Genomic DNA, 72089 nt, shown 5'->3' with positions numbered 1-72089 from the left:
ATTAGTGATTGATGGAGGAAGGGCCAACCCCTTATGGGGAAGGCCACCCCTGAGCTTATGGTCCTGGGTTCTACAAGAAAGCAGGCTGAGGTAGCCATAAAGAGCAACCCAGTAAGCACCACTCCTCCATGGCCTCTGCATCAGCTCCTGCCTCCATGCTCCGGCCCTGCCTGAGTTCCTGCCTGGATTTCCTTTGATGATGAACAGTGATATGGAAGTATAAATCTAACAAATACTTTTCTCTTAAACTTCCTTTTGGTCATAGTACTTCATCATAGAAATAGTAACTCTAACTTGGACAATCACCATCTACTATAAAGGAAGCATGTCTGATGAGGATTGAGATGTACAAATCCCAGCCCTAAACAGGACAGCTATGTCAAACCCCTTCCCTCAAGGTTCAGGAATCATTACAGAAGAAGGAAGAGAAATATTTTAAAATCTAAGAGTAGTGAGTGACTACAAGTATGGAGTGTGTTTTCAGACACAGCATAGCAGTGTAGAGAGCATGCACAAGACCTGTGTAAGCTCAAGCCAGACAAACATGTCCGCATATAGAGAAATAGGTATAAGGCATCACCCCTCGCTAAAGAGCTATTGGCAACTGAGAGCTGCTGGGACAGAGCGTGGCTCTGGCAGGTTGATAATGATTTAATGGAAGGCCACACATCCAAGCTTATATAACCAGCACCAACTGCATTTGACCATTTTAAATAAAGAGAAAAGGGTGCAAAGTTGAGCAGAGAGGGAAAGGAGGCTGGATCTGGGAGGAGTTGGGGGAGGAGCGTATGTGATCAGAATACATTGGACACAGTTCTCAACCTGATAGCAGATGGAGGTGGGCTTGGGAGAGGGGCCAAACCACAGATGGAGCTGCTATTCTAAAACAACTCCTCTGAAATACGGACCATGAGTAGACTCTAATTGCATTTGTTAGCTTCTGGTTGGGAGATTTGTGTGTCCTATCTGACACTCCCCAAATATATTTCCTATTTCTCCGTCCTGCGATACGCCTTAGAGTAACAAAATCCATTTCTAAAATAGGGGCAGGAGTCCAAATCATGCATTAAATTAGAGAACTGCCGGAGCCTGGACCTCTGGCATCCCACAGCTACACATGACATAGACAACGACTTCCATATGTATCTCCTCAACACAACCAGCCCGTAGAAGTAAAATACACAGCCCAGAAGAGTTGTGGGTAGCAGATGCCTTGATGTGTACTTTGGTGTTCAAGATGTTACGATCCTGGGGTGTCTTGATCACTGAACATCTCCTATGCTCTCCATCTTGGATCTACCATGGAAATGATGACAAATTCTTCTCTCATTTCCTCTTAGTTCTTTGAAAATACTGACTCATCTTCCTCTCTGAGTGCAAAGATGTATTTAAGCCAATACCTCTGTCTACATTGGTAGAGACAAAGGACATATGACAAGATGGGTAAGAGATGACATTATGCACTAGAAAGGGGGAGGGGTGCAGAATCTAGAACAAGAACAGAAAGTCCTGAGGTATTTCTGTCAAGTGTGTGGGCTGGGGAAAGAGCTCCCAAGATGGGACCCAGCAATTATTTGGCTACAGGGGTGAAGCACCCACATCAACCACTCCCTTGATCATGACATTTATTTTGTCTGCCATGAATTGCTGCAGGTCCACAAGTTAGAGAACTATCAGTCTGTCATGTGAACATGGGCTCTGAGGTATTATTTTATCCTTTAATAACTATTAATACCCTTCCTAATAAAAAATAAGCTCTCATTAACATTAAACAAATGTTAATAGGTTCTTTTGATGAGAAAATCATTTCTAAAATATTGAGCTAAAGAGTCTAATGAACTGTGGGTATTCTTGTCATATATAAAGTATACTCTATACTAACTATATACTGTAAAGTAGCTTTTCAGACAATATGAAGATCATTAAATAACTCAACAGTTCAACAGGTCAATTATTCTGCTGAAGATTCTTGGATCTGTTTTATGTCCCAAAATAGACCTGGAAACTTGGTGATGCTACTATATCAAGACTACGATAATGAAAAAGAAAGGATGGCTAACATCTCATGCTGAAGTGACTAAGCCAATGGCTTACCACAAAGAATTTTTATATTACCAGAGCTGGCAATGCATGGAAACAATTAGTAGGAATATTTTCAGCCACTCGGCCTCTTGGTACAGAACCAGGGCATTCTAGCTCTTCCCCACTGCCTTTTCCTTTTATCCCATCTCTGTTCCTTTGACACTTCCTGACCCACAAAACCCCTCTCTGCCAGAGATTCCCAGTGGCCACAGAGGGTAAGGCTAGGTAAGTGACCCTTGTTGTCCTTCCTTTTCTCCATCTGGGGTCTGTCCAAATTTACTGTTAGTCCTGCTCACAGAAGCCACTCTTCCAAGCTCATCTAAATCTGCTCAGAACTCTGCCTGCTGGGGCAGACCCAGGGTCCCCCTACTCCTTCCCCACTGACCCTTTCTTTCATTCCTTTTTGATGCCCACTGAACAGAAAACACTGACTACCATGGACCCCACAACCACCACACTTGGCTAGAACCCAGAGTAGGCAACAGAAACCAAGAGATCTGAGCACCCATGGAATGAAAACATGACCAAGTACCTACAGCAAGAAATAAATCAAATGTCATAACTCCAGATACCTAGATTCCAGAACAAAGCACCAATATAAAAACACCAATATAAACAGCAAAGACAGTGAGCCTCTTCAGAAGCCAGCAACCCTATGGCAACAACTGAAGCAGAAGACAAGAACTTCAATGAGCATGTTCAAGAACCTTAAAGAATATATGAATAATGTGTCAATGAAGACCATGAAAACACAAATGGATAAATAAATTCAAGATATGAGAGCAGAATTTAACAAGGAAACAAAATCACAAAAGAAAACCTAAACTGAAATAAAACTGAGAATGAACGCCTTAAGAGATCAAACAGAACCTCTGACATCAGCTTCACCAACAAACAGACTGAGATGTGGAAGAGAAAATTTCAGATCCAGAACACAAAGAAAATGCTCATTCAAAGAAAATGTTAAATCACACACACACACACACACACACACACACACACACAAAATCCCAGGTACAAAACATCAAGAAAATCTAGGATACTATGGAAAGATTAAACTTACGAATAATAGTTATAGGGAAAGGAAAAGAAACCTAGGTCTAAGTCACAGAAAATATTTTTAGCAAAATAATAGAAGAAAATTTCCCCAGTCTAGAGAAAGAAATGTCCATCAAGGTGCAAGAAACAAACAGAACACTAAATAGGCAGGACCAGAAAAGAAACATACTACAACATATACTAAAACAAATGAACAGAACCAAGAAAGGATATAAAAGCTGCAAGGGAAAGGGAGTAAGTCATATAGAGAGAGGCAGGACCAGCAGACTGAGACCTGACTTTTCTGTGGAGACAGTGAAAACCAGCAGGGTCTGTACAAATGTTCTACAAGTTCTGAAAGATCACAGATGCCATCCAGACTATTATAGTGAGAAAAATTATCAACCACGGTTGACAGAAAGAAGCATATTTAATGATAAAACCAATTTTAAATAAAGTTTTCTTTTATGCGATATATTTTGATCATGCTTTCTCCTCCTGTAACTCCTTCCAGATTCTCGATTTACCTCCCAATCCATTCGACTTTATCCCCCAACTCAGAAAACAAAAACAAAACAAAAACCAAGAAACAAAAGTGAAAATCAAAACAAATGGGCAAAAATGCCTAAACAAAGCAAAACAAGGCATCTATTAAAATATTATGGATTTATCTTGTATTGGCTAACTACTTGTGGGCACAGGGCCTGCCCCTGAGGGTGGTTGATATACCCAGTGACATTCCATTATACCAAACTAATTTCCCTTTGCCAGTGACTATCAAGTGCAGATGGCTTCTGGTTATGGTGAGAATGCATGTCCACTTCCTCCATCAGTGCTCGACTTTGTCTGGCTTGAACCCAGTGCATGCTGCCACTCACTCTGTGAGATTTCCAGCATTAGCTTTTGTGCCTGGAAGACAGTTTCCCTGGAGCCATCCATGACCTCTTGCTCTTACAATCTTTCTGCCTCCATTTCACATAGAACCCAGACCCTGAGGATTGGGAGTAATGAAGAAATTCCATTTAGAACTGAGCACCTAGGGATAATTTGAACTAAAAAGTCAGTACCTAAATGCCCACCATTTCTGGTTATACTGAAAGGAAGCAGGGGGAAAAGGGTAATGGCTCATACTTGTGTAGACAGCACTGAACCTGAAAGAACTGGACAATGAGAGCATGTTTGGTCCGATAAAACAGTGCTGAGCATTCCGGGAGATCCTTAGTATCTACAAAAGTGACAGGGGAGGGAGAGCAAGGGATTGCAAACAGGAAACCAGTGGTTGAGAGTGCACACAGTGAGACTAAGACAGTCTGACAGGTTACTGCATAGACTGGCCTTAGAAGCACAGGGCCTGGGGCTATGGGGAATGAGAAAGATAAGACAGTTGGTCATCTGGACAAAATTACACCATCCAGGAGCAATAGCTGAGCTCTGGCCCCAGAGGAATATCTGCTCGGATTCTACTTTGTCTGCAGAAACATCTGGAATCCAAGATCATCACTTGGTTATGAACACTTGGGAGGTAAAGGCAACAATCTTTTGTTTTAACTACATGCACGCACGAGAAAGGAACTATTCTGAACACTTAGAAAACACTTAGAAAGTGAGCTGCCAAAGTTCATTTTTGAACATCATGCCATGTTGAACATCAAAGTTGAATCGCAACTTGTCTTACTGTCAGAGGACACCCTAAGCCCAAGAAACTTCCCAAGTTGAGGTTGGCAGCATCCACGGGAGTTCCTTTCCCTTGACCTAGTATTTGCTTCTACAGTGATAATAAATATTGTTTTCCCTAATATGTTTAGTATCCCAGAAGGGCCAATGTGCTTGCTTTGCTTGATGGAGTCTGTATAGGAAGAGTATACGCACACCTCCCTTCTTACCCTGACCTCACTATGGCTCTACATCATGCAAGTGGCCAACGACCTCAATGGCTCTACTGATGCTCATACAAATACAAAGGTCATTTTTCCTTACATCTAAATGTGCTATTTCACACGTGAAACTAGATTTTGTTTAAAACCTTCAGGATTGTCTTCTTCCTCCTTGGCCTTCTGCTAGTGGATTTGCACAGGGAAACATCAGGAGCTTAGCCACTAACTCTGCTGCCTGCCTTAGGACCCTTTCCTCCTACTGGGCTGCCTTGTCCAGCCTTAATAGGACAGGAGAAGCCTAGTCTCATTGCAACTTCATATAATCATGGCTGGTTGATGTCCTTGTGGGGAGGCCAACATTTTCTGAAGAGAAACAGTTTCAGACAAGTGGATTGAGGCAGTGGGGAGGGATTTGGGGACTGGGTGGAGAAGAAGGAGGGGAAACTGTGTGTGTGTGTGTGTGTGTGTGTGTGTGTGTGTGTGTATAAGGAGTTTGGAAAACAGTAAATGCAACAAAAGAGAATGTTTTGTCAATTCAAATAGAAAGGAAAGTAGCCACCAAATGGTTGTTCCAGCCCCGGACTTATTTTTTCTAGTCGGATTTTACAAATGGAAGTTTGCTACACACCTTCACAACTTAGAGGATAGCACTCAGGCTCCATTGTCCATGGGGCGCACACCCAATGCCCACAATTTAAAGACCACCAAGAGAATTCTGTTACTTCTGTCGCAGGAATTACAGTCAGTGGAGAAGAGACACTTTAGAAGAGCCGGGTAACTGTTCCTGGGCCGGAGGTTTGGATGTGAATAACTTGGAACAAATCCACAGGCCGCTTAGGACATTTTCTCCAGTTCTGGCTTCAACACTCCCATTTGACTAGAATTATGAGCTAAATTTCAGTTTCAGGAAAAGCATCATAATACAAAGATTAGTGTGGGTGCTGGGGCAAGGATCAGGGTAAATTAACAGACCAAGCTCCAACCGCAGCACAAAAATCCACCCTCGTCTGTGTTTCTACTCCTCAGCTTCAGATACCCTGGTCCAAACAATTAATTGGAAAATTCCAGTGGTAAACTGTCAGTTGCAAATGGTCTTCTGCATGCCATGAAGAAATCTTGCTCCATCCCACTGTCTGCCTGAGGCGTGATTTGCACCCTTTCCCAGCAATTCAGTATCTTCACCATTTGCTCTACGGCCACCAGGCGTCTCATTGGAAGGTCGGCTCCCAGGCTATGCTGGTGTTTGAGGCCAAGGAACTTTTATTTTCCTTACCAATGTCTTAGAGCACAAGAACCATGATGACAGCAATTAGCATGTGGGAAAGACAATTTGCAAGGTGCTTTCCAGGGTGAAAAAGGGTGAAAAGCTATCATGGTGCATATGGAAAGGCAGAGTATACTTGAAAGTTGCTATGTCTGTGGCAAATCCCCACTGGGGGATTTGAAAAACATCCCCATAGATAAGAAGGTGCTGTTAATGCTACAGGTGAGCACTTTATTCCCCCTTTGAGATTTGAGTGGACCACTCTCTTTTAACATAGCATTTTATTAATTCTTTGAGAACTGCATACATGTATGCAAGATAGATTGACCATATTCATATCCCTACTCTTCCTCCTAACTCCTCCCAGATTCATCTTCACCTCCCTACCTCCTTCCCACTCTCCACCCCTTCTTTTTTAACATCCAACAAAATCCTATCTGTGCTACCTACATACTCCCAGGTGTGGGGCCATCCATGGGAGTATGGTTTACATATCAGAGACCACACCCTCCTCAGAAAACTTACTCTCCCCTACCGGAAGACATCAACTGTCTACAGCTACTCATCTAGGAATGGGGCTCATGTGGCCTTATCCCCACCTCATGTTGGAATCTTTACCGGCTTGTTCTTGTTGGGACCTTGTGCATGCATTGACATTTGCTTCATGTTCATACATGCAGTGGCCCTGTCAAATCCATACTGTTTCACCAAGACCCTCCCCAACCCCTGGCTCTCACAACCTCTCTATCCACTCTTCTGAGATCATCCCTGAGCTTTGCAGGGATGGAGTGGCTCTGCCACTCTTACCATTGCTGCTTAGCTGGTTATCCATGGGACTGTTCTAGTGTCTGTCTCTCTGTCTCTATCTCTGTGTATCTCTGTCTCTCTGTGTGCGCCCACACACAGATGCATGCGTATTGCTGGAGATTGAACCCGCAGCATGTTTCATGTCAGGCCCATGCTCTGCCGCTGCCCTGAGCCCTCTGCCCCCATGTCAGTTGTGACCCTGGTAACCATGTGACTCTCATGTTCGTTTCCAGCAAACTCTCTAGCCTCTCCACAGGTTTACTCTTTCCTTGGCGAAGATGTCAGTGATCATATGATAGAAATGCCCATCGAAGAAATGTAGATGATGCTAGCCTGGGAGGTGGGGATATTTTGCATATGTCAAAACTAATAATCAACAGTGATGTCCTTTAATCTGTTAGTATTCAAGCCATCATCTCTAGATCATGAACACAGTCATCAGCCAAGAACTTGTTAGAAATGCAAATTATAACGGAAATGCTATCTCTCTAGGTTTGCTAAGCCAGAAATTTAAGAGTAGGGTGAGACAGGACTAAGAAATCTGTATTTTAATAAATTACCCAAGCAATTTTGACACTCAGTCAAATTACACACTTAGAGCTAAACAGTTACAAACTCTAAAGAAAGAAATAGACAACCAACCGTAAGATGTATTTAGAAGCCCGCCAGACTGTAGAAAGGGCTCTCTGTGAAGTATTACAGTAGATATAGCAAAACTGCAAGGCAAAGAAACAGTATTAAAAGATATCCCAGGAAATGCTAACTGGGCTACAAAGACAAACACATCAGAGGATCAACCCTAAAAGGCAGGAGTCCTGAAAAGAAATAACTGCTCATCAAGATTGATGTAGCCCACAAAGCTATCGTTTAGAATGGATGGAGAAACAGAAAGGCATTTCTGGATAAGCATACGTTACAGGAGTCTTTTACCACCAAGCCAGTTACCAGCACAACTGTACACAAAGGAACACAACATGCCCAGGAGGAAGTGTATTTTCCTAGTTTACTTTCAGCTTTGCTCCACCTAGGTATCAGAAGCCCGGTAAAGTAGTCGCACGTGCAAGCTTGGCACTCGTGATGTTGAGACAGGAGAATTATTTGAGTTGGAGCTAAGTTGGGCTATCATATGAGTTCTCAGCCAGCCTGGGCTAAGAATAAGAGCATATCTCAAAAACAAAACAACAAACAAACAAACAAAAAATCAAAAAGACAGGAAAGAAAAACCCACCTCATTTACAAATGTTGCGATTCTTTAACTTTGGAAAGTACAATGACCTCTCCTCTCCTCTCTCTCTCTCTCTCTCTCTCTCTCTCTCTCTCTCTCTCTCTCTCTCTCTCTCTCTGTGTGTGTGTGTGTGTTCGTGCGCGCGTATGCATGCACATGCTCACATGTACAAACTTGTATGCACACTGTAATAAATCCAGTCACTATTCCATTGGAAATAATACTTAAACCTAAAATCTAGCCCTAGCATGTATTCATTCAGTAATTCCTTTCTAAAAGGAAAATCAGAAACAATGAAATACAGGCATAGAGGACCAACAGCAGTGCTACACATACCGTAAATACCAGAGTCTCCAGTTCAATAGCTTGCTAACTTCTACGGTGATCTGTATTCTTGATGAGAGGAAGAGCACATTATTGCGAAGGGAGGAAGGACGGAAGAGAAGGAGCACGTCTTTGATATCTTCCTTCTCTTTCCACATGTGATGGGGATGCTCAGACCTGATCACAGTTCCTGCCCGGCTTTGTTTATTCCACCAGCTCCTCCCTGAGTCCCTCCATGTACGGCTGCCAAACTATGCTTCTTCCTGCAATCCACAAGGCCACTCCGTGCTCATCTCCCTGCCAAGAATGGGATGAAATGCGTACTCTCATTTTTTTCTCATAGAAATAGAAACTGGCACAGTTCGGTATAGCAATTTACAAATAGAATAGGCTTAGGTACAGTCACACAGTTTGGACTGGGTTGTCGGTCTAGTAACTCTTCCTGTGAAGGAAACCATGTGCGAATTTGAGAATCATTCTCATGGTGGTGTTGTATATTAGAGGAGGGAAATGTGGAACAACCTAGGGCTTCATATTTAACTTAAAACAAGGCGGGTAAATGTAATCGACCTTATAAACCATTCTTGCAAAGAATATGTAAAGATATGCAAAAGTGTACCACACTATCCATGCTGAATATTGACAGCAGATACAAGCCTTACTTACATCCCAAGTCATTTAATTATAAAGGGAACTATTTGTCAGGCACAGAATAACTAGAAGCTAGCCAAGTTCCCTTAAGCTGTTCTGTTAGGGAGTAGAAGGATTAGAACACTGCCCTCTGTATCGGCCTGTATTTCACTTCTGCCGGTCCTTCCAGATGCACACCCTCCTCATCTGTCTTGGCTTCTGCGACCCACACCTCCAGTAAGATGTCCCCTTATTGTCCCTTTGAAACACCGAGCTTTCTCTACCTCCACACCTTTGCGTATACTGGCCTTCCAAACTTGTCTAAGAACAAGCTTTTCGCTAGCTCTATATAGGCTTTCCTGGATTGTGGAACGTCCTCTTCCCTGAACCGCTGTGGAGCCCCCTCGAGTGGCATCCTATACCATTTATCAAAGACAGGAGTTCCCTCCCGAGGAGTCTTGTGCTATTGTATCCATTTCACTGGAGAGCGGCACAGTGAGAATCAAAGCGATTAGGTAGCTTGTACAAGAGCAAGCTTTCATTACTCTTTAATGATTTCGTGTTTTGACACGCTTTGTCTCTCTACTAAAATTGTAGCCACGTGGCTTTTTTCAGGGATCTTATTTTACTCGCTAGGACTTCACTTGAGTGGTATCCAAGAATTAATTTTTGTCGTAATTAAATTTCCTAAATAACTGTTTCGATTTCCAGGCTATGTTTTAGGTTAATGACTTTTTACCATTTTGGCAATTCCTGAGGTCTTGTCACACTGTGAGCCTAACTAACTATCTCCTCAATATGTGTAATCAATATAAAATCAATTATGGTACTAGGCTGTAACCTTGTGATGTTGTCACAAAATAGTGGCGCGAAGAGAAACTTGACTTCCCACTAAATGCAAGGTGCAGAACCCTAGTATGTGTTACACAAACGTCACTCTAACCGCTTCCTCTCCCCTCCTTAGCAATGAACAGAGAAGCTCGTTTTAACAAGTGCAGCACTGTGGCTATGCATTTCCAGCTGCATCTGTCTGCAGATAAAATGAGCTCAGTGCTGAGAGCACAACCGGACTGAAATTATAATGAACGAGGGTAATTGAAAGAACGGAGAAGAGAACAAGAATTGTCTTATTTCAAGGACTCTCAAATAGGACCCATGCTGAAATCCTCGATTAAATTCTAATTAGAAAATAGATGGTTGAATGGTAGATAGATAGAGATAGATAGATAGATAGATAGATAGATAGATAGATAGATAGATAGATAGATAGATAGACAGACAGACAGACAGACAGGATTAGATGATAGACAGATGATATATATATACATATATATGGATATATGTATGACACATATATAGTAGATGGATATATATATATATATAGTAGATAGATGTGGTAGCTAGTCGGAGACAAATTGGATGATAGATCACAGATCAATAGATATTTACATGACAGATAGTTACATGATAAATTTGATGATAGATGATCACTAGACAGAGAAATCGATGCTAAATCAATAGAAAAGTATATTCCCTCAGACACTTAGGTACCCTGTGGTTATTGATATTAGAGTATATCCAAATGCTTTTGTTATAAAATGAGAATCACGGAGTTATCCTTAAAGCCTTATGGTGGAAATGCAAGAAACTCTCTGAGATACTTGGCTCTGTGGTCAGGAACACTCCGCTTCTTCTGGGGTATTTTACTGAATGCTCTGATTTCTTTGGGTGAAAAGAAATCCAAGAATCTAACTTAATTGTTTTTTGTTTTGTTTTGTTGGGGTTTTTTTGTTGTTGTTTTTTGTTTTGTTTTGTTTGGTTTGGTTTTTTTTAGCAACCATTGTAGGTGATTTGAGGGTCTTCCCCAATAATATAATTAATGTTTATGGGAGCGGCTCTCTGGTTTCCTGACTGTACTGACTGGCCCCTTTGCTTCATAGCAGGAGAACGCACCGGTGCTCTGTGGATAAGTGAATTTGGTATTGACTGCATCTTTCTCTTGTTCAGGATGGTCCCTAGATGGTAAGAGAGAACAAAGGAATCCTCTGACCTCACGGTGTCGCTATCCTAACAGGAGACAAGATTCAGCGAACAAGGAGCTAAGGGAGGCCCCTCGTGCCCGCCTGAGGACCCGGGTTCCATCCCTAAACACTGCAGAAAGTAAAACTTAAAATAAGTAAAGCCAAGAATGACATGTATGTGTGGAAACCAAGAGGCGAGGGAGACAGAGTGACCAAGAAGATTGTTATTGAAGTAAAATATAGTAGGCCAGAAAGGCCTCTGTAATAGACGATAGCTAAGCACAGACCTGAGGCCAAGCAAATCTACACAACCGTGCGTCACAAACGGCAAAGTTCATTTCCTGGTGAGGCGAGGCAGGCAGAGGTCAGATGGGAGTTGGGAACTGCTAAGGGGTTTTGCACACTGAAGTTCCTCCGGGATCTGACAATTGTTCTCAAAAGGGTCTCCTGGCTGTTGTGGGAGAATAGACTGCAGAGAAAGGCTACGGGTGTCCTCCAGGTTAGAGCTCGCTGCGGCTTGCATCAGTTGTTTGGGGGCAAAGGTTCACAGACTTGTTGGGATTTTTTTTTCCGCTCTCATATAAATCAGATTATAATAATTGTATCTCAGCCTTCCGTAGACGCTGCGTCCCATTGTCTTCCAGCTTTCATGTTTCAAAGGGAAAGCGCAAGGCCACTCTTTATGGGACTTGTTCTTCTGTTTGGAAACTCGAAGGACTTCCCTGCTTACCCTTAACTGAGGGCAGGATTAAGTCAGGTCAGAGAGGGCGACAGATAAGTTATCAAATCTAGGTCAGAAAAACACAAAATCGGGAAAAAGAAAGCAATTGCAAGCCTAGGGTCTGAGCGCACAGTCCAAAATGGATGAAGGGCAGGAAGTCGAACTTTCAAAGAACGTTCCTGGGGCTGCTTTACCTGGCTGCAGAGTAACGGCTGCACACAACTGTAGAGCCGCTGACTGCTCTCCCTGGCCTGCTCAACTCAAAACACTTGCCCCAGACCCCGCCTCCAGACTACCCTAAGGAAGAGCATCTGCCACTGCCACGCTCCTCTGACCAAAATTAAAAAAAAAAAAGTGTTATACTTGGTGCTATCTTCATGGACCTCCCCCATGTTGACAACATTTTAAATTCTGTATATATACTTTCATCTCTATTCATAAGCATCTGTTCTACATACTTAGTCCTTAGATAGATCTAAGTATCTATTCACATATATCTGTGGCCCTGAAGGAACTTGGATATATTTATTCAAATGTATAAGTAGAAATTCTGCTTTATTTAGATGCGTTTCTTGATTTTTTAAATTTCGTATTTGGCTAAAAGCTGAGTTCATTTGTATCTATAAAAAGTTGGTCTCATTTGGGACGTAGGCAGAGAGGAGCTTGAAGAAAGCATTTATTCCTTATACAGTTGCGTGCGTGCGGTGGGAAGAGGGGAGCCGGAAAGCCTGGCCTGGCTGAACACAGACTACGTAGCCCAAATAAAGGAAGTGGCACGCCCACCGCGGAGAGTGACCTAGAGGGCCGACTTGGGAGAGACACAAGACAAGACCAGGGGGCTGGGGATGTAGCTCACTTGACAGAATGCTTGCCGGCATGCGAAAGGCTCAGGAATCAATCCACAATGCCACAATAGCATCTGTCTGTAATCCCAGGACCCTGTAGGTGGATCCAGGAGGATCAGGAACTCAAGATCATTCTCAGCAGGTTCAAGACCAGCCTTGGCTATAGAAGACACGGCCTTGAGAAAAGATCGCTGTAGGGACAGATCACTGCCAGGACGGCAGAAAAGCCACATTATTTATCCTGTTTTCCCTGCTTTGTCTCCTTAGCTCCTAGGACTCATCTTCCTTTCCAGTCTGGTTGCTCACACACAGCCAGTTTTCTCTTTGTCCATTCCATGAACATCTTAACCCAAATGTCTGTGTCTTCAGAGAGATACTCCAGGGCATGCAGTGTACATAACCTATAAGCGGATGCATATGAACTGTGGCCAAAGCGAGGTGATCAAGCCACACTAGGAAGAATGTGAGGACCCAGAGAATTGGGCGAGCCACTCGGGCAGTGGATGGAACACAGAGATGAGCAAAATCCGGAGAGCCGCTTGGAGGTCAGGTGGGGAATGGAGACCAAACTGCTTCCCAAATCAAACGGAAAACAGGAGGCAGTCAAAAGACCTGCAGGGCAGGGTGAAGAAGTAGAAAGAGAGTTGGGACCTCTGAAGTGGTTATCTAAGAGATTTTCCTAAATAGGAGGCAAGCGGAGTGGAGGATTGGGTGGAGTAATGACCTTCATGTCCTCAGAGTATGCCTGATGAGGGGGCTGCACAGGAAAATCTCAAAGAGCATCCCATGTTTGACTTCAAAATGACCTTCCACAGCGGCTGCATTTGTTGTTGAAAATGCAAGTGCAGTAAAACATTCCTCATGGGAACGTTCTAATGCTGAAAGGGTACTCAGGGGACACCGTCTGGTGTGGTATTGTCACCTTGTGTGAAACTCCCTCCTCCTCACTTCATTCTTCATGAGGTTGGACTTGGGATAAAAGAGCAGAATGGGTCAGAAGGTCCTGTTCCAAGTAATTAGAGAGTTTTTCTTTCATCTAACTGTGCCTTGTTAAAGTATATCAGTGTCAGCCAGGTTAATTGGAGTTTTAATACATAATTGATGTTAATTTATGGTCCTTTTTGTTCCAGTATGCTCCTGCAGACCTTAAAGTCAGGATACAGTTTTCTTGCTATTAATTATATACAGAAAGCCAATATCCCCTTTGAGAAGGCACCCATGTCTTCTGTAGCTTATTTGAGATCCAGCATGTCAACCAGGGGCCACTGTCACTGTGAGAGCCTTCCCTAGACTGCACATTGCCTCACAACGGGCTCAAGCTTCAGACCCAAGCATACACTATATTAAAATGTTTAACACAGGAAGTTAAAATGTTGAAATGAATCGTATTCCTATGGATTCACTGTGTTCCACAGTATCTGTCACTACATGGAGGTCAGTTTACCATCATAGAGCCAAAGGAATTTCTAAAACATAGAGGCGATAAAGCTTCAAGAGCTGGGGCAGCTGTGGAAACAGGGACCCAAGGGAGACTTTAACGGTTGGGTTTCCCTGTAGATTTCTATTGCACATCTAACTTCTTTTTACTGTTTTGGAAACAGAGAGCAAAAAATGGTGTGTGCTGAGCCCAGTTAAGTATTTTCCCCCATTGTTGAACTGTTGCTTAACTGAGTGCCAAGGAACAAGCCCATGAGAGCTTCCGAAAGCTCACGATCTATTGTCCACAGTGACTGAACCAACTTACAGTGGGAAGTGATCAAAGACCTAACTCCAGAAGTGGAAACTCGCCTGATGGATAGCCGCTGAGATGGGCTGGTGGTTCAGAGACTCACATCACCAACTTCACCGAAGGACTTTTGTTTTGAAGGAGTGGATGATCAATGACTTTGTACAAGTCTGATACTAACTTCCACTAATAAGTTACCATCCTGCTCAACTTCACCACAATGTGATCAGCATGGCATCATGTGCTAAACAGTAGGCTTGTCTCGATGGAATGGGACACAATTTAATGTGTCAAGTTTCTTTTGAACTTTTCTTGGGATCCGATATCAGCCAAAAGGAGGTCATTTTAATTATCAAATGATTAATTAATTAGATAGTGAACTGTCAGAGGTGGATGGCTGAGTTCACAACAATGTTGCTGGGCACACCCATGCTTCCACACAGGGGAAACCATGACTTTCAAACGCCTCTGGTAGATGAAAAGAAATGAAAGTGTAAGGACCAGAATCATCCTTTATTCCTTTAACATCCACAGACACATGCTGTGTTCACAACCAGGTGTAGGAAACATCTCAGCCATGGAGACTCTTTCCTGCCCTCAAAGGATTAATACTTGCGTGGAAAAGATAAAGCCTTCCTAGAAACAATCTGAATATTTAGCAAATATATTTTCAAGCTAACAAATAAAAATCAATGTGAAAGCAATAAATTAGATAAATAAAATAAAAATAATAAATAAATAATAATAATAAATTAAAAATATGAACTGTCTCTAGTACTTTCCTAGTATTTACTAGTATTTGCCACATTCTAGGTTCAAAGGTGATCCAGGACAGAACACATTTTCTTTTTAGAAATGTATTGAAATCCAGTAGCAAAAATCAAAGTGAGTTGAAAGCCAAACTGTTAGAATCCTACGTGAAACCTTCATAAGCCATTGTGTGTACGTATCTAAGTGTGCATATGTATGTGTGTGTATGTGTACGTATTTGCGTATGTGTGTTTGTTTGTATATGTGCATATGCATATGTATGCATGTGTGTATATGTGTATGCATGTATATATGTATGTGTATGTATGTATGTGTATATATTTGTGTATGTGTATGTTTGTATATGTGCATATACATATGTATGTGTATGCGTATGCATGTATATATGCAATGTGTGCATTGTGCATGTGTGTGAAAATATGTATGCATGTATACATGCATTGTGTATGTATGTACACATGTTTGTATACATGTGTATGCGTGTGTGCACATGTGTGTGGATGCCATGTGTGTGGATGCCAGGCGTCATCCTTGAGTGTCATTTCTCAGGAACACCATCCACCTTATTTTGAGAGACTAGGTGCTCTCTTTGGCCTGAAACTTGCTATAAACCAGGCTGGGTAGTCAGTGAAACCATAGCTGCCTGTCTCCATCTTCCCATGCTTTGTTACAAACGCACACCACCAACTGGCTTCTTCTCTGTGGGTTCAGGGATGCTAACTCGGGCCCTTATGCCTGCACCACAGGCACATTCCTGAGTCACCTCGCGGCCTGTAAGTCAGAGTTTCAAAGGGAATGCTTGCTTTGTATTTGTCTACTAGAGGCCGAAGTGCAGAACAGCGTACTACTCCATTTACATCGAAGAACTGGAACCTTCTAACCCCAACATCAGAAACCGCTGCCATCATAAGGTCCTCTCTACATATTTAGACGAGGCCTTGGAAATCAATAGCCATTAGCGTGGTACGCAGAATCATCGCCAAACACATTTACTTCTCTGCTTGCACGAGAGTCTGTTCGCGGCATTATAAAGCAAAGCAAGAATGTAGCTGGTGTTCAGCAATCCGAGATTAAACTTCCGCAATGAATGAGACAGTTTTCCCTTGATTTCCCCTTTGCTGACATTTGTAATTAGCCTCATCCACCTTTCTGGGCTTCTGTCTCTTCTACTGCAAAATGAGAGTATACTTCACACACAGATTGGCAACATCTCAACATCATTTGTGCTGTTTATCAACCATAGCACTCTAATTCAAAGGTTGCCAGAAACTTGTAGTGGATTTTCAGATAAGAAAAGTGCTATAGTGCACTTTAATTGTTCAGCAAAATGTAAAAGTTCAGGCTCCGTTTCATTGTGAGTGGAGCTGTTAAAATGCACTCCCTCCGCCTTTAGCATGCTTTTCAAGACAGAATTGATCTTGATCCTTCCATCGTCCTTACCCCCACTGCAGATCCACCCGCAACTTCTGCATGGCTGTGTGCAAAGCACACCTGGAGTCTATATGTTCTCTATGTGTAGCCACCGCTCCCTGTCGTGAGCCTCAGCAGCTCCCCTCAGCTTCCATAAAGATCTCTGCCCCATACAGCCACCTACTGTGTGTTCATGTACCACTACAACCACCTACTATGTGCCCATTTACCCATTCTTTTCTTCTTCCTATGATGCTGGATGACAGTGTTGGGTTCTAGATCCCATTCCTTTTGTCTACTGGAACACTCCAGGAATGCATCCTTAGCATCTCCCGTTTCCTTCTCTTTTGACTCTTCCTATCCACAAACAGCTCACCACGCTGGACAAGGACAATTCTCCCTGAATCTCGCCCATGCCTGCTGTGTAACAGTTTCCTCAGAAATTGAAATATTCCATCCTACATGGAAGCTCCTTAAACAGGAAGGTAAATAACTCAAAATAGCTCCAGGAAATTCCTGAAATTGAACAGATTCACTAGACCTCACCCTCCCAGAGTAAACAAGCTAAGCTGAACTGCAAAAGTATCTCTCAGACAGTAAAGCTACAAAATGACTCCGTGACCAGACCAGCTGCCTGGAAGCATCAGAAACCAGCCAAGCTTCACGGAAGTAGTTTCCCTTGGAAAGCATACTCTCAAATCCTTTGAACTGCCTGCTGGCTGTGCAATATGCTCCCTGTTCCCAGCTTCTGTGAGCTGTTACCCATGCTGGGGTAAGCCTTAGTGATGCAGCTATCTCTGAGTCATTTATGCTCCAGTGAGTGACCACACCCATATCATACACCCATATCCCTATAAGTAACCTAAATGAAACTCGTGGTTCACAAAGTTGGAGTTTGATAGTGACATATCTTGGCTTGTTGTAGGCTTGCTAGCTGGTGTGTGTGTGTGTGTGTGTGTGTGTGTGTGTGTGTGTGTGTGTGTGTGTGAATGATCTCCAGGCTGAACTTCAGATTCATGTGTGTAAAACTCTAAACAGCTCCACATATGTATCTGAAGCATCTTGGGTAGCATGCCCACCATGAGCACTCAGTCTTCCTGTGAACCTGTTCTCATGCAATATCATGCTATATACACCTCATCTGTGTGCATAGGAAAACCATCCTTCCAAACTATTCAGATCAGGACCTTGATTCCTCTTATAAAGAAATCCAGACTTTCCCTGGATTAGCCTTGGAATCATTTTCTATCCACTGTACTGTAAAACACTGTTCTAAATTACCATTCCCCATCTTCTAAATTAGAACATACACAAAAAGAATGTTGTTTCAGGGCAACAACAGGCCATACATACCAGTGAAGTCCTCCCCCACAGTAAGCTGGAAAACTCACAGATGATCACAAACACCTCCCTCAAATATCCCTGGAGTTAAGGTAGACAGGTTGGCGGGCTGAGGAACTGCAGCTTGTAGACAGACTCCACAGAAGTGAGTGATTCAGTGTGCCAACTGGAGACTGTTTATTTCCTGCATTCCTGTCTCAGATATAACCAGATAGAAACTCAAAGAAACAAGGATAATCAGTCAGAGGTCGGGGGTTAACCATTTCTAGTGAAGAGGGGAAACTCACAAGATGAAGTGACTTGTGGGCCTCCAGAATTTCAATCACTGTATCAATAGGCAACAATGTATTGGCAAGCAACAATGGGGAGTTTCAAAAATACTCAGTGTAGCAAACGCGGGTTGAGAAAGCGTCTTCATTAAGCAGCTCCCTATGCCGGGAGCTGAAATCACCACCAGATTTTGAGTCAGAAGGATGGTGTTTGGAGCAGTGCTTCAAAAAGCTGACTGGATTTAAATGAGACCTTGCTGGGTGTGGTGGGCACAACCATAATCCCAGCACTGGAGGACCGTGAGTTTGAAGCTAGCCGGGGATACACAGAGAGACCACCTCACCAGGGGGAAGAGAGGATGAAGGACAGAAGTGTATTCCTGAAGCAAAGATCATCTGAGAAGCCGCCTTCAAGCCAAAAACAGAAGCCACAAAAGAAACCACACACCTCGACCTCGGATTTCCAGCCCCGAAAACTGTGAAAGGCAATCTCTGCTAGCCAGTGTCTAGGATTTTGCCATGACAACTCTGGGAATCTAGCCCAGTGGCCATTCTCAGGAGGTGGTAGGAAATTTTTGATTTGCAGTGATGTGAGCTAGGATCTTCTGACCCTTCAGTGGTGTGAAAGTACACCCATGTAATCATCCTGTTTTCCATGCTCAGTTCAGCATTCCACAAGTCACAAAGGACGCTAGCTCCTCATTCCCCCCGGGCTCTGTATGCAGTGTTTCCGACCTGCAGCCAGTGCAGGCTTAGCTCACACCGTGCAGTGCAACCATACTCCATCCACAATATTTCCCATTTATATTTGATTCCCACTGGAAGTCAAGGTGACATCCGAAATCGCACCCTATTTCCATATCAGGGCCCCCAACACTGTCATTTCCATCAGACCAGGATGGACACCGAAGTGTGATGTTCTCGTGGGGATGGAGTAGGCTTTAGAAGTAAAGATCCTTCCTCTCCTCACGTTGAAGTTGTTAGGACCTGGGTAAAAGATTAAGGCCTACTGCCCCACAGGTGGCCCATACATATACAGCCATCCAATTAGACAAGATGGATGAAGCAAAGAAGTGCAGGCCGACAAGAGCTGGATGTAGATCGCTCCTGAGAGACACAGCCAGAATACAGCAAACACAGAGGCGAATGCCAGCAGCAAACCACTGAACTGAGAATGGGACCCCCGTTGAAGGAATCAGAGAAAGAACTGGAAGAGCTTGAAGGAGCTCGAGACCCCTTATGAACAACAATGCCAAGCAACCAGAGCTTCCAGGGACTAAGCCACTACCTAAAGACTATACATGGACTGACTCTGGACTCTGACCTCATAGGTAGCAATGAATATTCTAGTAAGATCACCAGTGGAAGGGGAAGCCCTTGGTCCTGCTAAGACTGAACCCCCAGTGAACGTGATTGTTGGGGGGAGGGCGGCAATGGGGGGAGGATGGGGAGGGGAACACCCATAAGGTAGGGGAGGGGGAGGGATTAGGGGGATGTTTGCCCGGAAACCAGGAAAGGAATAACACTCGAAATGTAAATAAGAAATACTCAAGTTAATAAAAAAAAAAAAAAAAAAAAAAAATTAAGGCCTAGATGGAATAACAAGGCCTAGGTAAGTTACCCCGCTAGCCTGTCGTTATAAGGAAACTTTCTCCTTTGTTTCTGCTGTTACTAGGAAACTTTCTAATGCCAAGATTGATTACATTATTATGTTCTGTGCCCTTGGAAACCAGTCACTACAGAAGTCAGTAGAACTACTTTCTCTAGTTACCCACAATAAGCTTAGACCTGAACCAACCACCCAGCAGCACTTCCTGTACCTGTAGATAAGCTCTTATGGTATTTGCCTTTGTAAACTGCCCCGAGATGGACCCCAACATAAGAGACACCTGTACCAATATAAGAAACTATTTGTAGTAAGACTTCCATTTTGAGTGGTGCTTTAGTAAAGTTTTAGTTCCCAAGACCTCCCTGGGAGCTGACATCCTACTTGGCAGAAAGAGACGTGTACGTGAGCAACTGACATCCCGGTTGGCAAGTTAAAACGTGAATGGTAACAAGTCCCATCCTGGTAGGCAAGTTAGGACATGAATAGTAATTACACAAGGCACGTCCTCTGCTACAGTTGAATACCCCAACCAATGGGAGCAGGATAAGTGTACAACAAAGACATGTTCCTAAGGAAAATTCCCCTATCCCTAAATCCTGATTGGTGGAATAACTTAGCACAGATGTTTCTGAATTAGGGGCTTAAAAACCCTTTAGGATCTTAACTCAGAGTCATGATTTAGTTCCTAAGTCTGGACCACAGCCCTGGTTGACCAGTCGTGGGGAACTGTCTGTGTCTGACTGAGATCGGTGTTCACGTGGTTTGTGTGGTAAATCCTGGACCCCAATAGAATTGTAACAAGGTAAAGATTCAGTATCTCTGGAGAGATAAGGGACAGAGGGTGTCTTCACGTGACAACTCAGAACCAGAACTTATCAGAGTGAGCTGCTTTTCCATCCCATGTCCCCCAAAAGAAACCCTGGTAGTAGGAGAAGCAGACTGTAATTTTTAACTCATACACAGTACTGGTTCTAATTAATTAGTGTGGTAAAGTTTATCATAAAAATACAGTCTTAATCATATATTTGTATTTTGGAGAGGAGAAGGTTTGCCACATGTACCCAACAGGTTAAATACTTACATAAAACAAGTTACAAACCCCTAAGAGACCACTGTCACAACAACCCTGAACAGACGACATGAAGAGGCAAGTCACAAAACAGAAACCCGAAATGCCTTTCTGTCACCTTTGTTGAATTAATTTAATCACTATTTCATGGGCTCCTGGCGAGTGCTCAGAGGCCTGCTCCATGAGACAGCATCAAACTGTCGAGTCCGAGCTACAGAGACATCAAGATTTACATGGCGGAAGAGACACCTCAGGCACAGGCAGGCCGCTGCCCACACAAGCAAGTCCATATGCCATTACTATGGAAACCAGACGACACACTCCTGTTCAGTTGGCAACATGTTAAATAAATTGAGGCAGACCCTGAAATTTTTTTATAAAAATGTTTAATGTCATTAGAAAATTCTCACAGCAAAGTGTGGCTGGAGAAAGTCCAATGCAAACGCAGCGGGCAGCGATACTGTGACACAGTTGTGTGGGTGGGCATGACTTCTACACTTTCCAGAGTAAAAGCAGAAGTCTAGCAGCTTAACTGCCAAATAACCTGCTTAAATATGCACCTTTTTTAAAGAGCAGCTTACTTATGTATATGAATGCTCTACCCCCGCATCCCAGAAGAGGGCGTCAGAACTCATCATAGCCAGTTGTGAGCCACCATGTGGCTGCTGAGAGTTGAACTCAGGACATGTGGAAGAGCAGTGGGTGCTCTTAACACGGGACCATCTCTCCAGCCCAATACGCACCTTTCTTTTGTTTTTGTTTTTTTTTTTTAAGTTGTAAATCACCTGTTTTTACTTATTTATTAAATTATTTTGTTTTATTTACATTCCAAAAGTTGCCCCACTTCCCTGTCGTCCCCACTCCCCGAGTTCTTAACCCCATCCCACCCCCACTTGTGAGAAGGTGACGCCCTACCCACCCACCCTGCTTCACCTGCACTGGCAACCTCTTCCCTGGGGCATCAAATTTCCAGAAGACTAAGTGTGTCCCCAGCCCACACCCCTCCCCTGCTGAGGCCATACAAGACAGCCCTCTGCTACACATGTGCCTGAGTCCACAAACGAGCCCATGTTTGTTCCTTGGCTTTGATTTTTTGAGACAGGGACTCACTATTTGCTCCAGTTGTCCTGAACTCAGTATGCAGACAAGACTGCAAGGCTGCCTCTATCTCAGAAATGGGTAAAGGTGTGGAACACCATACCCTGCTTAAATATGCTCTCTCTCTCTCTCTCTCTCTCTCTCTCTCTCTCTCTCTCTCTCTCTCTCTCTCTTTCTCTCTCTCTCTTCCTCTGTGTGTGTGTGTGTGTCTTTCTCTCCCCCTCTCTCTCTTGCGCTCTCTCTCTCTCTCATTGACAAAATGATATGATATTCTACATTAGTGAAATTGTACAGATAAGCCTTTTTGACCCAGAATGGCCATTCATGCCTGTGATCTCAACAGCAGAGAGCCTGAGACTGATGGACTACAGTTGAGGCCAGCCTGGACGGTTAGCCCTTCCCTTGTGGGAGCACTCAACTCTGTGGTCTCTTCGCCTCTGCTAAGTTCTGCCCTCTGCTGCACCCTCTCTGCTCTCCAGTCTCTTGGCCAAGTCGTGCATTTGGGTCTTCCAAGACCATCTTCCCTAACTAGAGATCGAGATTAAAGACCACTGACATATTTGAACCCATCACACCTAACACAGACTCCCAGCTTACCCCAGCCTCTGCCTTGGGTCATGCGAACTGTGAATGTGCTGTGAGATTTCCATCCTAACCATGGATGACTATACTGAAACCTATACCCACCTATACATCTGTTTTCGCTAGATGTAATTTGAATTCTATACTACCCACTCAGGTGAGGACATGAGATTTTGAGGTGGGCCGACTGTAATCTTCTGATAAAGCATATTTTAACTTTAAATGAAAATTATTGTCTCCAAAACTAATCTGTCTTTTGTGTAAAGGAGACACGGACATTGTAGGTGAAACTTGTTTTCAAATGCGACACGTTTTTATTACATTTGAAAACGTGCAGTAATTTAGAAGAGGCTGCTAGCATCGTAGGCACTGATACTAAAATGGTTTTGCCTGGTTCACACAGTGCCCTGCTAATGTGCTTTTAATTGCTCTTCAAAATCCCTGCTAGGAATGGAGAAGCATAGCTCTCCCTGAGTAGGCAGTCGCTGAAGCAGCAACGTGGGTTTTTCGGTGATGAGCTTGGAGCGCCTCCCTGTGGAAGGATTGGAGTACTGCAGTCCCATACTGCCTTGGTTGGGCTGGTTTTAGGAACCTTCTGGCTCCTTTGCCAACCTTATAGTCAGTTACCTGTTACACTTCCTTTTCGCCGGTGCGTTTATTTTCCTTTACGTCCAAGAAATTTTAAGTATTTGTTGAAAACAACAAATTATACATTTTGCAATCCTGTCCTCCCCAAAACTTCCCAGGCGGTGCTAAAATCCGGTGTTTTTCAGCAGACTGCATTGGTGTACACCTTTAATCCCAGTACTTCACTCAGAAGGCAGAGGCAGGAGGATCCCTGCCAGTTCAAGGCCAGCCTGGTCTACATAGCAAGGTCCAAGACAGTCAGACTTACAGAGATCCTGTCTCAAAAACAACAAAGAGTCATTTTTTTTTCTTGCAAAAACCCGAGTTGGTTTCTACTGTGACAATTGGGGGCACAGTATAAAAAGGAGTGGGGAGCACCATAGCCGTTGCCTTCTGGGATACCTTCCAACAGCTGGCAGGTACTGTGGCCATGGATACTGAGACTGACCTTTGGCTCTGAAGAAACGAGAGGTACAGTACAGGAACTGAAAAGCATAGGGGTGAAAAGAGAGAGGCCACAGTGACTGAGAACACTGGCTGTGTTCTGTTTCAAGCACCGAAGTCCAGTGGATCACGGCCTCCCTAACTCTGCAAACACCACACACCACACCACACCACACCACACACACACACATACACACACACACACTGTTTATATTAAAATAAAGAAGAAAGTGAAGTGCAGAGGTAAAATGATTACTGTCCCTCTGGAGATGAATCTATATTATTGATCTGTTAGGATTCGTTTTCTCTGAAGTTAATTTGTTCCAGTTGCGATGGCTAATCTTGGGCGTCAATTAGACACACCTTGTGTGTGGGAGGGTGGGGGATTTCTCAGGTACAGAATTGTAACTGAGATGAGCGTGTGGGCCTGACTGTAGGGAATTGTCTTGATTGCTGATTAACATAGGCGGACCAAGTCCATGGTGAGTGATGTCATCCCTAAGCAGGTGGCCCTGAGCTGTATACAAAAAGTAGCTAAATGTAACTCTTAGAGCAAGCCCAAAAGGCAACTTTGTTTCTTGTCTTGGTTCCTGTTTCAAGCTACTGTCTTGAGTTCCTGCCTTGACTTGCCTCCATATTGGACTATAAATGTAAAGGCCTTTCTCCTCAGGTTGTCTTCAGTCACAGTGTTTATCACACTAATAGAATAGCACTCTTCATTTTAATCACAAAATATGGACTGGCTTGGATAACTCAAGGGGGACTACTTGCCTCCCATACAAGAAGACCTGGGTTTGGTTCCCCAGCACCACATAAACTAGACGTGGTGGTGCACACTTACAATCCTATCATTGAAAGGGTAGAGGTAGGAAAATAATGCAGGCCTTCTGTAGGAGGAATGGCAGGTCGCACTGCTGGCACTCCTCACTGACAAAGCAGTATTCACATCCACATAAATGTCAGGGGCTATACAGCCATAAAGGCAACTTCTTCATGAGGACCAAATAGAAGACTGCCTGAGTGCCTAAAGGTTGGTGATTCAGACAATGACAACCAATTGGGAACTGCCACTTGGAAAAGACACTTGTTTGAGACCAATGGGATGAGGGAGGAAGGTCTAAAGGATGCTCCCCGAGACTTAATAAACGAGCTTAGTGGAATTCTCATGAGCTTGCAGGAGCTCACCTGCTCCTGGAGTCTGAGCTGTTGATTCTGCATAAAGCAGCAGTGTTCAAGGTCATCCTCAGCTTCATAGTGAACTTGGTCAAAGATGACCTGTCTCAACAAAACAAAAGTCAAAAGAGATTCACAGTAGCTAAAAGCTTTCCCTATGTGATTAGTGCTGTTACCAAGTCTTGTTTAGGGAACGCTAGTCCAGTCCCTCTTACACCTGTGTTCACTGTTCTGATTCGATCCACTTGCTTTCACTGGTGTTCTTAGATGATGCAACTCTCCACAGAAGCCCGTAAAAGATCAGCTGAAGCTGCCCTGAAGAAGTAGGGACAGTCCTAAAGTTCACCATGGGGGTCAATGTGCCACCCCAGCATTTGATGATCCACACAGCCCCCTGCTGTGGCTCTCAGAAACGGTGTGTGTTGCCTCGGGTCATTCGATCTTGTACATTTGACACCCAGACTCTGCAGTCTTTAGTCTAACTCTTGGGGGATCCAGGCATCTCCCTGAGCCATTGCCTACTAGCAGACCCTCAGAAATGAGAACAGAGCTGGCATTGGGTACCCCAGAGATCTTGAACGGGTGTGCTCCAACCTCGCGTGGCCAACATGTGCCTGGAGAAGTGAACATCAGATAAATTGTGTTAACCTAGAGACGATGTTGTCTAAGCCATGGAACCATGCAGTGGATCTCCTAAACATTAAACCCCATTTCACATGTAAATAATGCCTCCATTTGTAAATCTAGACTTACGACTCTTGAAACAGAAAAAAAAATGTTACCTAGAACTTTGCATTATACTCCAACAGGAGATTTTATCATTAGAATATTTTTAACCATGAGTGACTGAACCCAGATCTGCCTTAGAGACGGTAATACAGAGACTAATAGCTGAGAACTATTGGTTGATCTAAAGGCAGCACCAACTGTCACCTTCTTCATGGCTTTCTGCTTATCTTCCTAGGGTTTCGTTTCATCTTCAAAGGTGGATTCGTGGAGGCACCGTTGGATAAGTCTGCAGGAGGCCAGTCAATATTATCTAAGAAGAAATCACGTGTGAAAACTGCGCATTTGACCTTTTTTTTCTTCTAAAATTAAAACAGTCTACAGAGTAAATAGTGTTTAAGAAGCAAAACTTTGTTTGAACCTGTTAAGGTCCGGGGGGAAGATTCCTTTCTGCTGTGGTACAGAGAGGTGTCTGACTTGTCGTTCAAGGGAGCTGTGGAGAAACACACATTCCCAGCCACATAGCTCAGTGACACTAAACTCAGTGTCAGAAACTTGTCTGGCATGTGGCCTTCCTTGTTTGTTGATGGCATCCCAGGGAAGTGAATGAGACCCAGAGAATGGAAGGGATTTAAAAGACACCTCAACTGTGAATGGCATCAAGGCTCTGTAGCCCCATTTATTTATTTGTCATGGAAAACCAGCCACAGATCAACGTCTCGACAGAATTTCCCTACTCCAGACTAGCCACATCCCAGGGGCAGCTTCAGAGAGCAAGTTCGCAGAGCCCTGGTACCCTCAGCGTCCAATCAGCTCAGCCTGGTCCCTTGGGAATTGAGCGACTCCGATGGCAAAAGACACTGCGTATTTCAGAAAATATCACTGGCCTTTCACACTCAGGACTTTGGGAAGATCGTTGTTTAGAATGAGACTGTGGTTTCTGGGTTCATCCTGCTCCATATTGCACGACTGTTTTCACTTAGGGTACAGTACCCTCGAATCTCTCCCACAACTTTGCATACTGAAAGCAAGTTGGAGGTGCTGCTCCAGTCACAGAAACAACCTTCTTATACTCGAGGTATCTGAGGGCATCGGGGAACATTTTCTTAAAGACCGTCAATATCATTAGTGTCGAGTTACTAATTTTATGCTTTTTTTTCCTGAAAACTGTAAAGAGATGGGATTCGCTGGTTTTCACCCAGCAGTGTTCTCGCTCCTGTATTTGTTTTGCAAGGAACTTCAAGTCCTTTCTGCGTGTAATCTTCAATCTGCCAAACTGTATGCGTGACTTGTGTTGGTGTTGAGAGGTAATTGCTCATTTGAACGTTCTGAATCTAGCCGTCGACGGTAAACTTGCAATCCCCACGAGAGATACCGAAACAGAGAGACCGTGAACTGACTCTGAGCAGTGCCATTGCCTGATCGGTGCAAATAAAACCCCACCAGTTCTTCTAAAGAACTGTGTGTAAACACTTGAAACCTTGTTAAAGAAAGGATTTAAAAGTCTCTCAGACCGGTCTGCTGTTGCTAGACAGTTGGGAAAACTCTTCTGGAAGTTGTACACCACCATCACCACACACTCCTGTCACACTCACATGCACAAGCTCACACATGCACACACACACAAGCATGCAGATCCCAATTGCATTTCTGAATCTGTAAGGAGAGGAAGTGCCTCATCATAATTCCTCCAAAAATAAATTGTAAACATGTGAGGCAGTTGGGAAGCTAGCAGAGCAGCTTCTGTTCATGCACAGTTATCTGCTGGGCTCGTCTCAGGCTGGAAGCAAGCATAGTAGTTGGAGGAATACCCCCTGCCCGGGCCCCCAAAGGGTGCGGAAGCTCCTCGGGGCACTGGTTCCCTGTCATTAGCAGAATGTCTTAGAGAAGGCACCTCCAGTGCTCTCCCACAAGATTCCTATGGATCAAACAGGCCTGGTGAGCAGAGCTCAGTCCCTAGACCCTGTGTAAAAAGCCAGATGCAGTGGGAGGATGCATGTGCAGGCCCAGTGCTCCCATGGCAATGTGAGTTCACCAGGATTCTGCAGGTCATCCTACCTTAACAAAGTGAAAAGAAAGAACTGGTCCCGAGAGGTTTCTACTCATCTCTACACATGCATTACAGCATGTACATGCATAAACACACACACACACACACACACACACACACACACACTAATAATGTATCTTTTATTCGCCTGAGGTAATTGTAGTCTCCAGTGCATCCATTGGCTAACCTAGACCTGGTCCTGGAAGCTTCTAGCCTCCGTACAATCTAAACTGGTCCTAGAATGTTTTCAGCCTGTGAGACTTGCTACAGAATAAGCTCAACTCTTCCCAATTCTATCTGAACTCTGGTTGGCTGGCTCAACTCAGCTTTTCCAGCTCACACTCCTGTCCAAGCTGACTGATTCAATCTGGTTTCTCTCTTGGCCTCTGACTTGTTCTGCTTGTTCTCAAACTAACTCTGACAATCTGTTCTGATCTGGTTCCTTCTCATTCTCTGACTCATTTTATACTCTCCTGTGTCTACCTTGTTTTCTCTCTATAACCTGTCTCTATACAATTGTCCCAGTAAAACTGTCTCCTTCATTTTTTTTTCTCTGTGCTACTCTTACTTGAGTAGTTTTCCTTTCCTCTTGTCTCCTGAGTATTGATCATATCCTATTCTGTCAAATCTTTCTCTGACTCATCACTTTTTCCGCCACTCAATTAGACATCACTTTCAAAACATGGATATTTCCTTCTACAAACTAACTTTACCTTCATTGTTTGGGATTTAAGGTGTGTACTAAGGGTCTGTCTGCATTCCAGCCAGAAGGATTAAAGGCGTGTGCTAAGGCTGAGTCACACCACAACTAGAAACCAGGTTCGTCTTTTTTTTTTTTTTCAGTAAACAACACAATCTTGGGTTCACCGTGTGATCAAATATCCTGCAACAAACTAAAAATCCAAAACCAGCTAATGTGTATGGAAAGAAGTCACTACAGTGACAAGTTAATGCTAACTGTGAAAGACCTAAACCACAGAAAATTATATTTTTGATTTTAGATACAGAAAACATAATAATGTCCATAAAAGGTTTAAATAATTAAAGATGTATATTTCTGAATTGGAAACATTTTGAAGGAATTAAAAATTACTGTTAAGGGACCTGGAGAGATGGCTCCATAGAGAAGCCATTTGCTGCACTTGCAGAGGACCTGAGTTCCATTTCCACTACACATTCCTGGCTCATAACAGCCTGTAACTCCAATTCCAAGATATCTAACACCCTCTTTTAGTATCCACAGATACCCTTTTACACATGGCATATGATAACTCAGACACACATACACATAAATAAAAATAATTGTTAAGAGACTCAAAAATATCCCTCAGATTTGAATAATAAAAGCAAAAATAACTTTGTAAATATAAAATACAACTATTGAAAAGAAAGAAAGTGGCATAGATTGGAAGTTAAATATGGACAAAGAGAGAATTAATGAACCAGAAGATGTAGCAAAAAATATTGAGGATCCAGAAAAAAAGATCAATATTATAAGAGAGATATTGAAAGATATAGAAGACAGAAAAAAAACTGTTACTATATCCTCACTCACTGTCTTAGGGAAGAGACTAGAGAAAATGGAGAAGCTGTAGTATTTGAGAGGAAAATGAGAAAGAATTTTCTAGAATTGATGAAATGCTTGAATTCACAAGAAAGAAATTGGTATATAAGAATTGAGCCAAATAAAAAGAAATTTACAAAGATACAGAAAACAAGGTTGGCATTAACCTGAAAGGAAAGGGATGCCAACCAGAGTCTCCACGGGTGAGGCAGAACGCAGAAGAGGAGCAAGTCCTTCAGGATGTGAAAAGTAACTGTGTATTCAGCACACCGTCTTTCCTAGATCGCAGAACCTATGGGGTTCATCAGCTGAACAACACCCCAGTTTGCTACGGACACCTCTTCACCACAGGAACTTCTAAAAGAGGAACTTCCACAAGGAAGGAATTTGTCTATCGCCAAAACAAAGTCTGTAAGGTGATTAATTTCGTAAATATGTGGATATGTCTAAAATGCCATAATATGTATTGAATACAAGGGGGGAGGACCAGGGAGAAGAAAAGGAAAAATAAAAATCAAATGGATAAGGGGGAGGGGGAAATCCAAATTTCAGCTTTTACAAAATAAAGCACTGAGGTAAAAGCCAAGCCTCAAATAGCCCCTGAGTGAAAGTCAACAGCTGGCCCGGAAGTGCTCTAAATCTTTCTCTTGGGGAATAGTCTTTAGCATACTTACTTACTTTAAACTTAAGTTGAATATGTACAATGAAGTATCAGTATTAACTCCTGAAACACATGGGAAACATACTAACCAATTTCCTGAACTAGTTTCTAAAAGGCAAGAAGAAAGAAAACTTCACATTGAGAGGGTTCAAGACCTGATAAATTAAAAATATATATATAATAAATACAAATGAATAAAATATCACTTTTACAAATCATGTTTTTAGTAGTTTCATTAGTAGCATTTACAATGTAAAAGACTGATAAATAAAAAGATAAAAAGAATCACTAAATAATAACAGAGATAACTACATTAATATTAAAGAAAACATAATGTAAGCCTATGGCCGTAACTGGGAATAAAGGTGGACATTATATAATGGTGAAAGTCTTCGATTTGTTATCTGACTATAATTTTAAACCCCATTCACATAATAAAATTGTCCTAAAATAGTGTGGTATTTTAGCATGCCTCAATATTTACATATTTTGAAGACAGAAAATGTATGCAGAAGAAAATACATAAATAGCAGAGTTAACAAAGTAGCTACAGGGGTTGGGGATTTAGCTCAGCGGTAGAGCACTTGCCTAGCAAGCGCAAGGCCCTGGGTTCGGTCCCCAGCTCCGAAAAAAAGAAAGAAAACAAAACAAAACAAAGTAGCTACAAGTAGCACTTAGGCTAATAACATAATAACTGCAAAATATAGTTCTTCTCAGGTTCCAAGTAAGGCTTACAAAACTGCATCTCAAGGAATCAGCGTCACAAAGACATGAGTCAAAAAGTTAACCAACAACAAATCTGGTGGAAGACATCAAGTTATACACTCAAGAAGTCTTATGAATCCTACCCAGAAGAATAGTTCAGAGTAAAAGCACAATGTAAAAGTCAGGCAAAAACCACGGAATCCTTCGCAGAGTTCCCTCCAGAAGTCCCACCTTACTATTCTGCTTTTTGCTATGGGCCATAGGCTTTTTATTTTAGCCAATCAGAAGGTGATGATGAACACTGTTTACAAAATACTAAGGCAAGAGATACTTAACAATACCAAAATCTAGCCTATAATCAGAACTCTACTGGTTCAGAAATCAGCATTTGAATAATATAGGTTTATCTTTACACAGTACACAAATAATTACTACAACAAATATAGTTTCATAACTGAAAAAAAAATCCATTAAAGTTAAGAGCAAAATACAGCTCCAAATATATAAAGCTTGGGTAAATTATCACTCTTGGCCCTGAATTAAGGCCACTGTTAGGGAGATGTTCTTTATACAGGAGGGAAAATGGTTCAATATGGAAGTTCAAAGGTGAAAGAAAAAATGAATATCAATAGAGATGGCATTGCATGGGTGACTATAAATATTTATATTATATATAATATTGACTACTTTAAACAATAAGACAACTACATTATAGGCAGCCATGGCAGTACATACCTATAATCCCAGCAGAAGGGAAGTTTGAGTCCAGCCTAGTCTATATAATGAATTTAAGACAATCCTGAACTATACAGAGATATTCTCTCCAAAAAAATGTGTTATGGAGAAATTAGACAAATATAAATAGGTGATACATATATAGGTAGATAGATGATAGATACATAGATGGTGGTAATAGATAGATAGATAGATAGATAGATAGATAGATAGATAGATAGATAGATAGATAGATTACAGAAAAGTCTATTGGTTGATAGTAGCTTAGATGTCAAGAGAATGAGAGAAGTAGGGTAAAAGTGTAGTCTTTATGTCTAAGATTCTTGTTTCCAAAGTGTAATGTCCAGATTGGCACTATCAACATTACCTAGAAATTATTAAAAATGTGGACTGTCAGACCTGCTAAATCAGAAACCCAGAAGATAGGGCTCATAAATTTCTATTTTAACAAACGCTGAAAGCAATTTTGAATCATACTTTGATCTATGAACTATTGGCCTGGGAAATACCAAAAATTCAAATTATACAGACATATAATAAGCCAAGTAGAATCTGCTATCTCTATGGAACAATTAAATTACATAAATAGTAAACTAGTGAAATAGTTGAATAATAACAATTATTTCATCAAAATACAAGATAATTTTGTGTAGTAGTTTCCTCCAAGACAGAACCAATCTAGGAAAGTAGTTCACTAAAATACAGGATTTTTCCAAGGTAAACCAGGATGTTCTAAAAGGAGGTGAAACAGTCCATACTGGGGAGAAAAAAACCCAACCTCCTGTAAAAGTATCTTTTATTCTCCTCTGTAATTTTCATCTCAGAGGCTTACTGCTAAATAAACTCACCCTTTCTGGTTCTGTCTGAACTCTGGCTGGCTGGTTTAACTCAGCTGTTCTGACTCAAACTCCTCTCCAAGCTGACTGATTCAATATGGCTTCTCTCAGCTTCTCACTGAATTGCTCTGCTTGATCTCAAATTAATTCTGCCAATTTGTTCTCTCTCCTTATTGTCTGCCTTCAACTGCCTTTGCTGACATGCACTGAACTGCATAAACTCACTGTCTTAGTTAGGGTCTTATTGCTGTGAACAGACACCATAACCAATGTAAATTTTATAAAGGACAACATTTAATTGGGGCTGACTTTCAGGTTTAGAGGTTCAGTCCATTATCATCAGGGTGGGAGCATGGCAGCATCCAGGAAGGCATGGTACAGGAGGAGCTCAGAGTTTTATATCTTCATCCAAAGGAAGCCAGGAACAGACTGAGAATTCCCAGGCAGCTAGGAGGAGAGTCTCCAAGCCCACCCCCACAGTGACACACTTCCTCCAACAAGGCCACCTTCTAATAGTGCCACTCCCTGGGCAAAGCATATGCAAACCATCACATTCCACTCCCTGGCCTCCATAGGCTTGTTCAAACACATGAGTCTATGGAGACCATACCTAAACATAGTATAATAAAAAAGTACATTTAGTCCAACTTTCAAAGTCCCCATAGTCTATAGCAGTATCAACAATGTTAAAAGTCCAAAGTTCAGGGTTGGGGATTTAGCTCAGTGGTAGAGTGCTTGCCTAGCAAGCACAAGGCCCTGGGTTCGGTCCCCAGCTCCGAAAAAAAGAAAAGAAAAAAAAAAAGTCCAAAGTTCAAAGTCTCTTCTGAGATCCATCCAATCACTTACCTGTAATTCTCAAATTAAGACAGGCAGCCAGCTGGGCAAATTTTAAACTCTGTCATCTCCATGTCTGATGTCAAAGCGGTCTTCAGATCTTCAACTCTGTTTTCATCTTTGTTGAATGCAACAAACTCCTTTCTCCTGAGCTGGTTCCACTCCCTTTTAGCAGCTTTCCTCAGCAGATATAGCGCAAGGCTCTAGTATCTTTAACATCTTCGGGTCTCCAAGGCGGCTTGTTTCAATGTCTTGGATCCACACATGATCCTCCAAAGGCTGGCTTCACTTCTCCAGCTCTGCCCTCTGCAACACTCAGGTTGATCCACTCCACTGCTTCAGCTGCTCTTGGTGATCGTCCCGTGATACTGGCATCTCCAATACACTGGGGTCTTCCATTGCAACTAGGCTTCACCAGTAGCCTCTCACAGGCTCTCTTCATGGTGCCAAGACTCAACTCCTTTGCATGACCCCTTCAGTCCTGGGCCATCAATTGCAACTGAGGCTGCACACTTTTACCAATGGCCTTCCATGGCCTCTCACAGTGCTCAGCCTCAGCTTTTCTTCATGACCCCTTCTAAAAGCAGTACCACCTGGGTGATTCTTACACATTACCAAGAACAGCTGCAGCATGAGGTACAACCTTGTCTATATCTGGAACACAGCTTCTTTGTGCTCTCAGAAAACACTTCCCAGAAGATTTCACCTCAGTGATGTTGATCCCTTTCTTAGCTCCAGCTAACCAGCATCAACTGTCCCAGTAGTCTCCTTCTCCTCTTGAATATAAAGCCAGAGATACATGGCTGAAGCTGCTGAGTTCTGCTGCTCCCAGGAGCTGGAACAGTGCCCCCTTGTTCTATTACATTATCACTAGCTTCCTTTTTCTAAGTCCTTCACTGCCTAAGCTTGGCTGTCCTGGATCTTGCTCTGCAGATTGACCTTGAATTTAGAGATCTGTATGCCTGTCTCCTGGGATTAAAGATGTGTACCACCACACCTGGATTCAAGTTTTTCTTCACCTAGAACTTGCTCTGTTGTATGCTGGCCTTGAACTCAAAGATCTGCTTGTCTTTGCCTCCGGGGATTAAAGGTTTATAGTAAGTTACCTGGAGCTACCTTAAATGGGTGGGATCTTGTCCCAAGGTCATACTTCCTTAATTCAATTTAATACCCTTGAACACAGGATTCAGCTACATTTCACTTCTGGGTGTCCCTTTAATATTTGAACCATATATTTTGTATTTTTCCTTTCTCAACCTCACTTTTTTCATTAAAATGCTCTTCATGAATCTTAACCAGAGAACAAAGTCTATCATGGGCGTTTCTGAGACTTCCTTTGTCAATGCAATTAATCTGAGTTTTTCACTTTATCCTCAGGCAGACTCTTCAGACAAGGACAAAAAGCAGCCACATTCTTCACCAAAATACCACAAAAGCAGTCTTTACAGCACAGACCAAAATTCTCCTCTGAAACCTCTTGGGCCAGGCCTGTACAATTCAAATCACTCTCAGTAACAAAGACTTCTACATTCCTACTAAGATAGCCCATTAAGCCCCATTTAAAGCGTTCCACTGCTTTCCAAATCCAAAGTCCCAAAATCCACATTTTTCTGAACAAAAGCATGGTCAGGCCTATTGCAGTAGTTCCCCACTCCTGGTACCAACTTTTGTCTTAATTAGGGTTTTGTTGCTGTGAACAGACACCATGACCAATGTAAGTTTTATCAAGGACAACATTTAATTCGGGCTGGCTTACAGGTTTAGAGGTTCAGTCCATTATCATCAGGGTGGGAGCATGGCAGCATCCGGGCAGGCATGGTACAGAAGGAGCTCAGAGTTTTATATCTTCATCCAAAGGAAGCCAGGAACAGACTAAGCATCCCCAGGCAGCTAGGAGGAGAGTCTCCAAGCCCACCCCCACAGTGACACACTTCCTCCAACAAGGCCACACCTTCTAATAGTGCCACTCCCTGGGCCAAGCATATGCAAACCATCACACTCACAAAACAACTCAACTCCTCTGCTCTGACTGCTCTCACTGTACTGACTCCCAACTGACTAAACTTTCAACTGACTGAACGTGACTGAACTGACTGAATTGACTCTCTGTACTGCTCTTAAATAGATTTTCTCCTGAGAGGTGGGCATATCCTCTCTCTGACTCATTCTGTCAAGTCGTTCTCTGATTCATCACTTTGTCTGCCCCTCAGTTAGATATCATTGTTTGGGATTAAAGGTGTGTGCTAAAGGATTAGAGCCAGAGAGATTAGAGGAGTGCACTAAGGGCATGTCTGCATTCTAGCTGGAACATACAGACCTAGAAGATCTTTGGATGCAAGCAGAGCAGCCATGTTGCTTGATTTAAATTCTTCTACAAGCTTCTTAAGCTAAGGAACAAAACTCCGTAGCTCAGGAAGTTCTTGAAGCTGACTAGATTTCACCTGGCCCCTCTACTCCAAGCATATATAAACAGTAAGGACTGCTAAGGGACACTTTGAGACAAGTTGAGATGGCTAAAAGAAACTCAAACCAGCCAAGGCATCTGGAAGGAACAGACCAGCAAACATCTGCAAGAATCTCAGACCAACTGAACTACACAGAAAGGACAGTCTGACATGTTGAGCTGCTTGCTGGTGGTGCAGTGTTCAAACTTCCAGCTTTGAGAGCTGCCACCTGTGTTGAGGCAGGCTTTAGTGATGCAACTGTCTTCGAGTCAGTTTAGCTCCTGTAAATAACCTCTCACCCACGCTCCTGTAAATAACTCCAATAAAACTCGGTGGTTCATCAAGTTGGACTTTGGAGGTATCTTTAATTTTGTCTGCCTTAACTTCCTTATTTTGGGTGAATAGAATTTGTTTTTGCCTCTCCAGGAAGAATGCTAAGCCATGAAGAAAAGCTATATGGTATAGACTTGACAGTTTCTTCAAAAATGAGTACTTAGACAGTTGGCGATTGTATGTGAGGACAAAAAAAGAGAAACAAAAATATCTAGACTTTACACCTTCTGCAAAAAAAACATTGTCTCAAAATAGATCATAGATTTAGATGTAAAACACAAAAATTAAGTTGTAAGACAAAGTAGGAGAAAATATAGGTGAACCTGGATTTCGTAATGTCTATTTTTAGATGTTACATACACATGGAAAACTGGGTTGGAGTTAACTAAAATTTAAAAGTTCTGTGCTTGAAAAGATGCTTTACTTTAAAAATAATAACTGTCAAAAAAAGGGCAAAGGGTACTAAGCTGCACATAAAGTGTCAACTCTAGTTGATTATCTTTCTTTTCCTTAAGTTAAAAATTCTAATATTGCGCACACGTATACAGGGTTGAACAGTTAAGTGACTAAGTAACACAGTTGGAGATGTTCTCATTCATGAGTTGGCAGTTATAGAAAAAAGGGGGAAAGAATATGTGCAATAGTATTCACACATAAAAGCATGTGTGGCAAAAGCTTAGAGTTGAAGACATTGGTGGGAACATACAGTTAATATAAATGTAGATGTGTCAAATAAAAATATTTACAAAAGAATATACTCATGCTTATATGTATACATACATTTCTTTGCTGAGGTTGGGTGTCTCAATTGGGCTTTTTATAAACTGTAACTCTGAAGAAGTAGGCTCCAATCGATATGCTGGCAAAGTAAGTGCAAGTCAGCAAAGAACAAACCAATCCTTCCTTCTTTCATTGTCTTTACATAGGTCTCCAGTAAAAGGTATGGCCCAGACTAAAGGTGTGCCTCAAGATCTGGATTAAAGGTCTGTGTCAATCCAGATTACAAGTATATGTTATGCCACCTCAAAACCTGGATCAAAAGCTTGTGTCTTCCAGACTCAAGATCCAGGTCACAGGTGTACCCTCCTTTCCTAGATTGTAGTTCATTCCAGATATAGTCATTGACTACTGAGAATAGCCCTCACAGATGGTATCCATGTGCAGCTTGCTCTTTTTGTAGGGGTCAGGAGACGTACAAGGAATGGATCTAGAAGAGGGAGGAAGTAAGTGTGTGTGTGGTGAGGGGCAGGGGGAGACTGGAAGGAGTGGAAGAAAGGGAAATGATGTCAGGATGTAACGCATGAGAGAAGATTTAAAAAAACAAAACCAGGGGCTGGAGAGATGGCTCAGCGGTTAAGAGCACTGACTGCTCTTCCAGAGGTCCTGAGTTCAATTCCCAGCAACCACATGGTGGCTCACAACCATCTGTAAAGAGATCCGATGCCCTCTTCTGGTGTCCCTGAGGACAGCTACAGGTACTTATATATAAAATGAAAAAAAAAAAAAAAAAAAAAAAAAACCAGATTCTTGAAGCATTGAAAACTCCTAGAACTCACCTTGACTTCTAACATCCTCCAATTCAAAGAAAAAAGAAAAACAAAAAAACAAGACAAGCCTTCTTTTAAAAAAAAATGACTAAACAAGAAAGAGACAAGAAACAAATAGGAGGAACCAAAAGTACCAGAATATAAGCAAAAGCTTGCAATGTGCCACCTGTGAATACACACACACACACACACACACACACACACACACACACACACACACACACACACAATTTCTCACGAGCCCCAGAAATTAACCAAGAGATCTTCTAATATCCTATCCCTTTTTTTGTCCTGTCCCTTAGCCTCAGCAGACATCTCTTGCTGACCCAAGGGCTGCTCCTACCTAGGAGGTAGGTATGCTAGCTGCTGATCTTTTCTTCTTCTGCTCCTCCAGATCCAACTCACACAGTCTTATGCCCAAGTCCAGACACCTGCTGCAACCTCCCTTTCTTCTCTGACTCCATCCCCCAATGGGTCACAAAGATCTTCTCCTCCAACCTTCCTTCCCCGACTCATCCCATTATCCCAGCACCATCCCTAACACCAGAAGGCATACCCTAGGAACACAGCAGCTGAGCAGGCCAGGGAAACAGGAACGTGGAAATGTTCCTACCAAATGCACACATTCATCACACTCCCCTAAAGTCCAGGGAGAAAGCAGAAACCAAGGAACAAAACACCCAACAGACACAAAGCCAGATGCACTTAGAGTGTAATCACTCCAGTTCCAGATGCCCAGATGCCAGTGTGAAGTCACAATCAATAACAGCCAGGACACTGTTTCCACCAGAGCCCAGCTATCCTACCACAGCAGGCTCTGAATATTTCAGCCTATCTGATGCCCAGGGAAAAGACCTTAAAACAGCCTATGTGAAGATAATAAGAGGTCTTTAAAGAGGAAATGGATAAATACCTTAAAGAAATTCAGAAACATACAAACAATAAATCCCCTAAAAAGCCAAGAAAATACAAACAGTGCAAGGACATGAGCAAATTGTTCATGACATGAAAATGGAATTAAAATTAAAGAAGAAAATCTAAACTATGGGGGTTGGGGATTTAGCTCAGTGGTAGAGCGTTTGCCTAGCAAGCGCAAGGCCCTGGGTTCGGTCCCCAGCTCCGAAAAAAAAAAAAAAAAAAAATCTAAACTATGAGATTTCTGGATTCGAAGAATTTGGGAGTCTGAACAGGAATCACAGAGCCCAAGCTTCACCAACAAAATACAGGAGATTTTCTTATGTTGAAGATACATTTTTTTAAATGGAAGCCATTGTCAAAGAAAAGATTAAATGAAAAAAAATTCAGACACAAAACATCCAGAAACCTGGGACCTATGAAATCTATAAAAAGACCAAGCCTAATAATAATAATAATAATAATAATAATAATAATAATAATAATGAAGAATCCCAGTTCAAATGCCCAGAAAATATTTTCACCAAAACCATAGAAGAAATTTTCCCTAACATAAAGAAAGATATGACTATAGAGCTACAAGAAACATACAGAACACCAAATAGATTGGAGAAGAAAGGAGAATAAAAGCTGCATAGGGAAAAGACCAAGTTACATACAAAGGCAGACCTATTAGACCTATTAGGATTATACCCAAATTCTCAATGGAGATTGTAAAAGCCAAAGGGGCCTAGGCAGATATGCTGCAGATGCTTAGAGACCACAGGTGCCAATCCAGTCTACTATACTTTCAATCACCATAGATGGAAAAAATAAGATATTTTAATTTAAGCAATATTTATCTACAAATCCAGTCCTACAGAGGATGATAGAAGGAAAACTTCAACCTAACAGAGCTAACTAAGATCATGAAAACAGAGAATAAATAAACTCAGACCAGCAAAGAGAAAGGGAATCTCTCTTCTTCTTTCTTCTTCTTCTTCTTCTTCTTCTTCTTCTTCTTCTTCTTCTTCTTCTTCTTCTTCTTCTTCTTCTTCTTCTTCTCCACACACACACACACACACACACACACACACACCACCACCACCACCACCACCATCTCCACCACCACCACCACCACCACCTCCACCACCACCACCACTACCATCAGCAACAACAGCAACAACAACAAAATAACAGGAATCAAAAATCATTGGTTCTTGATATCTCTTAATATCAGTGGTCTCAATCCACCAATAAAAAGATACAAATGAACAGATTGAATGCAAAAACAGGACCTATCCTTGTGATGCATCTAAGAAATACATCTTGGAATGAAGGATGGACATTACCTCAGGTTTCAAAGTTGAAAAATATTTCAAGCAAATCTACCTAAGAAACAAGCTGATCAGCCATTTTAAGATCTACCAAAACAGACTTCAAACCAAAATTTACCAGAGGAGATAGGGAAAACACTACATACTCATCAAAGGGAAAACCCACCAAGATGACATTTCAATTCTTATCTTCTGTTCCACAAACATAAGGGCACCCATGTTTGTAAAAGAAACACTACTACAGAAATCATATATTGACCCTCAGACACTGATAGTAGGAGACTTCAATGTTCCATTCTCACCAATAAACAGGTCATCCAGGACAAAAACTAAACAGAGAAATGCTGAACCTAATAGACATTATAAACCAAATGGATCTAACAGATATTTATAGAACATTTCACTCAAACACACACACACACACACACACACACACACACACACACACATAAATACCTTCTTCTCTGTACCTCATGAAACTTTCTCCAAAATTGATCACATACTCAGACACACTGTAAGTCTCAATAGATACAAGAAAATTGAAATAACCCACTCCATCCTATCAGACCACCAAGGATCAAAATTAAATTTCAACAACAGAAACACAAAAACTTACAAACTCATGGAAACTGAACAACTCTCTAATCAATGAAAAATAGCTCAAGACACAAATAAAGAAGTAAATTAAAGACCTGCTAGAATTGAATGAAAATAAATTCATATTATGTCCCAACATTTTTTTAAAAAATGTTTTTAATGCCTACATTCAAAGGGAGTGGCTATCTCATACTACCAATGTAGCATCATACCTGAAATCTCTAGGAAAAAAAGAGAAAAAAATCATACCCAAAAGGAAATAAACAGCAAAAAATAAACTGAGGACTGAAATCAATAAAACAGAAACAGACCATCACAAAGGAGAAAATTAGTAAGCTACACAAGCTAACTAAACAGCATAGAGAGAATATACAAAGTAACAAAATCAAAAATGAAAAGGAGGGCATAACAACAAACACTGAGGAAGTTCAAAGAATCATAAGGACATACTTTAAAATCCTGTACTTCACCAAGTTGGAAAACCTGTAAACAATTGATAATTTTCTCAATACTTATCACTTTCTGAAGTTAAATCAAGAATAAATAAGCAATTTTTAAAATACCCATTACCCTATTGAAATAGAAGCAGTCATTTAAAGTCTCCCAATGGAAAAAAATCCCAAGGCCAGGTGGTTTTAGCACAGAATTCTAACAGACTTTAAATGAAGAGTTAATGCCAATACTATTCAAATTATTTCACAAAATAGAAACAGAACACTGCCAAATTAATTTTATGAGGTCACAATTACCACATAAAGTCCCAACAAAGAAAGAGAATTACAGATCAATTTCCCTTATAAACATAGATGTAAACATACTCAATAAGATATTTGCAAGTTGAATCCAAAAACACATCAAAAAGAAAATCTACCACAATAAAATAAGCTTCATCCTGCAAAGCATGGATGACTCAACATATGAAAATCAATAAATGTAATCCAGTATGTATACACACACACAAACTGAAAGGACAAAAAGCATAATCATCTCATTAGATGCAGAAAAGACTTTTGACAAAATCCAATACCCCTTCATAATAAAAGTCCTGAAGAGATTAGGGATACTGGAATACACCTTAACATAATAAAGGCTGTTAACAAGAAGACCATAGACAACATCAACTTAAATGGGAAGAAACTCAAAACAACCAGAAACAAAATAAGGTTATACCATCTCTCCATACCTATTCAGTATAGTACTTGAAGTCTCAGCCAGAGCAATAAAACAAATGAAGAAGGTCAAGAGTATACCAGTTGGGAAAGAAAAATAAAAATATCTTTATTTGAAGATAATATGGCAGTTTACATATATGACTTTTTAAATCCTGTCCAGGGAACTCCTACACCTGATAAAAAGCAAAATAACTGCATACAAAATTAACTCACAAAAATTAGTATCCCTCTAATATACAAATGACAAGAGTACTGAGAATGAAATTAGGGAAGCAGCACCTTTCACAGTAGCTTCAAATAATATAAAATATCTTGGGGTAATTCTAACCACGTAAGTAAAAGGCTTGTATGATAAAATCCCACAAGTCTTTCAAGAAACAAGTCGAAGATGGAAAGATCTTCCATGCTCATGATCAACACAGTAAAAATGGCAATCTTTCCTTACCAAAAGTAATCTACAAACTCAATGCAATCCCCCATCAAAATCCCAACACAAGTCTTCAAAGATCTTGAAAGGAAAATTTTCAATTTCATATGGAAACAGAAAGACCCAGGATAGCTACAACAATCTTGAACAATAAAAGAACTTCTGGAAGTATCATCATTCCAATTTCAAGTTGTACTACAGAGCTATGGTTACTAAAACAGGATGGTATTGACATAAAAACAGGCAAGCTCATCAACAGAATCAATTGAAGACCCAGAAATAAATCCACACACCTATAGGTGCCTGATTTTGATAAAGAAGCCAAAAATACACCTAGAAAAAAAGACAGCATCCTCAACAAACAGTGCTAGTCAAACTGGATGAATTCATAGAGAATATGCAAATAGATCCATACTTATCATCCTACACAAAACTCAACTTCAAATGAATCAAAAACCTCAACATAAAATCAAGTGAACCTAAAGTGTGGGATGGCCTTGAACACATTGGCACAGGAGATAAGCTCCTGAACACATAACATCAATAACACAGGCACTAAGATCAACAATTAATAAATGGGACATCATGAAACTAAAAGGCTTCTGTAAGGCAAAGAACACTGTAAATAGGACAAATGGCAGCCTACAGGATGGGAAAAGATTTTTACCTACTCTCATCTGACAGAGGACTAATATCCAAACTATATAGAGAACTCAAGAAAGTAGACATCAACAAACCAAACAATCCAATTCAAAAATGGGGTGCAAATCTAAACAGAGAACACTCAGTAGAGGAATCTCAAATGACTAGTAAACACTTAAAGAGATGATCAACTTCCCTAGCGATCAGGCAAATTCAAACCAAAGCTACTGTGAGGTTTCGTCTTACAGCTGTCAGAATGACTAAGACCAATAAGACAAGGAACAGCCCACGCTGGTGAGGATGTGCAGCAAGAGGAGCACTCCTCCATTGCTGGTGGGAATGTAAACTTGTACAGCACTATGGAAATCAATATGGTGGTTCCTTAGAAAGATGAGAATCAACCTATCCCAAGGTCCAGCTGTACCACTCTTAGGCATATACCCAATGGATTCTCCATCCTATTGCAAAGACACTTGGTTAACCATGTTCACTGCTACTCTATTCACAGTAGCCAGAACTGGGAACAAGCTAGATGTCCCTCAACAGAAGAATGGGTAAAGAAAATGTACACTTACTCAATGGAGTATTACTCAGTTGTTAAGATATCGTGAAATTTGGAGGCAAGTGGATTGAAATGGGGGTCATCCTGAGTGAGGTAACCCAGATCCAGAAAGACAAATACGGTATATATTTACAAATATGTAGATATTGATTGTTAAATAAATGATAATCAAGCTACAATTCATAGACCTAGGGAGGTTAGGTGTAGGGAAAGAAACCAGGTTGGGGGAGGAATACATACTCCCTAGGTTGATTAAACAGAATAGATTTTATGGGTTGACTGAGGCTGGGAGAGGGAGGATGGGAATGAGAGTATTAGGTGGGGAGGGGGAGGAGAGATGGGATTGAGGGAAGAATTGTGAGGAGAGAAGGCTAGAAGGGGTCCATTTGAGGGGCAGTAGAGAAACCTAGTGCAGTGGAAACTTCATAAAATATGTTAAAGTAACCCTATTAAAGTCACCAAATAATGAGAGAGAGGGAGCCCCAACAGGCTACCTCTTGTCACCAAATGAAGATTCCTTTGCTGGGACTGGGTTACATCCAATTGGGTTATTGGTCAAAGGAATCCCATGGAAATCCCCAAACAACCTAGATTGTTGCCAAGACGACAAATTGCTCTCTACAAGCAGACAGAAAGGCCTGTTGGTGAGGACAACACCCACATAATTCATTGAGTCAGAGGCCAAGCAGGCGCCTTCATTCCGTGTTCCAGTGTCTTTGGTGCAAGAAGATACTCAGCAGTTAACAAGAGACACGTAAGCACCAGCCAGCCACAAACGCTGTGGTCCAAAAACTCTCCTGCCTGGAATATAAGCTAGGGCAATAGTCACAAAGCTTGTGGGGATAACCAACCAATGTCATTGGACTTAAGGTTCACTCTACAAGATGGAACCCATATCTGACACTGACACTGCCTGGATGACTAGCAACGAGAGACTAGAGAGCCCATAGACCTAGGGTTAAACCAAATACTACTGGTCAAAAATAAATAAATAAAATGCTCCCTAATGATATTCTGCTATATTCATAGATTGGTGCCTTATTCAGCCATCATCAAAGAGACTTCCTCTTGGAGCAGATGGGAGCAAATACAGAGACTAACAGCTAGACATTTATACAGAGAGAGAGAGAGAGAGAGAGAGAGAGAGAGAGAGAGAGAGAGAGAGAGAGACTTCTGCCCCAATCTGTTCTATCAGACTCAGAACTAACAAAAAGTTTCCATGCCCAGACAATATCACAAAAAAAAAAAAAATACCAACAATATGAAAGGCCAGATCAATATCTTCTCTTCTAAATGTACCAAGACTGTAGGAATGTTTGCAATGAGAATTACCAAGACAAAACCCAGGACACAGAATTCAAAAGAACAATAGCAAATTTCACCAAAGAAGTCAAGACATGTAAGAAAGATAGGAAGACTTCTCAATGAAGGAGAAAGAACTTATGGAGAACAAAGGCCTGAGTAATTACAGGTGAGCAAAAATATAAGGCTGATGGAAATGACAAGGACAATCTTGGAATTGAAAATGGAATCCAACAAGGAGAGAGAAACATTGAAGAGGACTAAGGCTGAAATGACGATGAAGCCAGAAAACCCACTAGTTGAAGTAGAAAACTCAAAAGAAATCCTTACAAGTAGAATAAATGATATAGAAGATCAGAATTTGAACAGAAAGTAAAGATTTAGACCAAATAAGTAAGGAAAAAAGTTAAAACAGAGAAAAAGAAACACACAGGAAGTGGAAGAAACCATGGGTGGCAGGAGGTGGGCAGGGGGAGAACAGGGTGGGGGGAAATCTTTAAATTATCAGCATAAATGAGGAAGAAGACTCCAAAGTCAGTGGCAGAAATATGATCTTCAACAGTGTCATAGAAGAAAACACTCTCATGCTAAGAAAATCGTACCCATATAAATTTAAGAAGCACAGTGAGCAATAGATAGAAAAGAAAATCTCCACAGCATAGCCCAGTTGAAACATCAAGTCTAACAAAGAAGGTGCATTAAAAACCTGCAACCTGCAAGGGGAGACGAAAGAACATGGGGTATATATTCCAAATGGACTAGAGGCCTAAACATGAAACTTGAAACTTGTAGAGGAAAATGTGGAAATATCCTATAGAAAACAGATGTGGGGAAGGGCTTCATGAATAGGACTCCCTTTAACCAAGAATTGAGGACAACAGTTAACAAGTGGAACTTCATAAAACTGAAAAGCCTTTTCACAGCTAAAGAAACAATCAACCAGATGAAAGGGAAACCCACAGAATGTGAATGTCTTTGTCAGCTATCCATCTGACAGAGAATTGATGTCCAGAATACTATAAAGAATCAAATGTGCAAATAGTAAAAAAAAATATAGAGAGAATAAAATGATCCACTCAAGACATAAGCCTGGGACCTGAACCTCTATTCAGTTCTCAAAAGAAAAAAATGACTAAGAAATATCTCAAAAAAAAAAAAAAAGAATCAACCCTACCAATTAAGGAAATATGAACCAAAACAACCTTGAGATTTCATATTACCCCAGCCACAGTAGTAAGGATCAACAAAACAGCTGACAGCAAATGCTGGAGTTGGTGCTAGGATGACAAACTGGTGCAGCTACACTGAAAATCATTGTGGAGAATTCCCAAAAACTAAGGTCTACCACAGGACCCAGCTATACAACCCTTTGGCATATGCCCAGAGGACTTGACATCCTACTGCACAGATCCTTGCTCAGTTACATTCACTGCTGTCCTAGTTAAAATAGATAGGAGTTGGGGGGAAAAAAACCTAAGTAGCTGGGCTGGAGAGATGGCTCAGTGGTTAAGAGCGCTGACTGCTCTTCCAGAGGTCCTGAGTTCAATTCCCAGCAACCACATGGTGATTCACAACCATCTGTAATGAGATCTGCTGCCCTTTTCTGGTGTGTCTGAAGATATTGACTCTGGTGTGTCTGAAGACAGTGATTGTGTGCTCATATACATAAAATGAGTAAATAAGTCTTACAAAAAACCAAAATATCTGTGATTGCTATTCTTAATTGTCAGCTTAACTACATCTGGAATGAACTACAATCCAGAAATGGAGGGGATATCTGTGGCCCATATCTTGAGGCTGGAAGACACATCTTTAATCCAGATGTTGATACACAGCTTTAATCTGGGCCACACCTTCTGCTGGAAGCCTACATAACGACAATGGAAGAAGGGAGGCTTCTTCTTTGCCTGTTTGCCCTCACTTTGCCAGCACATCTGTTGGAGCCTACTTCTTCAGGATTCCAGCTCATGCAGAAGACCAGCTGATGAAACACCAGCCTCATGGGACTGAGCAACTACAAGACTCTTGGATTAGTGCTCATGGTGGCTATTGTTGGGTTAGTTGGACTTTGGCCTGTAAGTCATTCCAGCATATACATATATATATATATTCTGTAACTCTAGACTAATTCCATAAGTTCTGTGACTCTAGACTAATATAGTATCCTTCAACAATAAATGGATAATGAAAATGTAGTACATATACACTGTAAAATACTATTCAAGGAAAAATTAAATCATGAACTTTGCAGGTAACTGGATAAATAGTAGTAGTAGTAGTAGTAGTAGTAGTAGCAGTAGTAGTAGTAGTAGTAGTAGTAGTAGTAGTAGTGAGGAAACCCAGACCTAGAAAGACAAACATCATATATTCTGTTTCATCAGAGGCTCCTAGGTCCAAATATTCCCATATGAATACATTGGAGTAACTGCAGAAAGCAAGAAAGTGAAAAGGTACCATTGCAAAGTATGGGTTGTTGGAGATCAATAAAGTGGAGGAATGGCAGTGTATAAGTGATGGTATTATGGGAAGAGGACAGAGAGACTCTTTAGGAAGAATGGATGAAAGTAAATACAAAAAAGGAGGGAAAGCAATAAGATAGAAACAAGGATGTCTAAGAAGTCGCCAAAGACCATCTAACAAAAACCCCAATATCAGACATGAGAAGCTCTTTTTTGAGTTGTTGGTCAGGGCTGTTCAAGGAACTTCCAAAACATACAACCTGATCCTATTACCCTTGCTTTCTCCACAGAAGTAAAAGGCACATCCTATTACTAAAGACAGCACGCAGTTCAGAAACAGAGCCCAGAGGGTCCTGAGCCAGAACTGACCTAAATGCCTCCCCCTGAGCACTTGCTTTCATGGTACCAGAATGTGCCATGCAAACTTCCAAAGGAGAGAGATAACCAACGGTTCTACAGGGCTATGACACATGTGAACCACATCAGTAACCAACACGGCATGATAACCATAAGCGTGCAGCAGTGGTGTGAATACTTTGTCAGTAACCAACACGGCATGATAACCATAAGCGTGCAGTAGTGGTGTGAATACTTTGTCAGTAACCAACACGGCATGATAACCATAAGCGTGCAGTAGTGGTGTGAATACTTTGTCAGTAACCAACACGCCATGATAACCATAAGCGAGTAGTGGTGTGAATACTTTGTCAGTAACCAACACGGCATGATAACCATAAGCGTGCAGTAGTGGTGTGAATACTTTGTCAGTAACCAACACGGCATGATAACCATGAGTGAGTAGTGGTGTGAATACTTTGTCAGTAACAAACAGCTCCTCTAATTGGACTTCAGACCTGTTCAACAAGATGGAAACCATGCCTGCTCCTGAAAATCTGGACAACTACTCAATACTAGTGAGTCATAGATCTTACAGAAGAACCTACACCTACTACTCTCCCAAACCAACATAATCCCTAACAACCTAAACATTTGTCCTTATACCCACGGATGTACAGTCCTCACCCATTAGCAGTGAGACTTCTCGCTGTAACAGATGGAGACTACTACAGAAAATCATAACCAGTTAAAATCCCAGCATTGTGGTTCATGGTCCCAACGAATACATCTATAAAACATTCCCAATCTGAGGTTCAGGGAACATTGTGGAAGAGGAGGCAGAAATATTGTAAGAGCTAGAAGATAGGGGAGTTAGCTGTGAGTTTGTGTCTCTCAGTAATTTAGAAGTATGCCCATAAACTGCCTAACATGAAAGTGTAGTGAAAGAAGGATTATAAATACACATATCATCAACACTTTAGAAGTCGTCATAAAGGCAAAAAAGAGAAATAATCCTGTCTTTATTTATAGGAGTTGGAAATTCCTATGCTCAAAATTCGAAAGATTATACAAGAAATAAGGAGTGTAGGGAAAATGACTTTAGCAAGGGTACAAACTATAAGATCAATATTTCTAAACATGGGGTGTAATTCTACATAATATCATTAATCAATTAGAAGTTGAAGTTGAATGGACCACAGAGAGAGCTCAGACGGTAGAGGTGCTTACTGTCAAGCTCTACAACTTCATGCCAGGACCACCTGCTAGAAGGAGAACCAGTTCCTGGAAGTTGTCCTCTGACCCATGGCTCATATGTGTGCACATGCAAACCCACACATACATACATACATACATACATACATACATACATACATACACATACATTACATATATATACTTACATACACACATACACACATACATATACACATACATATACACACATACAGATACTTACATACTTATATAAATACATACATATATAAGTAATGTTGTAAAAAAGAAATTGACATTTTAAACAATTGTTTACAGTGTTTTCTAGTTCTTGAGCTATAAGCATAAGCATCAAATTCCCTGGCTACAAGCTGTATTTGGGGGTGTGGGAGATCTTGTGTGGGAACTAATGCAAGTATGCAAGCCAGAGGGCCTGTGACTCTCAGAAGGACAAATGCTCTAGGCACCATAAGGCCATAGCACTTACCTGTATGAGGACACAGCCTTCTGAGTACAGTGCTAAAAATACATAGAAATGGGACCATTTAGAATACCAACAACAATATGAAATATTCAGAGGTAAACACAATATAACATGGAAAACCTGAACACTAAAAAATATAAAAATATCGTTGAGGAAAATCAAAGAGCTAAGTAAATGACTTATACTCAACAGACTATACAGACGGCAGCTCTCACCAGCTCATCTTCAGATTCAAAACATTTCCTTTCATTTTCCTATGAGGTTTCGTTTTGTTTGTTTCAAAAAAAAATAGACAAACTGAAAAAACATAGAAAGAAAGAAACTGAGTGTCTTAATGTTCTACTGCTATGGAGAGACACCGTGACCACAGCAACTCTTGTAAAAGAAAGCATTTAGTTGGGACTTATGTCTATTTTAGAGGTTTAACCCATTGCATCATATTTGGAAACATGGTGGCACCCAGGCAGACATGTTGCTAGAGAAATAGCTGGGAATTCTACATCCAGATCTGCAGGCAACAGGAAGAGAAATGTACTGGGCCTGGGCTAGGCTTTTGAAACCCCAGTGACACACTTTCTCCAACAAGGCCACACCCACTCCAACAAGGCCACACCCACTCCAACAAGGCCACACCTTCTAATCCATGTCAAGCAGAGCACCATTCTGTGATGACTCAGCATTCAAATACATGACCCTATGAGAACCATTCCTATTCAAGCCACCACAGTGAGGATAACCTATCTTCCCTTCAGATACCTATAGAGTTCCTAGAAAATAATTTGTAGTTTATTTGGAACGTTTCTCCAACTAATCTTTTTGCACTACAATGATTCCTTAACATATTGTACTTTGAAAAATTGTATGTTCTTTAAACCACAAATAATCACATTTTAGTAAGACATGTATGTTGCTATAAAACCATCAGCTAAGATAATTTTCCTTTCTTGATTGGTTATTTAAGATAAATCAAGTTGTTTACATAACACTGAGAATTTACTAATTTTTCTAGAAAGTAAGAACATTATTCTGTGTTCCTTCACTTGCAAGCTGCTGAATCCTGTATTCTTTTCTCTAATTTCACATCAGCACCTACTGCAGGCAAGCACTCCTTTTTGTGTGTTTGTATGAAGATTTGTGCCAATTACCGTGAATGTTATCAAAACAGACAGTAGGTAGATGATGGTGAAAGACCCCCAGAGCAGGGAGACCCTCGCTCAAGTCTCTGGATGACTTGACCCCCCAAGAACTCACGTAAGACCGTCCTTGCTGTAATTTACACGAGGTTTATTGATAGGAACCAGTGCACTGGGGTCGAGACTCATATCCCACGCAGGGGCAGTGGAGTTCGACGACCAGTAGCTAAGAGAAGGGGAATTTAAAGGAAGAAACCACAACCCAAGGGAGTAGGGAGGGCATCATTGGAATATGTTGAGAATACCAGTGAAAAATCACAAGGAGGAGCTTCCTGTTTCTCAACATTATTTAACTTTATGGTCCGCTAGTTCCTGGGAGAAGCTTCCTGCTTCTCAAGGTTGTTCTCTAAGATTTTAATTTAACTTTATGGTCAGCTAGTTCCTGGGAGAGAGTTGTCAAACTGGCTGGTGTAATTGCAGTTCCAGGGCCTGACCAGTTTCTTTCTTCTGCTCTAAACTTTTGTCTAAGGGGACAACCTTAAAACTTCTACCTTTCAATGGGTGATACCGTGGAACAATTTCTTCCCAACTCAAACATCCCATCTTGAAACAAGGCTGGTAAGACTCAGGAAGCAAATAATGCATGAGTCTTGGAAAGTCCCTAAGATATATTAGAGTCACAAGGGCTCTCCTTCCCTAAGGCTGTGTAAGTAGTAAGGGCTCCTGAGGTGAGGAGACTCTCAAAGCTGTTGAACTGCAAGCGAGTTGTAGAAAGCTCCAGGGTTACAACGTTCCTGGGTTGTCACCCATTCTGGATAACCCTTCACTAATGCCTTTGAATTGCCCTCGTTCCTGTAAGCAACCCCTCACCTACGCTCCACTACACAACCTGGAGAACTCATTGGTTTGCCAAGATAGACCTAGGGTTGTGGTCAGTTTCATGTCTGGGATGAGCAGATATTTATTTATACCTCCCATTCCTAGGTAGGAACAGTGTCACGCACAACATAAATAAGAACCTTACATTGAGAGTACGACAGCTTTAGAGCACTGTTCCAAGCACCTCAGAAAGTAAATTTGTTTTCTTGTGCAGAAGTGGGCAGAAGTGGCAGTCTGTTCTGCGGTCTCAGGATTGTCCGAACTTCTGGGAGTTCAGCTTTCTCCCCCACGGGATTGGGTGCAGGGAGCAGCGGAACAGGTTCAGCTCAGTTCCAGGCACAGACAGAAACCACAAGTGTCCTGTCCCAGAGGACTTCTATCTTTGTGTGTCCTGAGGCCACTAGGTGGGTCGCTTGGAGCAGAAAAGTTGGTCTTATCTCTGCTCTCAAGTGTGTAAGCACTCCTGGTGACTGGCTTTCAGTTCCCAGTGCAGGCAGAAACCCAAAAGTCCTGCCTCTGACTGCTCCTAGGTCCCTGCGCTGTAAATTTGTTTTCTTAAAAATGATTGAAAATCCATGTCACCTTATCTCCTCTCCCTTTATATTTCACTACCAGCTGCCTGGTCCAGTCGTCAACTCCACTTTATGCTTGGCATATCTAAGGACCTCCTAGAAATTCAGATGAACTTCAGCTGTGCCCACTTGATTAGCTCATTTTGCAAATTTCACAAAGCCTATTTGGCCACAGGATAAAAATCAGTAAGGAAGGAGACCACAGGAGCAACGGGGGTTGGACTCAGAAAGCTTACCACACAGCATGTAAGCTTTGTAGAGCTTTTTGGCATCAACCCACGGTCTGCAAACTTTTCATCTGCACACAAATTGCATTTCACAGCAACATTGGAAGGGTGGCTACTTATGATACATGTGGGAGGTATGTGCACAAATCCCATTTTCAGATAATGGGATTACTATGCAGGATTGGAAATTTGACTCAGAAATTTCAATATACTAACATAGCCAGCCATGTATGGCACCACAAATAAAACTGCCACCAAATCATGTTCAATCCATTATCACTGTCCTCATTATTTCTGTCTCAACCCTTGAACTGAGCTGTAACAAGTACCATGAGGAGGAGAGTACGGTTTTCTTCTTTCTCACAGGAGACGTAGCCACATCCCTCCTGACCTTGAGTAACACCAAAGTAGCTATGCTTTTGTCCTGAAGCCCAAAGAAAACCACAGGCCTTGAGAAAATAAATGGGAAACATCAATAGTGGGGGAAATAAGAGCAAGCATGGGGGAGATGTGATGGCTCACACCTTCAGCCCAGCATCTGGGAGGCAGAAGCAGGCGTAGCTCTGTGAGTTTGAGGACCTGGCCTGAATAATGAATTCCAGGCCAACTACGGCTGCACAGTCAGACCCCATCTGTCTTAGTTAGGATTTACTGTTGTGAACAGACACCATGACCAATGCAAGTCCTATAAGGACAGCATTTGATTGGGCTGGCTTACAGGTTCAGATGCTCAGTCCATTATCATCAAGGCAGAAGCATGGCAGCATCCAGGCAGGCATGGTGCAGGAGGAGCTGAGAGTTATACATCTTCATCTGAAGGCTGCTAGCAGAATACTGCCTTCCAGCCAGGTAGGATGCGAGTCTTAAAACCCACACAACACTTCCTCCAACAAAGACCACACCTTCTAATAGTGCCACTCCCTGGGACAAATATATACAACCATTACACCATCTATAACAGAAAAAAGAGGAGAAGCAGGGGGGAAGTGGTGGTGGAGGAGAAGGTGATGTAGAGGAGGAGGTGGTATAGAGGAGGAGGTGGAAAAGAAGAAAAAGAAAAGAAAAAGACAAGAGAAGAAAAGACAAGACCAACATTGATGAGATGCCTATTATGAACGTATAACCAATAGGTAATTTGGAATGGTGGCTCCCCATATATGTTGTCATTAGCTGTGACTTAATCCTTTCATTTGTTTTAGATTTTTGGACATCAGAACAGCTTGAAGCCTACATTCCAATAGTAATGAAGGGGGAAATGGGGCAGGGACTTTAACCCAGGTGTAAAGGAGGACAACAAACAAGGAAATGGAAGAAGGATGGATAAATCACACGAAGATGTTTGAAAAATCCATAAGAAATCACTTCACTTTGTGTTTATCTAAAATTGTGCAACATATATAAATATATATAATTACGTATATTATATACATATATATTATTTGTGTATATATACATATGTATGTGATTATGCATACAATTGGATGTGTATATGCATGTGTGTGTAGTTGAATTAGAGTTGTACTTCTTGCAGTGATAATGTTCTTTCCAAGAACAACAGGCTTTCTAACAAAATTTCTGGTAGTGAGTATGAAACCTCTCCTTTCTAGAAGAGCCCACAAGTCTACAAAAACTATGCAGGCTGTTGCCACTGCCCCTGGTGGCCTCTTAGAGATTGAAGGTGAGTCCCTGTTGCTGAAAATGCCATGAACTTCAAACAAGGGACTTGGGAAAATCTAGTGGGATTAAAGTTCCTCGCTGAGAACTAGCTTTGATTGTGCTGGAAGATGGATGTTATAACTCCAGTATTCTACTGGAAATTGTATCTCCAGTACTCCAGCATGCTGTACTGGACTGTGAATACACAATGTCCAAAGCCTATGGACCACAATGCAGGGCAAGATAGCCCCAAAGACCAACAGTGGCTCTTATGTTGGCTATAACAAGGAACATGTTAATTGGAATGAATGCCCACTCAACAGCAGGGAATTCATGCCTGGTTCTCCTGTCAGCTACCCATGGTCAGTGCAGCTATAAAACCTAGAGGAGAACATGCTACTGCCACTTTCCCAAACTACATTCTATTCTCTAAGTACATTCTTAATACTAATCTTTATACCTGCAGATAAGCAGAGCGCTCGCCCCTTATCAAAAAGGTTTTCATTCTGTTTTTTGTTTGTGTTGTTTTTCCTGCAGCAGATAGAGACTAAATAACTGTATAAATAATTCAATGTTCAATGTCTGCTGTTTATTCATTTCTGGCTTCCTCCAAAGGACTTGAGTCATTTCTCTGGCTCTGTCCTCTGTAACACACACAACTTGTTTTCTAGGCTCAGACTGGCTCTATTCCACTGCTGCTGTAGCTCTTGGTGATCCTCCCACTGTACTGGCATCTCCAAAACACTGGGGTCTTCTGCTGCAACTGGACTGCACTTTCACCACAGCCTCTCATAGGCGCTCTTCATGGTGCCAAACCTCAACTTCTTTACACGACCCCTTCAATCCAAGGCCATCAACTGCCACTGAGGCTGCACTTCGAGTGACCTCTCTTGCCCTCCCAGTGGCAAGTCTCAGCTGCTCTCCATGACCTTTCACACCTTCAAAACCAGTTACCTGGGCAACGCTTACATTACCAAGTTCACTTTCCAGGGTGAGGCACATCCTTGACCACCTCTAGAATATAGCTTCTGTATGCTGTGGAAACTGAGAAAATCCTTCCCAGAAGACTTCCCCCAACAGTGCTTGTCTCTTCTCACCCATCACTAATTTCTCAGCTCTACCACCAGCATCAACTCTCCCAGCAAAGCAATGCCAAGTGGTAAACTCTAAAAGCACACACACACACACACACATGCACGCACACATACATACACAAAACACATGCATGCATACATACATATACATATACACATACACATACACATACACATACACATACACATACACATACATATACATATATATCACTATCTTGCATTTGACATTGAGATCTACTTCCCACCTAAAATTTCCATCACGGTATAAATTATTTGCTCTTTTCCTTTTTACCCTTCCTCCTCCTGTTCTTTCCTTTATGGCTAATTTGTCTTTATATCTTTCCCATAAGACAGTGAGTTGCTGGTAATCATCACTTTTTCAGTCAGTACATTCAACTGAGCACCCTCATGGGTCTTAAACTCACGTTCATGTGCCTATCCATCTACCCTTGAACTAAACTGAAGCTTGATGACTTAGCATCTTGGCAATCCCTGACTGATTCACGTGCACACACACACACACACACACACACACACACACACACACACACACACACAGAGAGAGAGAGAGAGAGAGAGAGAGAGAGAACGGTGCGCAGAGGCAGAGAGACAGGGACAGAGTCAAAGACAGACAGAGACAGGGACAGACAGACACACACACACACAGAGACACATGCACACAAAATAGTAACTAAAATTACAATAAGTCTTTATAGTGATTTGGACAGCATTGTTGCTACTGTATTTTTAATTCACTCAATTGCTTTAAAAACCTTGGGAATAAAGAAACATCACATACTGAAGTCAGACAGACACCATCTATACATCTCAATGAACGTCTATACAATTAGAATAGGCATTTTGAAACTGTGGTGCTTTGCACTGGATTTTACACTGTGACTATCAAATATCTTTTTATGCATTTACCCACCACTGAAAGAGACAAGTCCATGACACAGAGCCAGAAAAATAACTGGCTTTCCTTCTTCATCCATTCCTTGGGTCCATTAGCCCTTCCGTGCCCTCTAATATTTAGGCCCTCTTGTTCCCTCTCTTCGTGTTATACAAACCTGCCCACTTGTACGTTTGCCTGGATGTGTACATATATTAATGACTAGATCCTGCACATGACAGAAAAAATGCAGCTTTTACCTCTCTGAGATTGTGTGATGTCACTTAACATCCCAAGTCCATCCACGTCCTGCAAACTTGGTGATTGCGTTTTTCTTTAGGGCTGAATCCTACTGCAGTTCTTATGTATACCAAACTCTCATTATCCATTCATCTGTTAATGGACATCAAGCTTGATTTCCATTCTTTGCTATAGTTAATTAAGCAGCAATAAACATGGGGGGCGGTGAAAATATCTTTATTAGCTATGGTTCAGTTTTCAGGTAGCCTGGTAGTGAGAGAGCTGAGTTATGTGGCAGTTCTTATTTTAATTTTGTGGAAAATCTCCAAACTGATTTCCACAATATTTGTATTAATTTGCACACCCTCAACAGTAAATAAGAACTCCTCTTTTTACAAGCTCCCCAACGTCCGCTGCCAAGTTTGCTGATAAAGTCATTCTGACTGGAGTGAGGTGATATATCAAAGTAGTCTTAATTCGCACTTCCTGTTGGCTAGGAGTATTGAACATTTTAAAATAGCTTTTGGCCATTCGTGTGTGTGTTTTTTAATTGCCATAGTCTTCTTTACTTCGTATTCATGTTTTACAAAATAATAAATAATATGCTTCAAAAATAATGTTTACTTGTTTTTGTAATAGTATTGACAAATTGTATTATAAATAGCAATATTTAAATTACTTTTTTCTCTTTTTTCTTTTTTTATTGGATATATGTTTATTAAATTTCAAATGTTAATCGCTTTCCCAGTTTCCCATCCATAAACCCCCCATCCCATCCCCCTCCCTCTTCTTCTCTGATGGTATTCCCCCACCCAATCACCCACCCCTTCCTACCTCCCCGTGCTGACATTCCCATACACTGGGGTTGGGGGTCCAGCCTTGGCAGGACCAAGGCTTCTCCTCCCTTTGATGCCAACAAGGCTATCCTCTGCTGCATATCCAGTTGGAGCCATGGATCTGTCCATATGATAATGGTTTAGTCCCTGAGAGCTCTAGTTGGTTGGTATTGTTCTTATGGGGTTGCAAACCCCTTCAGCTCCTTCAATCCTTTTTCTAACTCCACCAATGGGGAGGAGTTTAATGGTTGGCTTCGAGCATTCACCTCTGTATTCGTCATGCTCTGGCAGAGCCTCTCAGGAGAAGCTATATCAGGGTCCTGTCAGCATGCACTTCTTGGCATCAGCAATATTGTCTGGGCTTGGTGGCTGTATGTATATGGGCTGGACCCTCAGGTGGGCAGGCTCTGAAGGGCCATTCCTTCAGTCTCTGCTCCAAACTTTATCTCCATATTTCCTCCTATGAATATTTTTGTTCCCCCTTCTAAGAAGGACTGAAGCATCCACACTTTGCTCGTCCTTCTTCTTGAGCTTCATGTGGTTCAGTAGATTGTATCTTGGGTAATTCAATCGTTTGGGCTAATATCCACTTATCAGTGAGTGCATAGCATACCATGTGTGGTTTTGTGTGTGTGTGTGTGTGTGTGTGTGTGTGTGTGTGTGTGTGTGTGTGTGTGTGTGTGATTGCTTTACCCCACTCAGGATGATATTTTCTAGTTCTATCCATTTGTCTATGAATTTCATGCTGTCATTGTTTTTGAAAGTTGAATACTGTTTCATTGTGTAGATGTATCACATTTTCTGTATCCATTCCTCTGTTGAAGGATATATGGGTTCTTTCCAGCTTCTGGCTATTATAAATAAGGCTGCTATGAACATAGTGGAGCATGTGTCCTTGTTATATGTTGGGACATCTTTTGGGTATATGCCCAGGAGTGTTATAGCTGAGTCCTCAGGTAGTACTATGTCCAATTTTCTGAGAAACCTCCAGACTGATTTCCAGAATGGTTGTACCCATTTGCAATCCCGCCAACAATGGAGAATTGTTCCTCTTTCTCCACATCCTCACCAGCATCTGCTATCACCTGAGCTTTTTATTTAGCCATTCTGACTGGTGTGAGCTGGAATCTCATGGCTGTTTTGGTTTGCATTTCCCTGATGACTAAGACTGTTGAACATTTCTTTAGGTGTTTCTCACCCATTTGGCATTCCTCAGCTGTGAATTCTTTGTTTAGCTCTGAACCCCATTTTTGATAGGGTTATTTGTCTTCCTGCAGTCTAATTTCGTGGGTTCTTTGTATATATTGGATATTAGCCCTCTATCAGATTGCTCGTGGTAAAGATCTTTTCCCAATCTGTTGGTTGCCATTTTGTCCTAATGACAGTGTCCTTTGCCTTACAGAAGCTTTGCAATTTTATGAGATCCCATTTGTTGATTCTTGATCTTAGAGCATAAGCCATTGGTGTTTTGAAATTTTCCCCAGTGCCCATGTGTTGGAGGTTCTTCCCTACTTTTTCTACTATTAGTTTGAGTGTATCTGGTTTGATGTGGAGGTCCTTGATGCACTTGGACTTGAGCTTTGTACAGGATGATAAGAATGGATCGATTTGCATTCTTCTACATGCTGACCGCCACTTGTTAAAAAATGCTGTCTCTTTTCACTGGATGGTTTTATCTTCTTTGTCAAAGATCAAGTGACCATAGGTGTGTGGGTTCATTTCTGGGTCTTCAATTCTATTCCACTGATCTACCTGCGTGTCTCTGTATCAATATCATACAGTTTTTTATCGCTGTTGCTCTGTAATACAGCTTGAAGTCAGGAGGGATGGAGATTCCCCCAGAAGTTCTTTTATTGTTAAGGATAGATTTCACTACCCTGGATATTTTGTTATTCCAAATGAATTTGCAAATTGCTCTTTCTAACTCTATGGAGAACTGAGTTGGAATTTTGATGGGGATTACATTGAACCTGTAGATTGCTTTTGACAAAATGGCCATTTTTATTATATTAATCCTGCCAATCCATGAGCATAGGAAGTCTTTCTATCTTCTGAGATCTTCTTCAATTTCTTTCTTCAGAGACTTGAAGTTCTTGTCATACAGGTCTTTCACTTGCTTGGTTAGAGTCACACAGAGGTATTTTATATTATTTGGGACTATTGTGAAGGGTGTCATTTCCCTAATTTCTTTCTCAGCCTGTTTATCCTTTGAGTAGAGGAAGGCTACTGATTTGTTTGAGTTAATTTTATATCCAGCCACTTTGCTGAAGTTTTTATCAGGCTTAGTAGTTCTCTGGTGGAACTTTTTGGGGCACTTAAGTACACTATCATATCATCTGCAAATGGTGATATTTTGGCTTCTTCCTTTCCAATTTGTACCCCTTTGGCCTCCTTTTGTTGTCTGACTGCTCTGGCCAGGAGTTCAAGAACTATATTGAATAAGTAGGGAGAGAGTGGGCAGCCTTGTCTAGTCCCTGATTTTAGTGGGATTGCTTTAAATCTCTCTCCATTTAATTTGATGTTGGCTACTGGTTTGCTGTATATTGATATAGTTTTTTAACTATCTATTCAATTCATTTGCCCATTTGCAGATTGACAGTTTTACCTCCTTGATATCTAATTTCTGAAATTCTTTGTATTCACTCCTTGTCTGAAGAGTAACTAGTAAGGATTTCCTCCCATTTTGTAAGCTGACTGTGTGCCCTACTGATAGCATCCTTTGCTATACTGAAAGCTTTTATTTCCATGTAGTCCCATCTATCAGCCCTTAGGGCTTCTTCCTTTGCTATCAAGGTTTGATTTTAAAAGTTCTTGGCCTGTGTTTGGTGATTCAGTCTCTGAGAGCCACAAGGGTCCAGCTTAATTGACTCTGTTGGTCTCCCCATTGGAGTCGCTTTCCTTTTTTGGATCTTTCCCCCAACATTTCTGTTAGACTCCCCAAACTCCACCCAATGTTTGGGTGTGAGGCTCTGAGTTTCTCCCCATTGGCTGTTGGATGGAGCCTCTCAGAGGACAGTTATGCTAGGTTCCTGTCTGCAAGCCTAATGGAGTATCATTAATAGTGTCAGAGATTAGTTTTGGCCAATGAGATGGGTCTCAATTTGGGGCAGGCACTCCTCAGTTGAGAGACATCTAGGTTGCTTCCAGTCGAGCAAGTGTCCTTGTGGGAGGGTGGGGCATCTTTTGGGTATATGCCCAGGAGTGGTATAGCTTAGGTCTTCAGGTAGAACTATTCCCAATCTTCCGAGAAACTGCCAAATTGATTTTCAGAGTGGTTGTACAAAACTATACTTCCACCAGCAGCAAAGTAGTGTTTGCCTTGCTCCACGATCTCACCATCATGTGCTGCTCTTTGGGTATTTGATCTTAGCCATTCTGATGGGCATCAGGTGGAATCTCACAGTTGTTTTGATTCACAATTTCCTAATGACAAAGGACATTGAACATTTCATTGGGAGCTTCTCAGCCATTCGAGATTCCTCTGTTGAGAATCCTCTATTTAGCTCTGCACCCCATCTTTAATTGGGTTACTTGGGTTGTTGGTGTCTAGCTTCTTGAGCTCTTTATATATGGCTGTCAGCTCTCTGTGGGATGTATGGTTAATGAAAATCTTTTCCCAGTCTTGTAGGCTGTTGTTTTGTTCTGATGATAGTGTCCTTTGACTTACAGAGGCTTTTCAGTTTTATGAGGTCCCATTTATTAACCAAAGAGTGAATGTGGGCTGGACCTAGGCCCCCTGCACATGTGTAGCAAGTGAGCATCTTGGTCTTCATGCAGGTCCCTCAAACGACTGGAGCATGGACTGTCCTCGAACCTGCCCATGTACCTGCCTACCTGTGAATCCTGAGCCCCTAAATGGACCAAACAGCCTTGTCTGATCTCAGAGGGAGAGGCTGACCCAAGCAACATGATATCTAGGGGGAAAGGAGGGAAGATGACACCCAGAGGGGGTATCCCCTTCTTAAAAGAGGAGAAAGGGGAATGGGGGAAGGACTTTTATGAGGGGGTACCAGGAGGAAAGGAAGGGCTGATATTGGGTTGTAACGGGAAAAGAATAAATTTTTAAAATCATTCTTGCCTTCTGCAGTATCTTGAAAGGCATTCCCTATATCTTCTTCTAGAAGTTTCAGTGTTTCAAGTTTTAAGTCAAGATGTTTGATCCATTATAAATTCATTTTTGTTGTTTTTTTTGCTTTTGTTGAGAGAACAGTGGAGAGGGAGGCTGGATAGAGAATGGGAAGGATACTTCTTGTGTTTCAATGCCCCTTTTCTGTAAACAAGTTCTCTGCTACAGTTTTGTTGCACAATCCATCTACTTTTTTAAAGATTTGTTTATTTTATTTTATTTGTATGAGTACACTATAGCTGTTTTCAGACACACCAGAAGAGGGCATCGGATCCCATTACAGATGGTTGTGAGCCACCATGTGGTTGCTGGGAATTTGATATATACATACATACATACATACATACATACATACATACATACATACACATACATATATATATATATCAAAATGTGTGTGTATGCACACATATATATGTGCATTATTGTCTGGACTTTGTCCTGCACTCCTGGAATTTGTTCTTCTTCACGGTTTGTTGCCTGTTAATTATGGCATCTGTTGTGGTATTTATTTGACTGATCATCTCCTGCCTGCCCAGAAATGCAGTGCACAAGTTTGCTCGCCTTCCCCTGCTTCAGTATGCACTCAGGGGCATTATGGGAACAGCTCCCGATTTGCCACAAGACCTTCAGTACCCTCAGCACATCTGATGATGAGAAATACTCTGCATATCTTCACAGTTTCTCTTCCTGCTTCGAACTTGGAGCTCTCTGGAATGAAAACCTCACAAGATGCCAGGGAAAGGACTCCTGAGCAGCACAGCACCGCTCTCTGCTGACTAAGCAATCAGACACATGAGCCTATGGAGGCCACTCTTATCCACACTGCAGCACTAGTTTGTTTTTAATGTTGGCATCACTGGTCATTGTTCAGTCTGCATGTTGGTTATTTGTTCTATTTTTCTTGATAAGATTCATCAGAATGAATTAATTACATTACATTCAAATAGCTACCTAGCAGGGACTGCTGGGGCAGATTCTAGCTCTAGTTCCTTCATTGTCATCTTGATTTATCAATGAATGGAAACCATGTACTGAAATCCTCCCTATTAGCAACTTAGTTTATAGCTGCAGTTCTACCTGGTTTCATGCCATACACATTGACAACCTCCTGTTAACAGCATGTGAATATAGATGTGCCATATCTTCCTGCAGAAGTTAACCTTTCGTCATTAAAAAGCAAAGCCTTTTAACTCTGTTAAGGCTTTCTTCATAACCTCCATTTTATCTGATAGTCACATAGTTATTCCCATTTTAAAACAAAATAGGACATAGGAGGACTAATATTTATTCTAATCCCTTCCATAGTCCACCTAATGTCATTCTACCTCAGGTAAACTGCTAGGAGTGTAGGAATACATGTGTGTGTGTGTCTCTATTTGTGTGACATTGAGAAAGTGTTTGCATGTGTGTGACTGTATCACTCTGGTGTGTGTGTATGTGTGGGCATGGGTGTGTGTGTGAGTGTGAAAATGTGTGTGAGTGAGAGTTTGTGTGAGTTTGTGTGATTATGTACCATTCAGTGTGTGTGTGTGCTTGTGTGTGTAACTGTGTATGTGTGAGTGTGTGTGTATGTGTCTGTATTCTGTGTGTGTGCATGCATGAGGGTGTGTGAGAGTGTGAGAGTATTGTATGCATGTGTGTATCAGTGTGTATGTGTGACATGAGAGTGTGTATGCATGTATGTGACTGTGTATCACTCTGTGTGTTTGTGTGCATGAGTGTGTGTGTGTTAGAGGATGTGTGCATGTGTGCAACTGTGAATCACTCTGGTGTCTGTGTATGTGTGTGCATGAGTGTGTGTGTGAGTGTGAAAGTACGTGTGAGTGAGAGTGTGTGTAACTCTGTACAATTCAGTGTGTGTGTGACTATGTATCACTCTGTGTGTGCATGAATCAGTGTGTGTATGTAACTGAGTGTGAGTGTGTGACTGTGTATCACTCTGTGTCTCTTTACATAAGTGTGAGAGTGTGAAAGTGCATTGTAAGATTGTGTGTATGACTGTATGTGACTGTGTACCAGCAAGTGTCAGGCATGGCAGCAGGAGGAGGAAGCTATGGGCTTGCATCTTGAACTGCAAGCATGACGTGAAGAATGAACTCAGAATGGTGATGCTTGTAACCTCCACAGTTTTCTCTCAGTGACAAACTTCCTCCAGCAAGGCCACACCTCTTAACCATTCCCAAACACCACCAACAATTATATACCAAGCTTTCCAACATCTGAGCCTATGGGAAACATTCTCATTCAATCCATCACAGTATTGGTTAGTTTTGGTTTTGTCTTACCTTTAATGGTACATTCCCTGTTTGTTTAACAGATATATTCTTGAATTTTATAATAGCGATTACCCAAGAGCTAACAAAATGGATCATTGATAAATGTAAGATTGAGGATTGTGATGGTTTGTATAGGCTTGGCCCAGGGAGTGGCACTATTAGGAGATGTGGCCTTGTTGGAGGAAGTCTGTCACTGTAGGGATGGGCTTTCAGACCTTTCCTCCTAGCCACGTGGGAATCAATCTGCTCCCGACTTCCTTTGGATGAAGATATAGAACTCTCAGCTCTGCCTGCACCATGCCTGCCTAGATGCTGCCATTCTCCCACTTTGATGATAATGACTGAACCTCTGAACCTGTAAGCCAGCTCCAATTAAACGTTGTCCTTATAAGACTTGCATTGGTCATGGTGTCTGCTCACAGCAGTAAAACCCTAACTAAGACAAGGATGTTACCTTCATTTGCTTCTCCATCCACCAGGTATGAAGTGTGTGTGTGTGTGTGTGTGTGTGTGTGTGTGTGTGTGTGTGTGTGTGTGTGTGTGTCTGTGTCTGTGTCTGTGTCTGTGTCTGTGTCTGTCTGTCTGTCTGTCTGTGCATGAGTTATTAGTTATTGAGAATGCATTTTGATCATATTCACCTGTCCTTCCCTGACTCCTCCCAGATCCACTCCTACCTGCCTTCCCTACCTGCCAACCTTGTGTCTCATCTTATTAAAGCCCCTCAGATCCAGTTTGTATTGTCCTTATCTGTAGCCCAGGCTGGCCTCAAGCCTGTAGCTCCTGTTGGGTGAATTTGCTTCTCTTCAGCACTTGGAGCACTTGTAATCAGAGTACCTTGCAAGGGATGCACATATCATAGAAAAAATGCAAACTTCTCCAGAACTGGTTTACTTCCAGTACATTTTTATTCTAGTCCAGAAATCAGGAGGGGTGTTACTTTTAGGCACATATACCGTTTATACCACTCAGATTCTAGTTCCATAACTCTGCCTCTGACTCATCACGTTCTTCTCTAAATCCCCAGCAAAAGCAATCAGTCAAACGTCCACATCCTGGGTCCCATCCTCTGCTGAATCTCAGCCCAATAATTCTTCACCATGTTGCCAGCTCTTTGTTGCTTTTTGGAAAAAAATAACATATTTCACTCCCCCTCTTTAGCTGCAATGTGAGCTGGCCAGGTTTTGTGTCAACGTGACACAGGTTAGAGTCATTTGGGAAGAGAACATCAATCGAGAAAATGACCACACCAGATTGGCCTATGGGCAAGCTTGTGGGGCACTTTCTTGATTAGTGATTGATGTAGGATGGTGTAGCCCACTGCAGGAGGTTCCACCCATGTGCATGTGGTCATATGCCATGAAGTAAAAGATGAAATTTTAAGTGACCCTCATTAGCTTGCCTTGTCCTGCCCTAAGGAACACTCTGGAGTCGGTTGTGAATGCATTAGACTTCCTAGATAAAGCCATGTCAAAAGAGTTGGCGTGTTTGGAGCATCTGTATCGCCATGATTTATAATCTAAATCTTTATTGTAACTTGAAATAACTACAAATTAAATCCAAACAAACTTGGGTCTATCAAATGAGAAAAGAGACATGGACTAATCTTGTTTCTTTAGATGTTTATTTTTTTAGATGATATTTTCTCTGTGTTCACAGGCCCATCCACGAACAGTTGAAGCAGCATGAGCAAAAATTCATCTCCCTCCCTCTGAAGTTTCATGGATCTTGCATGACCTTTGATAAGAATTCCCTATATTGCAGAATTAAGATACTGGTCATTCTAGAGTTATAGCAATTGTCTCAGCCAGCTCTGCCATCAACTTTGTTGTGTTCTCATAGTGTGCATTTGGAAAGACAGAGAGAGCCACAGGATAGTAGCATAACACTTCTGGTTTTAGCAATTAACCTTCCAGAAGTGTTTAGTTCCTAAAAGAGACTTGAGCTCCACGGGGTTTTATAAAGTTTCCGCTTAATGAACCTGTTTAGCAGCTTCGTGGTTTTGTGTCTTTAGTTTAGAAGAAATATGAGTATTAGCATGTGACCATGTGATGGGAAGTAGATTCTATAATGAATCTCTTATGCCAGATGTAACTCAGCCTTGCTAGCTACCGATGGGAGGGAAGCAGGCGATGGTTGAATCTCTTTGAGTATGAGAACATCTTTCTACAGTTATATTGGTGAGCACATCCACTTAGGAAACCAAGAGACCAGGGGTTGGCAGTGACCCTGGACAAGACTGCAAACCATTTCTAGGCTACAGTATCGGCGTTATCTGATGAGCCAAGGAGGAGACTGGGAGACTAGACAGATGTTAGAGAGTCTTGAAGACTTTGTTGGAATACTGGTAACATTAACAGGCAATCTCAGACCTGGAGCCACATGCTTCCCTTGATAAGTCTGCATTTTCCTTACAAAGTTTCGTGTGAGGTTGTTTTTCGAGACGTGAACTGAGACAAACATGGAGATGTTTGTTCAATGGTCCGCTGTACTGGAAAGCTGAAAGCTGGCAGCAAATTTAAATTTCAACTCATTTTAATTTTTGAAATTATTGAAGTGAATGTGAATCTACTTTTGAGATACTGTATGATGTGTGACTGAACCGGCCCATCTGTAGATAAAACACGCCCATCTTTCTTCAGATTCTTAGGCATGAGTCTGCAGTATAAGAACTCTACAACTCTAACAAATCCACTAAAAAACTAAATGCGTGAATCACAGAAAGAAAAATTGCATTGAGATTCCATCTCAGATCAGGCAAAACAGTCAACATCCAAAAAATAAAATGACAAAAGATAACAAACCTGGCTAGGTTGGTGGAGGAGAAACCCTTACTGAGTGCTGGTGGAACTGTTACTGGTGCAGCCAGTATGTGGGCCATTGTGGAGATTCCTTAAAGTTTGAAAATAGAACCACCAGGTCTGGAGAGATGGCTCAGCAGTTAAGCACATTGACTGCTCTTCCAAATATCCTGAGTTCAATTCCCAGCAACCACACCAGAGCTCACAATTCTCCGTAATAGGTCTGATGCCCCCTTCTGGTATGTCTGAAGACAGCTACAGTGCACTCATATACATTAGATAATAAAATTTTGGCTGCCAACAGCTGCTAAAAAAAAAAAATAATAGGACCACCATATCATCCAGATATACTACTCTTATCTATATGCCAGAAAAACTCTATATTGGCATTTCATAAAGGTACCTATAGATCCATCTGTATTGCTGTACTGTCTTCAGTTGCAAATGGAATCAGTCCAAATGTGAATCAACTTAAAATTATAGGAAACCAGATGTGGTACTGTATGCTGTGATCTCAGCAGTTAGGAAATGGAGAGGTATTTAATAGCATCCTTAAAGACTCAAGACTAGCCTGAACTACATGAATCCCTGTCTCAAAGCAAAACAAATTAAAAGAGGAACTGTATGGGGTGTGAGGGAAGAGGAAGATGTCTAAATGCAGGGGAGAGAGGAAAAGGTAATGGGGGAAAGAAGACAAATACTGCCTAGTTTCCCTCATACACAGATATGTATATGTACATGCATGTATGAAGCCAAAGGGGCACTGTTTATGGGGTAGGGAACAGTGGGGAAGGAGGATGGAAACCATCATGGCAGGATATATGGAAAGTAAGCCAAATACAATGATACAATGTTACAGTGAAACTAATAAAGTAACAACAATAACAAGAGAAAGAGAAACAGAGTGTTTAAACCGAGGAGGATTTTCTCCAGTGTGACAGAAGGCTCTTAGCAGCATGAAGAGACTTGCATATGTATTGCATTGCTATGGAAGCTTTGTGAAAAACACCTTGGAGATCTTATCTCTGATTATGATTTAGCATTCCAATAAATCATATAATTGTGATAGTCATATAATCACAGAGAGACAGACAGCTTAACTAGCAGATCTAAAGAGGGAACAGCAGAAGTGTGGATCTTTCCCCAGATTCAATGAAAAACCATGAGGACCACCATGAGTCTAGAAAACCATCAGCCCAAATATGATAATTCAAGCCCTTCCATCCATGTCTGCTCTCCCAGTGGTCTGTTTCAGTGTTTGTTACAGGCACTTGAGCACAGGAGACCTACACAAAGAGCTGTCCGCCTAACAAAAAGCTATTCAGGAACCAACCGGTCACTACCTGAAACAATTGATGTCTTATTTTCAACCTAGATCCTTAGTTCTGATCTCTCTGTCCTGTCCTCAGTGAGTCTTCAGTATCTGTTGCCATCCAACGTTTTGCTCAGGCCTCCTGTCAACTGATATGTTCTCAGAATAGAAAAAGATCAGGCCATGGTGCAAATGAGGGTAGCCAGTGAGGAGTGGTTGAACACACGATCAATCTCACCACTGTAGCAGAAGAGCACACAGGCTCACCTAGACCTCAGAGTGTAGCTTCTGGCACTCTTGAAACATGATGCATGTGTAAAGTGATTCTAGCACACGTTCAGAAATGCAAATGCTCATATTAAATGCTCTAAAGAAAGTGATTTTCCAATTCCTAAATTAAGTATGTGAAATGTTAAATATATTCCAAGATGAGCTGTGAAATTAAAACAGCCACTTTATTCCCGTGCACTGTTACACTTATGTCATCAGAATCCTGCTAGCTAGCCATTTTAGAAATACAAAATACAGAAAAGAAAGATGGTAGAAAAATGTCTCCGTGCTGGGGCAGGAGTTGGGGGTGTGTTAAATGAGGAGGGAGAGGGAAAGGGGGGATAAGAGAGGCAATAGAGGGGGGACAACTGACTAAGGGTCACTCGAGGGGTCATATGGAATCCTACTTCTGTAGAAACTTCTCAAGATATATACATATAGGAAAGAAATCTAAATGCAATCACCAAAAAGCAGGGAAGACAATGCCTCAACTAGATACTTCCACAACCAAATGAACCATCTAGTGCCAGGAATAGGGTACATCTAGCTGAGTTGTTGGCCAAAGGGCCCCATGGAAACTCCCAAAACATTGCAGGCTGTTGCCATGGCTAATGGTTGTTCTCCAGCAAGCTGTTTAAACAGATAGTTTAGCGCTATTGCTAAAGACAACACTTACATAGGTGCCTGAACAGAGAGCAGTTGAGATGGTGCCTAAGTAGAGCTTTCACTCTTACTTACCTTTTCATGGTACTAGAAAGCACTCTGCACACTACCAGAGAGAGGCAACCACCAGCCCAGCTCTAAATCAATCTACAATTGCAACCTGCCCGCAAGATATGCTGGTGCAACACTGGCATTGATGTTGTAGTAATAACCAACTGCTCTCCAATTAGATCTAAGACCTTCTCCACAAGATAGAACTCATGCCCAACAACACTCTGGTGATTAAAAACCCGAGATAGACCTCAGATATAGGAGAGAAGTAAATACTGTTGTTCCCTTAAGCAGTGGTTGTCAACCTGTGTTTTGCTACCCCTTTGGGGGTCAAATGGCCCTTTCACAGGGATTGCTTAACATATATTTACACCACAATTCATAACAGTAGCAGAATTACAGTTATGAAATAGTAACGAATGAAATAAACTAATGGTTGGGTGTCACAACGCAAGGAACTGTATCGAAGGGTTGCAGCATTAGAAAGGTTGAGAGCCAGTGCCCTAGAGAACACATGTGTAAGGCACTGTGTCCTCTCATGTACTTTTGCTCCTTACATAGTGTCTTAGTCAGGGTTTGTATTCCTGCACAAAACATCATGACCAAGAAGCCAGTTGGAGAGGAAAGGATTTATTAGGCTTACACGTTCACATTGCTGTTCATCACAAAAGGAAGTCAGTAGTGGAACTCAAGCAGGTTAGGAAGCAGGAGCTGATGCAGAGGCCATGGAGGGATGTTTCTTACTGGCTTGCTTCCCCTGGCTTGCTCAGCTTGCTTTCTTATAGAACCCAGGACCACCAGCCCAGGGATGGCACCACCCACATGGGCTGGGCCCTCTCACCCTTGATCACTAATTGAGAAAATGCCTTACAGCGGGTCTCATGGAGGCATTTCCTCAACTGAGGCTCCTTTCTCTGTGATAACTCCAGTTTGTGTCAAGTTGACACACAGAACCAGCCAGTACATGTAGCTAATTATAACAGACTAAATTGTAAGTAAGTATAGTCCCTAAAAAAAGAGAAAAAACCCACCTATTACAGGAAAGAGAGCACCCTAGACCACCATGTGAACAAGGCATTAAGTATGAAGTGACCAAGGGCAAATGAGCTACATCTCGGAGGTTGTGGTTAGAGTCAGGTCTACGGTGACACTATAAAGCAGGGCACAATTTGATTAGCAGCCAGCAGCACCTCCAGGGTCAGCAGTCGCAACACTGGCTGCAGCTAACAGACAGACCAGGTCAGTGGCTGACAGGGTAAAGCTAGACAGGGGGTGGAGTGGTCTATCGTTAACTGCACATGATCACTTCCCTGGTTAGGCCAGAAAATGCACACAATATATAGCCCTGTGATTGATTCAGCCTGCGATACGTTCAAAGAATTCATCAATATCCTAGAAATTATCCCAGCTCCAATCATAATTCTTATTAAAAAAAAATCCCCTAGACAATTCAATGTTGCTGTCAAGGTGGTTTCCCCATGAGAAACTCTCCCACTTTGGGGAGTTTTTATCTCTTTACTTCCTTAACGTTACGTACTACTGTCTGCTTCTACTGTGCTCACTCCCGTGTCTTTAATAATCCTCCATTCCAGACAATGAAAATGCCCATCAGGGATGAGTGAAATCTCACTGATCTAAAAACCATGCACCGTTGTTATACAAGTTGGGCATTTCTAGACCAAAAATCTAAAACCCAATGCGTAAAATCTGAAATGTTTTGAGCCTTGACGTGGTACCACAGTAAAAATTTTCACAGGACTACATTTTAAAATATTGGGCTGGAGAGTTGTCTCAGTAGCTAAGAGAACCTGCCTCTCTTTTGCAAGACCTGACTTCAGTTCCCAAACTCACATCAGTCCACTGGCCACTTCCTATAAGTTCAGGGGCTCTGAATTCCCCTTCTGGCCTTCTCAGGGACCTCCCCAGTCTCTCCCTCTCTCTCTCTCTCCCTCTCTCTCTTGCGCACCCACCCCCTCTCTTGTTTCCTGTGTCTGCGCATGTGTCTGTCTGTCTCCCCCTCCGTCTCTCTCTCTCTCTCTCTCTCTCTCTCTCACACACACACACACACATACACACACACACACAAAACACACACAATTTTAAATGTTAAATATATTTTTTAATGTTGTACACACAAGGCACAGTGACGCATACCTCTAATCGCAGCCCTTATGAGACAGAGCCAAGAGGATTCCCACAAGTTTGATGGCAGCCTAGTCTGCATAGTACACTCTAAGCCAACTAGGGTATGCATAGTGAGATCCTAAAAAAATAACCTATATATGTAAACAATCTATATCATAAATTATGTTTTAATTATACATTTGTCTGTATGAAGGCAAAAATCCTTGTTTATTAACATTTGTGTGCCTTGCTTTTAAAAATTATTTAAAATGACATTTGGGCTATATATAAGGTGCATATGATATAAAAGTGAGATATGGCACTACTCATTTGCAAATAGTCCAAAATACAAAAGGAATATAAAATCTGAGACACTCTGGTTCCAACTATCTCAGTTAAAAGACTAGGGTATTCTTCTTGTCACATGCATTGAGAGGCCATGAGAGGTCCTGTGTTTGTGTGGTTAAGAACTGGACTGTCACTGGCCATGATGGTCTACTCCTGTGCCCAGAGCAGTAGTCAGGACACTAAAGATGGCAAGTGACACACCAATCCAAGTACAGAGCAGGACGGCAAAGCCTCTCTCTCTCTCTCTCTCTCTCTCTCTCTCTCCCTCTCTCTCTCTCTCTCTCTCTGTGTGTGTCTCTCCTATGTGTGTTTTTCCCTCCCTCCTTCTTCCTCTCCCTCCGTTTCTCACCCTCTTCTCCTCCTCTCCTCCCCCCACCCCCTCTGACATTTCCCCTCCTCTGCCACCAAAGACCTGGGCTGTGAAATAACGCAGATCAAGAGTCAACCATTCTCTGTGCTCTTGCACAAGTTAGCTAGCTTCCCTCACACTGGGTTTCTGATTTCTGAAATGAGACCATATGTTCCTCATAAAGTCGGTGCAAAGTTTAAATAAGATGAAACACGGGCTGGGGATTTAGCCAGTGGTAGAGCGCTCACCTAGGCGCAAGGCCCCTGTTCGGTCCCCAGCTCCGAAAAAAGAACAAAAAAAAAAAAAAAAAAAAGAAATAAGATGAAACACGTGACCACTCACTCCACACAGTAATTGCTCAATAAATATATGCTATTCCTCCTACTGTCTTAACATTAGAGATAATAACCTAATGACTGTAGACACTATAGCCAAATACATGGGTTCAAAAGTCATGAGGGCCTGGGACATGGTCAGGACCTCCTAAGAACTGACTGTCATAGCTACCGGCAGCTGGCTACTCTGCTTCCTTTGATTGATCCCTGGCTTTCTGACTTTCCCATTAATTGTACTATATACAAAGTGATTTTCATGTGCCTTATTACAAACTAGCCTGAAGGTATCCCGTGATAGAAACAGAAGAGAAATCTAACACAAATTATATAATTTTCTCACAAATATTTGTCCACACTGAGTCATTTATGTTAATATCATCCATTTTATAATATTAAATTTGAGAAAAGAAATTAATGTATACTACACACAAAAATGTTCTTCGTTTCAATTAACTGCGAGCCTAGTGATGAAGCCGGTTTATGTAGGTGCAATTCTGCCTACTCAGCATAAGGTGGCACCAAAGTATGCTTTAATCCATGGTTCCCCTCAGGGAATGCTTTGAAGCATTTGCATGGTTGTGAACTGGGGCGCACCTGAACCGTAGCAGGCAAGAAACTGAGGTAGGAGTTTTGGATAAGGCGTCCATCTGACCCAAAATCCTAGGAATACAAAAGTCCTTCCAAATCTCTTGGCCAGTAACTTCGCCAAGGTTTTTTGTGCCTTAAATGTCTAGAAATCTCTTCATGTGGGTAAGACCAGGAACATTCCATACAAATGTGTCTAAAAGTCACCTTCCAGGACTCATGCCCCTTCAGCTTAAAATCTACAGGGAATTGAGGAATGCTGAAATCAGGAAAAACAGCCTTACCCAGGGAGGACCACACCAACTGGCTAGCCAATAACCAATGGTCAGCCCTGGAAATATGTGCATACTAGTGACAGTATATGAACTGAGCAGGTTGTGTTTATGTTTTTAGGAGTGTGTGTATGTGTGGTTGTGTGTGGTGTGTGTGTATGTGTGTGTGTGTGTGGATGTGTGGTTGTGTGTGTGTGTGTGGTTGTGTGTGGTGTGTGTGTGTGTGGTGTGTG

The sequence above is a fragment of the Rattus rattus genome, chromosome 3 (genome assembly GCF_011064425.1).
Source record: "Rattus rattus isolate New Zealand chromosome 3, Rrattus_CSIRO_v1, whole genome shotgun sequence".
Taxonomy (NCBI): domain Eukaryota; kingdom Metazoa; phylum Chordata; class Mammalia; order Rodentia; family Muridae; genus Rattus; species Rattus rattus.
This window is presented reverse-complemented; position numbering follows the sequence as displayed.